At 51.4% G+C, this 69,642-nt stretch overlaps 3 protein-coding genes and 1 long non-coding RNA gene across 6 annotated transcripts; 2 read left to right on the forward strand and 2 right to left on the reverse strand.

Moving 5' to 3' along the window:
* Window positions 1-12,353: 12,353 nt before the first annotated feature.
* LOC113988342 lies at window positions 12,354-13,305 on the forward strand. Of its 2 annotated transcripts, none has more exons than XR_005564900.1 (3): window positions 12,354-12,378; window positions 12,745-12,908; window positions 13,023-13,305. It is a non-coding gene; the product is annotated as an uncharacterized LOC113988342 (long non-coding RNA). The 2 variants fall into 2 exon arrangements; XR_003540870.2 differs by lacking the exon at window positions 12,354-12,378 and adding an exon at window positions 12,453-12,547.
* Window positions 13,306-23,006: 9,701 nt separating this feature from the next.
* Window positions 23,007-33,381, reverse strand: MAPRE1 (microtubule associated protein RP/EB family member 1). Of its 2 annotated transcripts, none has more exons than XM_027721774.2 (7): window positions 33,277-33,381; window positions 32,483-32,606; window positions 29,776-29,921; window positions 27,982-28,186; window positions 27,507-27,616; window positions 26,666-26,818; window positions 23,007-26,282 (listed from the first exon to the last, which is right to left on the reverse strand). In XM_027721774.2, the coding sequence occupies exons 2-7, from the start codon at window positions 32,601-32,603 to the stop codon at window positions 26,226-26,228; spliced, it is 792 nt and encodes a 263-aa protein (XP_027577575.1). In that variant the 5' UTR covers window positions 32,604-32,606; window positions 33,277-33,381; the 3' UTR covers window positions 23,007-26,225. The 2 variants fall into 2 exon arrangements, with proteins under 2 accessions (XP_027577575.1, XP_027577576.1); XM_027721775.2 differs by lacking the exon at window positions 33,277-33,381 and adding an exon at window positions 32,818-32,835.
* A 1,080-nt stretch (window positions 33,382-34,461) lies between these two features.
* DNMT3B (DNA methyltransferase 3 beta) lies at window positions 34,462-53,150 on the reverse strand. Its single transcript, XM_039384928.1, is given in 19 exon segments — window positions 34,462-37,552; window positions 38,722-38,807; window positions 39,444-39,659; window positions 39,661-39,924; window positions 40,083-40,324; window positions 40,737-40,821; window positions 41,074-41,257; window positions 41,642-41,754; window positions 42,023-42,102; window positions 42,486-42,530; window positions 42,979-43,107; window positions 43,499-43,640; window positions 44,372-44,479; window positions 45,268-45,426; window positions 46,577-46,765; window positions 47,250-47,330; window positions 48,473-48,579; window positions 49,275-49,413; window positions 53,040-53,150. Coding segments are annotated over 19 exon segments (2,616 nt in total). The 5' UTR covers window positions 53,145-53,150; the 3' UTR covers window positions 34,462-37,410.
* An 8,039-nt stretch (window positions 53,151-61,189) lies between these two features.
* COMMD7 (COMM domain containing 7) lies at window positions 61,190-66,982 on the forward strand. Its single transcript, XM_027721771.2, has 9 exons — window positions 61,190-61,330; window positions 62,692-62,745; window positions 62,826-62,928; window positions 64,491-64,547; window positions 64,627-64,664; window positions 65,225-65,315; window positions 65,439-65,488; window positions 65,973-66,021; window positions 66,590-66,982. The coding sequence occupies exons 1-9, from the start codon at window positions 61,247-61,249 to the stop codon at window positions 66,664-66,666; spliced, it is 603 nt and encodes a 200-aa protein (XP_027577572.1). The 5' UTR covers window positions 61,190-61,246; the 3' UTR covers window positions 66,667-66,982.
* Window positions 66,983-69,642: the final 2,660 nt, after the last annotated feature.

Consider the following 69,642-nt stretch of genomic DNA (forward strand, 5'->3'; position numbering starts at 1 on the left):
CATCTTGAGACTAAATTTTCTGAGGAGAAAAGCAGAATCCCGATTAGATGCTTGTCCCTGTCAAAGAAAACACATGCCCAGCCCCACACTGCAATGCTCTGCCTTCCCACCCCTTTGCCTATTTTCTTTTTTATTTTTAAAGTAACAGCCTCCAGCATCTTTTCAGAGCAGCAGGCACCGTCCCTGCACATGCCGTGACCCCACTGCTGAACGTTACACTGATTCCATTTGTGCAAAGCAGCAGGTCTGAATTCAAAGGCTTTGGGCAGCCTCTCACCAGCCACCCTGCTTGACCAACAGCAGATATCTCCTGTACACCAGGGCTGGGCGGGCACAGGGCTCCCAGCTGCCACACAGATGAGAAAATCAAGCTAATATTATTAAGTTAATGCCAGCCCTGGGTGCCTCCACCAGCAGTCAAAGCCACCTTTGGATTCACCGGCACGCAGTGACTTGTAAAAGGCTGAGCTGAAACAGTATTTCATGGCTTGAATTGCTTCAAATCCCCCAGGAACAAGTGTCAGGGCTTTCAATAGCTATAGTGCTAATAATAAAACAGGGACCTCTTCCAGTATCACAGCACAAACAGTAGTTATTTCTCTCTCAAAGCTTTGATTCCTAAAACCCTTCTTACATTCAGTTTGACATCAAAACACCCATCTCATTCACTCAGGCTGTCACAAGAGAGTTGTGTGCCGCTATTAGAAATAGCCCTGAGGTGAATTAAGAACAGCCTGTAATGATGTTCCACTACAGCAACTTTATTTCTACCAAACCAAATAAATGAGCAATATTTTATCTGATGTGCTTTGGCTCGGCAGAGAGCGGCAGCTGCTCCCCATATGATTTATTGAATGGATGTTTTCTAAATAGCCAAAGCCGGGCTCTGAAGCCAGCCACAAAATTTCACATTCCCTAATAGCCGAGCAGAGATAGAAGAGGGACATTCAGGTTCTGGATAGTGGCAAGTTTGGGCATGAACCATTTTATTTGCAATTTTCCCCCCTATAAACAGAATGTGCATGCAAGAAGCTGTATAAAAAAAAAACCCAACTGTAAATATGGATGCTCAACAACTGGCAGCAACGATACAGGGCACAGACAAACCTCTCACTCTACAGCTGCAGAAGCAACACAGTCCAGCACAGTCAGGGGAGCTTTGGCTGTTCAGAGGCACCGAGTGCTGCCAGGAGAACGGGGTAGAGGTAAGGAAAGGGTAGAGAGGGCAAGGAAACATGAACCTTGGTGTGTCTTTGGGAGTGATACAAGCAGCACATCCCAGCACTGCAGCCACACTGGGGTGAGGCACCATCACCCCAGAGCAGCAGCCCTGGCACTGCAGTGAGGTGAGCAGAGGGAGAAAGGAAATAAAGAAATCACATAAGCAGCAGCCCTCCAGCAAGCAGGACTGCAGCAAGCACAGCTAAAGCGGGATCTGGGGCTTCTGGAGAACTGGCAAGAGGAAATGGATGTTCACATCAGCAATTAAAACGTGGGGTGTTCTGCCAGAGGACATCTCCGAAGCCAAGAAGTTAATGAGATGCAAAACAGGTTGGGACACTCACACTAAGGACACAGGGAGTAACACATTTCATGGATAACACACTTAATGGAGAACACACTTCAATGGGCTCTGACTCCAGCTCCCAGAGACTCCAACACCAGAAGAGTGAGGGCAGGCAGGTGGGTGCTTTTACATGCCCTGCAAAGTGCTGGTGCCTCTGAAGGGCCCGACAGCAAGAGCTGCCAGCAAGGAGCAACAGTCCCAATGGATGGAGGTGATCTAATCAGGGTATTTTAATTCTTTTAATGCCAGAGTCAAGGGAAAAGCTGACAAGGGCAGAGCAAAATCCTGACTGGGCAGCAAGTGCCCGGCATGGGCAGTGCTGGGATTCCTGTCCTGAGAGAGGAAAAGCACCCCAATATTTATAGCCTGAGGAATGCCAAGCACTCGATTCCACACTCTGGCTGAATGTTTGCTCTGGGAGCAGAACCGGGAGCGAGGGATGAGGGAGTGAAGGGCCTGCCAGGGTGATGGAGCGAGGGGCCCCCCAGACCATGGTGAAGAGACACCAGTCTCAGGAGTTCCCATCTGTGGAACTGCTGGTTAAACACAGCCAAGCTGGGGGAAAGCTCCAGAGCTCTGCTTTGTTGGTGTTAGTCAGCACATCAGCCCTGTCTGATGAAACGTCAGGGAAGCCTTATGGGAAAACAGATTAAAAACTTCACAAAAAGCTCACAAAGGCTTGTCCTGATGCCAGTTCAAGTCCCTGTCAGCAGATTCCCAAACCAAAGCAGCCTTTGATGCCAGCTGGGCACACATTCCCCACAATATTTCACTCCAAGGCTATAAAAACAACAACAAAAAGAATTTCTCTGATACTTTGCCCTTGACTAATGTGCACTTACTGAAATAAATAACCACCTGGTCTTGCCATTGAAGAGCAGCACAAACATTGCCACAAGCAGATTATTGACCAGAAGTACAGAAGCCAAGTTATAAACAGGTTCATAATTCAATAAACAGAACTGTAAAGCATTTCCAAACAGACCATACAAACCTCACTCTACCTGCACTCCAACAAAGGAAGTCAAATACCTATTTATGAGATTCTAACTCCCTATTTTCTATGCCATTCAACACAAAGAAGGAAAAGAATCAAGATAAAGAGAAGGCATATTTTAGCTGTTCAGGATTTATTCGTTCAATTTACATTTGAATCAATTATCCAGGCGAAGCCCGAACCTGCCAGCCGTGATTTAGGTGGCTGAACACACATCATAAATAGTGCAGCATTCAAGTCATATAATCCATGCCTGGCGTTCCTGGATCACTCCATGAGCAGGAAGAATATCCCGACCCACAGCGTGCCGTTATTTCCGAGTAGCAGCGTGTGCTTGGCTCCAGCTCAGAACAGAGCCTCCGAAACCTCTCAAACAAAGCCCTGGCTGACATCCAGCCCGGTGGATTAGGGATAAACCCCTGGAAGGCTGGGCCAAGCCCCCAGCTCGGGCAGCTCTGAGCACCAGCTGGAGGAACAGGAGGGCAGGGTAGGAACCCGCCTGGCTGAGCTGGGCATTTGTCCCCCACTCAAGGAGCATCGAGGTCATTGATGGCTCCCGGGGTGGGAGAGCCCCTTGCTCGTGCTGTGCCCGCAGCAAACAGCACAGGGCACAGCTGCCTCTTTTGGGTTGTGACAACTCACCCTGTGCCTCAGGATTTCCTTTTCCTGGTGGTTGTCACAGCACACAGTGCATCTCTCTCTGAAAAAAAAAAAAAAGAAAAAAAACAGATGAAAAAAACTTCAACTAATTGCACAGTCACAGAGCGAATCCTCTCCCCTGCTCAGCTTTTCTCTAGTAGAACATATCTATGCTGCACTAGAGTTTAGCCTTGAACCAATTCAGGAAGGGAGACAAAGAATTATGGAGCCATGTATCCCATTAGCATCCAAATGCAGCTGTGGAGGCAAGGGGTTTTTCCAGAGATAAGGTGTTTTTGAAACAGTACCAGGAGGAGGAAAAATTTCTTTTATGAAACACATTTTTCACCGACCTGAAATCCGCAGTGCATTATAAAACTGAATTTGTTGATGTTGTTTTTGCTTTACAGCATTAATCACTAAAGGCTTGCTTGGGTGGGCAGGAAAAATCCATTTCCCATTGTATTAACTTCACATCATTTTTAGAAGCCTTTCAAGGCCCACATAAATGCAAGTAAACACCCCCAATTCTGGTTGGTCCTGCACTGGCTGGGAGCACCGGCCAGACAAGGAAGCATTTAAATTCTGACAGCTCCATCACCCAATAGTTGGTTTAAATGAGCATTCCCTGGACACTGTTTTCTCTGGGATAGAGAACAAGGTGAGATTCACCCTTTGTCCCAGAGGATTACCTGTGCAGGGGGGCAGCAAATGCCTGTGTGTGTCAGTCCTGGGATCCTGAGCACTGGGATTTTTCCAGCTTTGAGATTCCACGAATCAACAAAGACCTCACACCCTTGGCCTGCCCTGTCTCCCCATTAAGGTTTCATGAGAACAGTACACAAGGTGAAGGGAAGTGCCAGGAAGGTTCAGTGCAGATATTTAACAAATCTCTTTTGTATTTGCTAAAGCAGATGTGCAGTTACAACACAGGATTGTTCCCCCAGTGACAACATGCTCCTTTCAGTCAATTCTTAGTAAAATTACCTTATTTCAGTGTGAAGGAACAGATGGATTTGGTGCATAATCTGGAGATAAACAGACCCAGGTCAGGTGTAGGCAGAAACACAATTCAGAACTTTGGAATTTTACTGTTCAGTCCCCCAGACAACCACATCTTCATACAATATATATATAAATATTGCTTTGGCACACGAACAGCACAGCCTAGGAGCCAAACTGATGGTTGTGGATATGTGAGGTTTGTTATGCCCAGCTTGCCTTTTAGGAATCAAAACAAATGCAGTGTGCAATTGCTTCAGCAAAAACAGGCACTTGGACTGTTCCAGAAGGGGGAGAAAACACAAAAACCAACCCAACCAAAAAACAACAAGAACAAAAGAAACAAAACAAAACAAATAAACAAAAACAAAACAAACCCACAAAAACCCAAAACCCAACCAAACCAACAAAAATAAAAAACAAAACAAACAAACAAAAAAAAAACAAAAACAAAAACAAAAACAAAAACTCTTGGCTTGTATTATTTGGATTTTGAGTAAGGAGCAATCAGGAAAGAAAACATCCCCGTGGACTTGCAGCTGATTTCCAGAACAAAAGCTCCCAAGGGACCCTGAAGGAGGTTCATCTGAAAAACAGAAGATGACCTTCTAGGACAGTCACGAGAACACATTGCTGCAATCCTGCCCCTTGTCATCTAGTAGGAAAGGGATTTCTGCTAGGAAGGCTTTGCACATCATTGCCACGTTAGCAGGAGCTGGTGTGAAAGCTGTTCTGGCGCTGTCACAGCTCTGCCCCAGCCGATCTCGCTCAGCTGCTGCAGAAACTGTCAAGAAACTATTGTGAAACTTCAGCCTCGCCACAGACACTGAGCTCACATTTACCTCCCGAGGCATTTCAGAGGAGTAATTACGGGTGGCTCGGGCACACGTGCCTTTCCCTTTCTCAAATGCAATTACAGCTGCAGAGAAACAGAAGGAGATTTATGGAGGAAACACCAGCAGAATCAATATATCAGCCCAGGTGGAAGAGCGTGATTTTGAGCTGCTGCTGAACTACACTAAACCACCTAAATTAACTTAATTAGGTGTCAAAACAAGTTTACCTGATATATAAAAGACATTTGTTTAAAAAAAAAAAATCTCAGTACAATTTTAAAAAAGCAGGCTTGGCTCCCAATCAACACAGCTCCTCTCCTGAACTTTTAAAGACTTCACGTGCCATGAGGCACAAGCCACCTCTTACAGCATTTTATAGCTCATCTCGAATTTATATTTACATAACTGGGATCAGCAATTTACAGACAAAAACAAATCAGAAACAACAGCCAACAACTGACTGTAGAGAAAACAGGGAGACAGTTTAGGATGAAAGCTGCTAACCTTTACATGCCTAAGCTTCAGTACTGCCACAATTAGCTGTTCACACATTTGACTGGAGACAGCCACGGCAGAAGACATTTTATATATATATATATATATTTAAAGCTTTGTCCATGCCCTCCTTCCTCCTTTCCCATAAATTTTTCACTTCCCATACATTTAGGGCAGCATTTAAAAACAGAGTAATTTCTCCAAATAATCAGTGAACACGCCCACCATGGTATGCTCTGTCCTGAAGCTTTTCACAGATGTGTGTGCAGCTGGAACAGGCACACTGCAAAGGGGATGCCCACAGGGTTACAGCCCATAACAAACACCCAACAGATCGGGAAAGCACCAGGGAACCTCCCCACCAGCATCATCAGGGGCACAAGGACACTGAGAAGGAGCATCACTTAGAATTTCTATGGTACAGCAACTCCTATGCCCAGTGGAGAAGCAGCCTGAAACATGAGAATGTTATTGCATTCCAGGCTCAGAGATTTAAGCTTAAGTCAGGGAAAAACCCAGGCCTAATTGTTTTTCCTTTAGAGGTGGCAGGTTCTTACCCCTGCTGTCACACATCGTTTCAGAGATGCTGTTGTTCATTAGCAGAGCAGGACCGAGCAGAGATCTCCTCCTCCTGCAGAGCAGGAGGGCACAGAGGGGAACACAAACTGCTCGGGAGGGTTCAAGGTGTGATGCACCTACAGCTCACCCTGCTCCCACAGGGACCTGCCTGCTGCAGCCCCGGGGAGGTGACAAGCTCACGGCCAAGGAGGCAAACCAGGCTCCTGCCCTGTTTCAGCAGCGGGGCTTTCCAAAAGGAAGACGTGCTCCACGTCTACATCATGGAGCTGAGCGAGAAAAATCCCTTTTTCCCGTCCTCGTGGCCCCAGGGAAAGTCATTAGAAATGAGCTGTGCCTTGGTTTGTAACTCGAACGGGATGATGTTGTTGCTTAACGTGCTTCCACACTTGCATCAATACTGCTGCAGACAAAATGAAACTACTGTGGAACAAAACAAACCATTAGCAGACAAGAGCAATTAGAGAAATAAGAGAGCAGATCATCAGGAGACGATTGGAACCCAATTTAATGTTTTTAAGTGCTGCCTCAGGAGAGGGCAGCCTCAGCAAGCAGATGGACCCTACTCTTCCCCCATGAGTAGGGAGCACACAAACCACAACAAACTCCATTTCAAGGCTCTCCTGACCAGCCAAGATCACAGGCAAAGGGTGGTCCAAACCCTTGCCAAGAACCTGCTGCCAAACCCAGGGTCCAGACCCGAGGAAATCCCAGCTGCCAGCCTCACCACCAGCACTGCCAGTGCATGTTCCTCCTAAGGTCTATGCACAAGAGCTGGATCCCAGCTTTTCTCTAGAATAATCCACCCAACATTAGAGATTTCAGGGACTGAAACAGTTGCTGTTTGAAGTACAATTTTAAGCAGCATGAGTCTTTATTTTTTTTACCTAACACGCTCAGGTCTGTACAGGGAACACTCCCTCATGGAGGGTGGAAGCCAGAGGTCCTTCCCCCAGGCACCTACTGCAAAATGCAGCCCTGGCAGGAGCTGCTCACACAGCAACCACCCGACAGACATTCTGGGTGTGCCTCGTAAAACCCACCCACCCTGCTCCTCTGGGCGGTTGTTACATCATGTGCTGTTATGATCCTCGGTTCCCCAAATCATGAAGGAAAGATCATTATGTACAAAACATTCATAATAAACACAGCCGACGCTGTAAAATACTAAGGACCTTGCCCTGCTGCTTTACTCTTACCTCTAATGATGAGAAAAATGTACTCAGGGAAGAGAAGGGGAATGATGAGACCTGTACACAAACACCCCCACAGCAAAAAAGCTGAGGAATGGAAGAGATCAGGAAAACGCCCCAAAATGTTAGGAAAAGTAGAATGCAAGGCCCATGAATTAATGGATTAATGCACCTTCACAGAGGCATCTCTTGGGCCCCTCTTCCTCCAGGCAAACGAGGTCACCTGCAGATCTCCCTGGCTGCACCACCAAGCCAAAGTCCTGCCTTCTCCCAGTAAAATGAGCAAATAAGGATGAATTAATAAAACACCAAGGCACACTGTACTGTACACAGCATTGTTCCACCACTTGTGTTTACCTTCGTGTTCAACACACACAGTAAAGCTTGGGCTTAGATTAGAAAAAGCAACATCAACGTCTTCTTAAAAGCATTTACGGTCATGCCTTTATTTCCTTACTACCACACAGGCGAGCTGGACTCCCAGGGTGACACCTGCCCATCCAAAAGCTGTCCCTCTGTGCCTTGCTGGGGAAGCTGCTCCCCTTTCCCCTGCACTGCCCCTTTTCAAGCTGCAATCCAAGCCTTGCTGGTGATGGAGTGGAAGCTGCCACATGTTTTAGCTTTCCTAATTGTCCCCTACGGTCTACTAAGTGTAATTACCAAATAATGTCTGTGAACACGACTGTGTCCTTGGCAATTAGGGCCACCAGCCCCCGGTGTCTCCTGCTGCAGGTCCCTGGCCACCCACCCTCATCATCTCACAGGCGTGAGCAGAACAGCACCAAACACTCCACCTTCCTCTAACCAGAGCTGGTGACAGGCAGCTGCCCAGGATTTTAGGCAATAAAAGTAACAAACTGTCGGTGTTCTAAGGATCAAGTGCTCAGAGGAAGGATGATGAGCCTGTACAATGGTGTGTTTGCACTTCACACCAGCTGCTGTCCTGTACAAATGTGTCTGGCCAGATCTGCTCCCCACTGCCCTGAGTCCTACCTGTGGCCCCATCCTGCTCCAGAGCCAGTGGCACAGGATGGAGCTGTGGCAGAACCGCTCTCAACACCTGCAATGCCACAGGACCAAAAAGGAGGGGCAGAAAGCCAGAGAAGACTATAAAGGAGACATTTTAGCCATTGATAAAAATAACAAAGCTCATGCATCCTTTTCTTGCTCTCACATCCCTGCTCTTTCCGTCAATCCTGTACCTGCCCCCAACAGATTTCCCTCTCAGACTGGAGGCACTGACATGTCCACACAGTCTGTCAGCTCTCAGCAACCTGCTCAGCCAGTTCTCCATGAGCTCGGTTTTCATCCTTGGTGTTTTTAAATGATCTATTTCAAGAAACTTCCCTGCTTTCACTGGCAGTCCGGGCACACCCACACCAGGCACCTGAAAACCCAGCCAAGACAGGGCAAGGCTGGTGTGGCTCCTGCCCGATGGTTCTGGCATCCTGCAAGGGGAACACCCTCTGGGAATGGTCTGCTGGTGATGGGAGCTCCAGAAACCTGCCCCACCTGCTCCCTGGGCTCGGGAGCCAGGGCAGGGTACATTCACCAACAGTTACAATGATTGTAAACACGAAGATTGGCTTTAAATACTCCTGGTCAAAAATGACAACATGAGGTGACAAGAATTACAGCATTTTCACACTGATTTTAATTGTATTTTGGCCAGGCCGAAGTTAATTTTTACTTGCTATAACTCCATAATTTAAGTGTCTGACCCTAAAATTATGCTGAACACAAGATTTGTTTGCTCAAGAGCACAGATTTCACATCATCTTAGGAGATCAAAAGCTAGAGGCCAAAATAACTAACTCTTTGGGGACATGGCAATTAAAAATAAACAGAGATAAATATTTATGTGTTTCTTTTCTTTTTAAAACCTATTGTAAGGTCTGTCAGAGAAAAGGGCTGCTCCTGCCTCATTTCGGTGCTTCCAGTTCCTTCACAAGCCCTGGATCTGTTGGCACCTCACCTGGGCTCCAGTCCTGCTCCTGAGCTCCCACAACTGACCAAAGACTACAAGTGTTTAAGAATTAAACCCTTTTGGTAGGAGCCAGGCTTCCTCACACACTTTCAAATAATATACGGAGTACAAACAAACCACAGGTTAATTATAAACCTGGTCATAGCAGCTAAGAAAACACTGGAAGGTAAATATCTGCTCAGGTGAGATTATTCTGCCACAGAACCAAGGTCCTACTCCACAAAAGGCCAGCTCACATTAACAGGGGAGTATTCCATGGGGTTGTACCTGCCTATCTCCTCGAGAGCTTCCGCTGCCTGACACTGCAGCTGCTGCTGAAGTAATGATAAGCCTGAGACTTTTTATATACAAAATGTGAGATATGACCCTCCAAGAGTTCAGGAGCTTTGAAGGGACCAGGAATGAAATCCAACCACGGGCAATCTGGATAAAATAAAACGAATTCGCGAAGATTTTCACTAAGGACAAGCTCAACAATTTATGGGGGTTCTTGTCAGTTTACCCTTTGTGACTTTAGGAAATCGAAAGGAATTACGGGGGGGGGGGGGGGGGGGGCGGGGAGAGAAAAGGAAAAAAAAAAAGAAAAAGGGGGACTTTCATTGCTTCAGGGATGTGGACAGCAATAACAAACCGTTGTAGAGTTCAGCAGTTCACAGCAAATATTAGATCAAAATTTATGACTCTCAGGCACAGCGTGGATCAGCTGAGCGTGGTCTTGTTTAGAGATTTATCTGATATAAAGTCAGGAACCTCCTGAACCATATTTCTGATTTCAGTGCAGGTGAGTACTGGAGTTTAGTTTCCTCCTGAAGATACTCTAATTCTCCTTAATGTCCAGACAGGAAGATGCACCCATAGCCGTGGTCTGGGCACCTGCACTCCCCTGAGCCATGCTCTGCTCAGAGCCTGCCCAGGAGCCCTCCTTCCTCATACACTGATGAAGCACAACTGCAGCCTTCCTCAGCACTGAGGATGAGGATGGTAATGTCAGGATTTTGCTCACATTTCTGTTGCAAAATCACCTAGAAGGGAGGGCACAGTGACTCATGTGCTGTCTGCTCTCCTTCCTCTGTGCCCAGCATGTGGGCGGCAAGCACAGGACCAACACTTCCCACCTTTTGTACTGCTGCTTCATCAGTCCTCAGATCTTTCTGCCAGTTTTGCTCGTTTTGTTTTTGCTAAAACTTAAAATTTTAGCAGCAGCTCTCTGGGTCTTGAGAGAATCAGCTCTTATCTTGACATTTTCACCTTCTGCTGGTGAGGTTTTCTGCAAATGTCAGAAGCATCATCACATTCCTAAAGCTCCTACTCTTCAAATCACACCCCATGGACCATTACAGTCCTGCTTTTATCTGAAGTACATTCAACATGTTTGAAGTCTGACAGCACTTCTTGAGGGGCATTACTTCTTTTCAAGATTAAGCACAAGAGAATGTCATGCAAAGGCAGATTCTGTGGCAACTTTACTAAGATATAAAATAATCAGAATTAGAAAGTTACACTGCTGTCCAAGACAAGGCAGAGAGAGAAGCAAGGGCACCAGGAGGTGATGCTTCCTCATTCCTAAAAGAATCTGTTCCTTGGGAGCAGGATTCATGGAGAAGCAGCAACGGTGCTTGGAGAGTGAGCAGAGTTTGGACCGAGCCTGATTTCACTCCAGCTTTTACCCAAAGCCCAGAACAATGCTGGCCTGATGTCCTTTGGCTTGGGCAGTGTCTTCTCCTTTGGGCTGTTCTATGACAAGGAAAGCAAGATGCCAAGTCTGCAGAAGGAAAACAGGAATTGGGATTCCCTCCAGCACCTTGAGGCGCCGCTGAAGCCTGGCTGTGTGAGCCCACCCAGCACATGTTCCTCCCATCAGCTGCGCTCGCAGCTCGCACAAAAACTCTCTGTTTCTTTTGCGTATTTCTCATGGATTCCTCTGGATTCTCAGTAACTGTCTGACCACTGGAAATAAGTCATGTTTCGCCATGAAAGCCTCTATTGTTTTTTTCTTCTATCTTTCAGCATGCTGCATGAAATACCATTCATTGGCTCCAAGAGCACCGAGAGAAACAGCGTCCACCACTAGAAGCACTTGGAAAAGTCAAATCACTTGTTTAGGGACACTCCTGGCAGGATGGCTGCCACGTTTCCATCGGAGTCAACTTCTAATGGTTCCACTGGGAACTGGACAGAGCCATCAGCTCAGCACAGAATAAGCTCCACGTCCGAGCAATATTCATTAGAATACCAAGAAGATTAAATCCCCCACCTACTTCCCTCAAAATCAACTGCTTTGAGAAACTTAGGGCAAAGAGCATGATGCATTTGCAAACAACCACCCCACTCAGGTGCTGGCAGTGCCTCTGGAAGCTGGAAGAGATTCTGAGCATCAACATGTAAACCAGAGCACTGAGTCATGATCAGAGCTTTAATCTAAATTTGTTCCGTTGATGTGGCAGGAGATTTGTTCCACATCAAGCTGTTTATGTTATGATGTGCGAGTAGATTTAGCTCATGTTTCAGTCAGCTAGAAGTCAGAGTATTTCTTAGAAACATGGTCCATTTAATTCTGCTTGTTTTTTTTACTGCTGGAACACTATTAATATGCATACTGCCTTTATTTGGATAGCTTTCCCATAACTCTCCAACTACTTTGTAGTGGGCATTTCTCCAAAACTGTAATACCTCTACAAATATTCACTGTGGTCCCAGCCCAGGGAAGGCCAGAGAGTGCCTGGACTGCAAAACTGTGATAAAGCAAGCATAATGTAGCAAAGCCCATCTCCATGTGTTAATTAGCACTGATGAGAAACAAATTTAACTTTTTTCAAATCTCCTAAGCAAGCGTAAGTGTAATTTGATGAGCTGGACAACGTGTAATTGGAGCATCTGAATCGACCAAAGCCTTCACCAGAACTGGTGACATCCCAGCCCAGTGAGGGAGGGAGCAGGGACCTGTGCACACCCAGGTCTGGAACGAGTGTGTGCCATCAGAACTGGGGTGATGTCATCATAGACCTGATTCCAACAGGAGATCAGCTCACCCCGTGCTAACAAAGGATGCCTTGGCATCCCTGACAGATCATGAGGCTGGGGCTCAGGTGAGCTGTTCCCAGGAGGAGAGGGGCCATCCAGATCCCATCAGCTGCACACCAGCTCTTTATAACATATGACTGTAGAACTATTCATTATACAAATCCACAAATGTGGACAAAGAGCAAGCCCATCACTGGCTCTGGCTGGAGACAGGCTGTGATAACCATCAGACAGGTGCAGTAGCAGGATAACTGGATTAGGAGATCCGTAAATACGGCTTGTTGGGATTGAAGGCTGTTACAATTTTAAAGGAGAAAGGAAACAATGCCTTAAGGGCATCTGCAGTGCCGTGAGAGGAGGGAGAAGCTGCTAAAGCCGAACACATTCCAAAATACTGGTCAGGCAGAGTCTAAATCATTATCTCCTTGCAGGCACGCACTGAGAAGGATTTCTCCTCTCGTCCATGTCCCTCTCCCACCAGGAAGGTGGGGCACGTGAAGTTGCCTACTGTAGTGGAACCATCATCAACAACAGGACAATGATCCACCAACATATTCCTGCCAGGAATTATTTGCAGACAAAAACGATCCATCAGGTACAGCCCAGAAAAATTGCATTAACATGCAACAAACATTGCAAGGCCAAAAAGACGTGGAACCAAGAGGCAGAAAAACTCTAATTGCATGAAGGTTGTTTAATTATTTTTAAGGTTACGAGAGAAGCCCTGACAGAATACAGGCTGAATATAGCAGACTTTGCAGGAATTTCTATCAATCCTATCACGATTCCGCCCTCCTACTGGAGCAGTACAGCCATGAATGCTGACCAGCATCAACCAGCTGATTAAGACACAAATCTCAATATTACTAATAAAACAGCAAGTGTCAGAAATAATAGCCACTATGAGCATGTACAGTTTCAGCTGCAAAATGGAGAAAAAAGAACTTTTATGGTGTCTTGCCAATAAATTCATCTCTGGGGAACTATCAAAACAGAGGATGCCTTTCTCTAAAGCAATCACTGATGGCCTACCAGCACAGAAAATATCCAGCTCTGCATGACAATGACAGTGGTGCGTGAGCCAGGCAGCAGATCCTCAGCCAAGGCTGTGTGGGACAGGTCTGTGTGTCTGACAGGCTGCAAGGAGGAGACAAATTCCAGGGCAACCAAAGAAGGCACAAAAGAGAAAGGTATAGAAAAATCAGAGAATATTAAAGAGGAGAGATTGGATTTAAAAACAGCAGGACAAAGAAGGGAAAAGAGGCGAGACTTTTATAAAAGTATCCAAACTTTGAACCTCTGCAAAGGTCACAGGCAGAAATTCCTGACCTAAACAGATTTAGACATTATCGATTAGATCCATATCCAGGTAAAACAAGATTTCAGAAGAGCAAAGGCCATTGCTGGCCTTCATTCCATGCAAAGTCAGTGCTACATGCAAGTGCTATGCAAACCCTTCACTCTGATCCCAGAAGGAAAACCAGAAAAACCTGGCACAGAGCTGGTCCCTTCACTCCTTTCGGAGGAATAAGGGAGGAAGAGGAAACCTCCTTTTGCAGTGGGAGGCAGTAGGATTTTGGAAGCTGTTAAAGACTGCAAGAAGGAAAGCCAAAGATCCATGATCTCATGATCCATACCGAAAAGGCAGCAGTGAAAAAGATGTGGAAAGGGCAGCTCAGGAGAGGGACACACTGTTGCTCCTCCCGCAAGCAGGAAGAACCGGGAAGCACAAGTCAAGTGCAACTGCTCTTCCTACAATCCCTCAGACAGCAGAGCAGCCAGGACTTGGCTCTGACAAGTCAGTGATTTACAACCTAAAATCAGAGTCCTAATAGAAAAATAACATCCTGTCAGTGTAAGTGATGGTGCTTGCAGAGACCTGCCAGCCTCCTGGAGCAGCTGCTCACCACAACCTGCCAAGAAGTGGGAATGACCAGCAGAAAATGGGCTGTTCTGCCAGGAGGGATGGGGGATTTCACTGGTTTACCATTCCTGGATATCCCCCTGAGCAGGGAGCTCAGACAACCACCAGTGCTCTCCAGGTCAGCAGCACCTGGTACTCTGATGGAAGAAACACAGTTTTCTGCTAAAAACTAGAATATTGGTGAAAAATTAGGTGAATGCTGTGAGCACAAGAGGAGAAGGAGGCACAGGTCCAACTGATTAAACACTGAGATCAAAATTTAGCTTTTAAAAGAGGCCCAGACAAGACCTTAGCCATGTACCAAAATGCCTGGAAATTAGTATCTCCCTGTACTAGAGAAAATTGCTTTGCAAACAGAAAAAGCATTTCTGAAAGAAACCTCTTTTGGCCTGATCTCCTCCATTCCCTTACCATGGGAGCACACAGGAGGGATGGCTGAGGAGCAGCTCTGACCCTGCAGCACCATCCCAGGTTTGCTCAGTTCCTGGGAAAATTAACACAAGCCAACCGTGGTTTGAAAGGATCCAGGCATGTGGATTAACAGCAGCAACAGGCCCCCAAAGAAACAGTTCAAACAACCAAATTCCAAATATTTGTAAGTAGTCAAGAATTTGCAAGCCTCTCATGGGCTGAAATTCCCTCATATGCAAAGCTTCTGTGCAAATAACAAAACAAACCCCCAAAATTCCGCAGAGATGACCCAGGTTAATCCCACCCTATAAATCCTTCCCTGAAAGCCGTACACAAACCCCGGGCTGGTCACAGCACAAAGCAAAGCCCAACATTACCACCTGGTGGAAATCCTCTTCTGCTACAGCCACAAGCAGAAAAACCACTAAATTGATTCAGTTTTAGGCAGTGGCAGAGTGTTACACCAGCCTCGAGCTCAGTCCTGCACACCGAGGGACCACCAGCAGCTGTGGGTTTAAAACCCACAAGTTTGGCAGCACAGTAAAATTAGTTTCTCTGGGAGAAAGGCAATGAGCCCACATGCAGAGCAGTCTCCACATGCCCACACTGTTTCCCTTGATTTCATCTAGAGATGCCAGAGAAGATGCCCAAGAAGGAATTTTTCTTTTTTTTAGTAAGATAAGACAAAATTTACAGACTGATAAATTGTGACAGCCACAGAAGACTCAGTGTTGTCCTAAACACCAACATCAAACGCAGCCATTTAGGAGCCCAGGTGTCAGCAATAGGGATTTTGGACTCTTTGAAGCAATAATTTAATATCCACATCTTTTGTTATTGCCAAATTGTTTGAACCCCCTGTTGCAGAGAGCCCCAGTTCCCAGGCAGACGTTGTTGAGCCTGCATTGCTGAACAGCAGAGCACAGCCCAAAGAGGAAAAACAGGGAGGAAAGAGTGACTGCTGAGGCTGAGAAAAACAGCACAAACAATCCAGCTGTAGCCAAAAAAAAAAAAAAAAAAAAAAGAGGTCATATGTCCCTCAACTTTATAGCAGCCCAGACACAGAACCCTGTTCGGGCAATCTCCAGCCTGCTGAACAGTGACCACGGGGCTCTCTGCTGGACCCCATCAGCATTTGGGAGCTGGTGGATGGCTGCCAGGCTAAAGGCACCAGGAAAGCAGAGAAGGGGGATGGGAGAATGCAGAGCCAGAGAGGCAAAAAGTGAGAAACAGGAATGAGATGCAAATAGAGACAAAATCAAGGAGTGTGAGTTCCGAAAAGAAAGAGGTGGGACAAAAAGGGAAAAGGAAATTTAAATGGTGGGAAAGTAGAGTAATATTTGTAAGAAAAGGCAGAGAAATATAACTGGAAGGTAAATTGGAAAACTGAGGAAAGGGACTGACCAGGAAGACCAATGTGTGCAGGTGAGCAAGGTGACCTCATACATCCCTGCTGAATCAGCCCTTCCCCTGGGCTCCATCCTGCTCCACTCATTTAGGAAGGCAGAGTCCATATGTACCTCTTCAGCACAACCCCCCTTCTCTCTGACTGGAGACCCAGAACCTCACCCCATCTCCCTGCAGACACCCACACCTGCCCACACTCACCCTCACTGACGGGCTTCCTCAGCTCTGCTCAAATCCACTGCGAGCCTGGGGCCAGTGGCAGCTCAGCCTCAGCCTCTCTGCCCCAACCCACCCTCCAAGCCAAGTGAAAAAACCAAACCACAAGCTATAACACCACCACCCCCCCCAAATTTCCCAGCACCTGGAAGGGTGGTACGAGTAAGTCTTACTTGGAAGGAAGATAATATTAAAATCCCAGCAGCACAGCCTGTTACCGTTGTGCAATGGAGAAATCCCAGAGCTGAAGCAGGGACCTGTCCTACCAGAGCCTGCCCTGTGTGATTTTAATGGGAGTGAGGGAAGTGCCCTGGCTTTTATCAGTGGCTGAGCAGGAGGCAACAAGCTCAAGCTCAGGAATGAACTTTATCTGGTGGCACCAGTTCCCAAGGAGTACCTGCAAAAGAGGAAGGATCTCACTTAATGGCATTGTGGTTTGAGGCTCCATGTGTGTTACTGCAAATACCTTGCTTTAGGGAAAGGAGAGGGGAAGAGGGTCCATTCAATCTAGTCCACTGCTTCTGTTTCTTCAGGAGAGTCCAGTGGAACACAGACAGCACAGTGTGAGTCTGAGGGGAAGCAGAAAACAGGAGGGAGTGGAAGGGACTGGACACAGACGGTGGAGAAAGGAAAACAACGATAAAAAGCCAAATGAGGATAGAGGAGATGGAGCATTTCTGTGCATAACTGTGGCTCAGGGCAGACTGAGCACTGAGGGTGCATCACTGGCACTGAGGAAAGGCCACGAGAGTATCTGAACTGCAACAAGCGCAGCAACATCCCCCCAGGATTCTGCACGACAACCCAGGGAGCAAAGGCTGTGTGAGGATGCAGAGCCTCCCAGGGCAGGACTAAGCAGAGCCCAGAGCTAGAGAATGATCACAACCAAGTCCCTGCTCTCCAAAGAGCTGGCCTGGGGGTGCAGCTACCATTCCCCAGGGACTCAGAAGGCATGGGAGCATCAGTAGCAAAGTACAATTCCCATTTTGATATGGGAAGGTACAAGGCAAGGAGAGAAGTGCCACTGATCCACTGTTATCAGTATTTATATTATGCCAGTAGCTTATGAGCAATAAAAATATCCAAGGACAATTTTATAGGCCAGGTTCACTGCCCACTTGAGACACAGCCACAACAATAGTTTGCTGCACTGTCTTGCACAGAAAGGACCTGAGGTCTTCCAAGTCCAGAGTTCTTGGAGAGAATCTCGGAGAGATTGTCTCTTGGCCGGAGACAAATGCATTGCTGGGAGACCTGGAAGAGATGTACAAATGGTTGAAAAATATATCTAAAATGGTAGAAGTGATGTTTAATTGTTTCCACATACCATTTAGCAGTGAGTAGTAAAAAAATTAAATAAAGCATGACGAGGCCTTGCCAAGGATGAATGAAAAACGAATGGAGACCTGAAAAAATCCAGGAGTAAGAAATTAGCAATTTCCTGGAACTTGCCATTGTGACCACGTTGCACACAGCAGCCACACTCAGTGCAAAGCTCAGTCCCATGAACTGGAAGCAAAAGTTCCCCCCACAGCAGGGAGCAGAATTGTCAGAGAGTGCTGGGAGCAGAGTTCCAAGGAGCTGCGAGCATCGCTTTACACCAGGGAATGCAACCAGAGCTCAGGGCACTAGTTTACCCCCCTCAGGGACCCCTCTCACAGAAGGGAGGCTGACCCAAAGTCCTGGTGTGAAGGAGGCATTTACCCCTTTGGAGCAGCGTCCTGCCCGTAACCCAAGGCCGTGGCACAGCTGTCCCTTCAGCGAGGGAAGGGATCCCCACACATTTGCTGTCACCGATATCAAGGAATTTGGTGCCAGGTCTGCACCGAGAGATCCCGTGACACAGGACTGATGACACACTGGTGGCACTGTGGCTTCACACGCCTTTAACCTCAGGCACCCACAGCCATTCAACAGGTACACGTGGTATTAGAGGTGCTGGTAACATCCCCAAATCACAAAACAACTAACAAAGGCAAAGTTCCTGTGACTTCCAAGAAAAAGACACTGTGCACAGCCCCAGAACAGGCAGCAATTTTGTAAATATCACAGAATCACAGAAGGCTTTCAGTTGGAAAGGACCTCAAAGCTCATCTCATTCCAACCCCCCCTGCCATGGGCAGGGACACCTTCCACTAGACCAGGTTGCTCCAAACCCCATCCAACCTGGCCTTGGACACTTCCAGGGATGGGGCGTCCACAGCTTCTCTAGGCAATAATTCCATCCAGCAAGCTGACATTGCTCAGGCCCACGACTGTCAGTGCAGTCCTTGATTAATCTCTCCAAGCTGCAGAGAAGAAACAGGTTGTTTTCAGAATTCAGGCAAAGGCTGCCACCATCTGCCTCTCTAGACTTCACTGTCACCCAAAGTGACAAACGGGCTTCCTCGTGCCTCTGCCCTTGGATGAGCTCTGTCCCAAAAAAGCTGCAAGTCAAACGTTTTTTCAGCCACAATAACCTTTAGAGACAAACAGAAAAACTCCATAAACCATGTTAGCCTACAGTGGAGTTGAGACCTTTATCCTTCTCCTAAATGTCCGTCAAACTTTTGCACTTCCATCAGACATTCATCCTCTACTCCTGCCCTGCCATTAGTGTTAGAAAGGAAAAAAAATTGTCTAATATGGAATTTAATTCCATGAGTTTTCACCACCATGGGTGTGGTCAGACTTCTTTTTGCAATAGCCTCTTACAACTTTAGTCTCCTCCTCCAGCCTCGATTCAGTCTCTCTCCGGGTTGGATTTAAGCTCAGTTCTTTTAATCTTCCTGAATAGGCCATTTTACCTCTGTAAATCCAGAACCCATGGAGGAGAATGGCTGTCATAACTTATATCCTGGTCGCCTTTGTAACAGGCACAATCTACTGCTTTCATGGTTTTACATACAATAGCCAAACCAGACTGATTAAACCCATAAGAGAACACATTTAAAGGACCCATTTATCACCAAACCTATTACTTTATAGTAGACATTCTTAAATGAGGGACTGGTTTATTAAGCCAGTTCCATCAGGGAGGATGCTCATGTTTTCTGTTTGATGGAAAAATGAATGCTTAAGGAGCAGACACTTTTCAGGGCAGCACAGGAGAAACAGTTAATTGGAAGCAGCTCTGAACACAGGATTGGGCCTCAGAAATACCCTACAGTCAGATTACTTTTTGGGGGCATTCTGGAGAGCTTTCCAGCATGGGATCACTGAATTTGGGTCACGCATAGTCCAGATCCTTCCTGCAGGACAGACAGTCATGTGCACAGTATCAAAGGGAGCAAAATTAATTACTGAGGTTCTGTGGAGCTGACAGAGAGGAACTATGGAAGACGGCTGTGAAAATAAACACTGCCTACCACCAGTAACAAATGGTGTTCCCTTTCTTTCTTACTTTTTTTTTTTTTTAATAAATCAGGAAATTACTTTTGCAACTGCTACTCCTTCGCCCTCATCTTTCATCCCAGAGGACAGTGTCATTACCCAGGCTGTGAAGCATCACAGTCAATGTCAGCCTTCAGAATGTGTGTCATTGATATCTCTATTGTTAATATTATCTCTAATTTCTTTCATTGCCTGCAGAACTCACTCAAACCTGTGAAAACAAGCATTGCAAATTCAGGCCTAGACTCAACCAGGTAATTCATAACTGAGAAAAGAGATCATAAATATGGCAGGCTGTAATAGATGTATCAAAGGTGAAGCCCAAAAGAGCCCTGCAGCACACTTCCAGGGTTTCCAAACCAGCAAACACATTTATTGGAAGCCTGAATGGTGCAGTTCATGGCCATTACACACCTGGACAGGTATGGCATACAGTTATTTTTAAATTTGGACATGCTGCTTTCCAATTTGCACATATATCTGCAATGATTTTGCACACAGAACAAACCACTACTTAACTCTGAAGTGTTAAAATTGCTTTGTGATTATCACTCCCCATTCAAAACTTTCCTAAATTGATCAAAAGGGAATCACAGTTTGCAACTGTTATCTTGCCTTACTACTGGAAACCTCCAGCATGAATGTTATTGCCTTTAAATATTGAATGTTTGAAGGAGGAAGCAAAGGAACATTTTTCATAAGAAGCATATCATGAACTAGGAGGTGATGGAATTCATTTCATCAAGTATTTCCAGAGATGTTTCCCAGCCAGTTTGTTGTTTACCTTAAGTGATCAGAAATAGTATCTTCCACTTGTTGGGCACAGGAGGTATCTGTGAAAGGCCATCTTTGACATTTGTCTGACAATTTCCTATGCTGAAAAGCACTCTGATTCCCAAATGGACCACGTGGAGCTTTTGCGGCACAAGAATCATATCGAGGGAGGAACAGCTGCAGTACAGTAAATGCACTGGAAAAAGCCTCAAGTTGTGCCAGGGGGAGTTTAGGGTGGACAATAGGGAAAATTTCTTCCCTGAAAGGGTGGTCAAGCCCTGGCACAGACTACCCAGGACAGTGGTGGAGTCACCGTGCCTGCGGGGATTTAAAAAGACATGTGGCCCTTGGGGACACGGTTTAGTGGTGGCCTTGGCAGTGCTGGGATTGGACTCGATCTTAGAAGATGTTTCTGACCTGAACAATTCTGCGATTTTTACAAGGTCACTATTTCTGACACTCTCTCTGTAAGAAATGGTCTCTGTTTGCAAAGTTTTACCACCCCTGGTAACCCCCTTACCAGCTTGTGCCAGTGCAAGCACAGTTTTACAGAGATCAGCCTTAACCTGGAACAGAAAGAACCCAGTCACCACCAGTTCCTCATGTCCCACCTTTCAGCACTGTGTCAGAGCAAGGTGGTTGTCACTTGCTGTGGTGCAACTCACCCTTAGAGCAGCACATTCCATCTGTTCCCACCTCCCTGTGCATCTGCAGCTCACGGGGTGACAGCCCCACCTTCCACCCCCTGTGTGGGGCTGCTGTGGGGCTTCACCGCCATCCTGACAGCCACTATCACAAACCTCTCTGGTCATTTCCCTCCTCACTCTCCCAGAAAGCCCTTCCTTGAGAGAAAAGCCAAGATTAAACACAGGTTTGTATTCAGGTCTCGAAAACGGACTCACTTCCAACATCCCTCATTTTAACCTCATCTGTTCATCACTCCATAAACATCAACCTGCAAAGCTCTGGGCATGTTGCAGTTTAGATCTGTGCTGTCCCCTCAGATTTAATGCCTCCTGAATGTCCATTCATCCTTATGCATCCCCTGGGGACAAAATCAGAGCCAGAGCTCTATGAGAAGATTGACAGGCAACCATTTTATGAAATATTTTTCAGAGAAAAATGTCCGCAAAACATCCGTTGGACTTTAAAACAAAAATTACACCAGCTCATGTGTCCTACAGTTCTGACAGGTCAGACAAAAGCATTTTTAGACATATATGTATACATTTATATACAAATAATATAAATGTCTATAACTTAGTTATATATATTTAATATTATTGTATGTTGTCACATCGTAGAAATATTTCTACATCGCTTAAATAAATATTTATACATATAAAAATATATATCAATGGTAAATATATTATTTAAAGGTCACAGTTCACAAAGCCAGCCAGCTGTGTTGAAAAAGAGAAAAGGGCAATTTTTACAGAGAGTGGCCTTTGCCCAGAGCTGGGGTTGCCTTCTGGAAACTGCCTTTTTGGTCTTAGAAAGTTTCAGAAGTTTAGTTTAACTTTGTTCCTTATCAAAAAGAAAAGTAATACTTTCTTGGAAGATAAAGACTGTCTTAATGATGGTTTAAATCTGAGCAACTCAAAAAGAGCATTTTCTTCCAGAGAGTTTGATTCTTCAGCTTAACAGGTGTTACTCAACAGAGAAACCCCATTTGTTTTCCCTTTCTTTACCCTGTATCAAACCCAGCTCCTTTCCTGCAGCACAGCTACCTGGTCACACAGTCCTGCCAAATACTTGTGCACCCATCACTCCTCTTTAGCCAGAGCAGTGCACTTTTCCTTCCCTTCCTTAGGGGTGTTCTCCCACATCAGGCACCTTCCCAGTTTTCCCTGTCCAATTCCACGCCTTGATTTTGGTTTTATGCATTTATCCTTTATCACTGTGACCTTCTCTAATTTCTACTCCCACACTCACCTTCCACATTCTCTGGTCACACGTTTGACACTCCTCCTTCTGCTGACTCCACGCCCAGTAACTCTCCAAACAGGATTTCTGTGAGGAACACAACACCTCTTCCCAGGAGATCTCACCAGTTCATTCAGGTCTCCTTCCTGCAGTCACACCTCGGATTTTGCTCCCTGTGTTCCGAGCATCACCAGTGCCAGGGCTGCACCCACCCCCATCCGCTGCCATCTCACATTCCAACTAACCAGAAGTGGTTATTATGAATCTGAAATGGTTCTGTCTCTCCTTGCTCTCTGCATTTAAAGATCAGTAATTCCTCAGCTGTGCTGACACAGCACAGGAGCCCAGACACAAATTCCCTCTCCTCTGCCAGTAACCTGGGATGGTCCCAGCCTTGGGGTAACAGTCCACATTATTATCCTCTTTTCCTTGCACCAGTACAGGAATAGAGGCATGGGCTGTGCACCACCAGACTGGCCTGGAATCTACAGTACAGCCCTCTGAGTTCACACACCAACTTGCAAAAAATACCTTTCCCTTGTGAGCAGCCTTATCCTTGGCAGGATGCTCCCAACTCCCACTTCTGAGCATGTTCCCGTGGAAGAACATTCCACTGGACCACGAGATGACTGAGTGCTCAAGCAGTCACACTAAACAGCGATGTGATACGACAGCAAGGAAGTTTCTGGCCTTTATTTGAAGGCTTTTACCAGTTACAGTAAGAATTGTCATTGCAAACCAGGAATTTTTTTAAAAAACGAATAATAAAAGTTAAAAAAAAAAAAAACAAAACAAAAACAAACATCCACGAGTCCACCTGCAAGTAAGACATGTTGGTACATAAAGGAGATGTGCGCTTTTGCTTCTTCCATCCTGTTTGTTTTTCAAATAACTGATAAACTAAGATACTAGGAAAGGTCGGATGCTATTGGAATCATTCCAGCAGGTGAGCATTTAAAATTAACAGCATATACTGTACCAGGGTAACAGAGTAGCTACGTTAAGTCTATGGGTTTGAGTTGGGCTTATTGTAATTTGCTTCCCAAAAAAGGACATTAAAAAACAGATTATGCCAAGATATCTATAACAGAGCCATAAGTTGACTCAATGAGTTTGTCCCCATTCTATTTATAACTCATCTTGGTAGCAAAGAAGTGATGTAAGCAACTGGAAATCTGAGCAGTGTGTGACTGACCAGATTGCCACTGCAATTCAGCTTTATAATGCACGTCCAATATGTCCACACATCCATCAGCCTCCCAAGGCACACCAGCAGGAATTCTGACTCAGCATTCTCCTAGCAGAAAAGGCTGTTTACTTGCTTTGTCCAAAATCAACCCATTTGATGACCTGGGTGCTTCCCAGTTCCACGCACACAATCCTGTTAGAAAGAGATTTGAAGCAACCAGGTCCCAGTGCACAACTTCTGGCCTCTCAAAAGTCATCTTCACCTTCAGCCACATCCTGTTGCCATCTTTTGCTTTGAGTTGCTGGAATAATGGAGTATTTAGAGTCGAAAAAAATATGCTTCCGACTTCAAAGCAAGGAAGTAATGGTAAAGAAGATTTTATGTGCCTCAAACCCCAGTTCTATGTCTGTGCTTGTGCAGTCCAGCCCCAGCTGTGCCACACCAGCAGGCAGTGCCAGCAGTGCCTGTTCTCCAGAGTAAGGCACCCACAGAGCCCTCAGGGGCAGGGAGGGTGCTCCCCAGCATGGGAGCAGCCCTGCAGGGATCACTTCCCATTCCAAGGTCAGATAAACCCCATGAGCACTTCTCTGCAGATGCTGGTCTGTGCACACAGCTGTGACAGGAGAATTGAAGCTCATCTATGAAACGCACTTCAAATCAAACAAATCAACTCAGTTTACAGTCAGTCTGCTCACAGAGCCTGTTGACAGAAACAATTAACATCTCATTTGTTTATAATTAATAAACCAGTGTTTAGCAGTTTTAAAACACGTTAAACACACGTATGTGGCAGCATTCCTGTTACACAGCCCCATTCCAACACCATGAGGAGGAGGAAGTCAACACCACACTCACATCCCATCCACTTGTGGGAGGGAAAAATAAAGAGAGGGAAAAAAAAAAAAAAAGAACTCAAGCAACCATTTCCCCCAGCACACTCCAAACAAAGTTCCAAGATCACTGTCACTGAGGTTAGCAATGCCTGGGGCTGGAGAATGGAAGCTGAAATTCCAGGTCCTGCAAGCTTCACCACAAAACTACCACGGGCTCCAGCTCTGCCTAATGGTATCTGAAAGCACGAGAGACTCCAGCAGACATGACACTCTTGAAATACAGAACTTTATTTAGAAACTGCTTAAAATAGAAAAACCCTGTCAAGAAAAATCCAAGTCAAATATGGTTTCTCAGTAAAATGGAGTTTTAGGGCAACAAAAGTCTAAAAGGCCACAAGAGAAATAGCACCACTGCAATTTTAAACAATGGTTAGATACTTGCATTTTTGGCATTCACTGAATTTGGGTTTTTCTCTGAACTTCACAAAGATTCATGCACTACACAATTACCATAAAATGCTCTCCTACACACATTTTAGGACAAGCTACCACCAGAAACAAATGAATACAAGCACAACAGGACTGATCAATCTCAGTAGTGAAGGGGGGTCAGAAGTCTTGCAGGATCTTGCCAAACACAACAGTAATGAGGGGCATGATAGCAAAAAAGGACAGTTAAGGAAAGTACTTTAAATATTAATATTTAAGTTAGTCTCAGTACTGTATTTTCTGCAATAACATTAGCTCTGTTAGCCAGCATCTTTTAGTTTTTACCCCAGAAGACTACTGAACTGGCAAGTATTATTAATATGCCCTGGTTTGAAGGGAAAAAGAAAGAAAACAGAAAAATATCATCCTCATATGCTCATTTCACTTTCATTCAAAGCCAGTTGCACAGTGCAAGTCCTGTTACAACTATTGGGTGTGATCAGCATTCCTTGGGATGGGAAAGGGAAAAATGAGAGACCAGAAAGGACTCCAAAAGAAATGAAAATAAACAGAACAAATAGAAACAAGAGCCAGGAAGAAAAATTGTTTCTGAAGGACATTTTAGGCAGTGAGACTGGATGCCCTTTGCTTTTGTTTTTCTTACAGAAAACACAGTACGTTTTGGCAAAGCCACAATGCCACAGAGAAAGGCTTCAGCACTCTTCAAGGTAATTTATGTGTCTCAGCTGTTCATACTCCCTCTAATCTTGTGACAGGCAACGTTAAGGCCCATTTCATCGAGAACTAATCACTTAGTAAGCAGCTTTACATAGGAATGGAGTTTTGTTTTAATAGCCCCTTTTGAGCACTTGCTGACACAGTGAGATTGCCACGCAAGGCCTCTCGGACAGCAGTGAATGGAGTTAAACAAACGTCTACCCCAATATGAAGCACATAAAATCTCCCATCACATTACTTCAATTTGGCATATGGAAGCATATTTTAAATACTCTTAAGGCATTTATTATAATTTCTGTGCTGCAATTTCACATTAACTCAATCTTTCTGTGAGTCAGAGTCTTTAATTTCTCTACTACACGCCACCTTAGATACAAAAAGAGTCTTCCCACAAACCAGTGTTTTACCAGCAAACCATTCTGCAACGAGTTCCAAATATTCAGCCTCTTGCTCCCTAAATATACCAACCTCGATGTGAATACTGCTCTGCTACAGCGTGAGAAAGAGCTCCTAACTCAAACCCACTGTAAAAGTGAAACTTCCGCAAAGTGCACTTTAAGAAGAGGTACTTTTTGCTTATGAAAAGAAACCAGTGAGTCCTCTAAGAATAAAGTGGAGTATTTTACAGTTAAGCACATGATCTGGGGCAAAGAATTCTGATGTTGCTGCTCTGCTGGTACAGTATGTGGTCTGTTAATACTCTTCTTGTTCCTCCTGCGGTGCTCCTTCGTCAGGTATCACAAAGCCTTCCTGAAGGGGAAGAAAACAAGGGCTTTAATGAAAATCTGATGTCAAACCAGTTCCTAGCTACTCTGTGTGCCTTTTTCCCCCCCTTTTACTTCAGATAGGTACCCTTAAGTCACTATTTACAGTGTCAAGATGCATTACCAGAAGTATTTTCCTCATCTTTGATCTATTTGTTACACACTTCTCATGAAAGGCCAACCTTGTTTGCTGCCTGACTATAATTATGCTATCTGCTCCTTTATTACAGGAAAAAGCTAGGCCATAAACCTCATGGGACAAAAAAAAAAAAAAAAATTAGAACTAGAAGGAGCCCTGGAAAGCAAACCAGCTTCCAATTACAAGGGCAGGGAGGAACTGTGCAACCCAATTTATAACAGATTACTTACATCTGTGGCATAAAGAATTTCCACAATCCTCTGCAACACTGGATCATTCTCCCCTTCATTCTCCTGGCAGATCAATTCAATGTTCCTCAATTTGCCAAAGTAGAAGTCTCTCTCCTTCTCCAGATCTTCAACAGTAAGTTTCAATACATTGATCTGCCAAGGGGCATCAATAATAATTTATCCACCAGAGACAGAATTCAGTAGGATCTATGCAAAAGGCGGGTCCCCAAAGTTCTCAGAAGGGTGTTGATATGCAAAGCACTTCAGCAGTAACCAAGATATGGGGGGGAGGGGGACTGTGAGAGGAGGAAAAGGGCTATTTCTCAAAGTGTAATATTATAATATTGCCACAACAAACATCCAGTTCAACACATGCAAAACCACTTGGAAATTCTAAAGGCTGATTCCATGAAATAGGTAAAGCACTGCCTGCCTGCAGTTCTCCTTGCTCACACATTCTTTCACGACAACTCTCCCGCTGACAGCAGTTTCAGTTGTGTTACACTCAGGATTTCAGTGAAGGAGCAGCTGCTCATAGCTCCGTTGGAATGCTGGGAGAGCTGCAACACAGCTGTGGAAATACTTACCAACCCTGCTATGTGTGACACGGCACACACTGGGGTTAAATGTCTGGGCACTCCTGTGCAGGAGGGGTTTCACTCCCATCAGGAGAGCAAGACATTTTAACAAAGGCTTCCAACTACGTGAGTTTAAATGAGCTGACTCGATTCAGACAGTTTTCTTCCATTTGCCCAACCCAGACATTTCACGCTGCTGGAGGAACAAACCTGCACACAACTCTGCCAAGCAGAGGTCACTCCCAGGGCTGTGCTGTACCCACCTGCTCAATCAGCCCGGCCGATTCATCGTCTCCTCCACCCTTTTTGACCATCCCAGACCCAGCTTTGGGAGCTGCTGGGGTCCTCTGTGCAACAATGGGCCTCTGCGGGGCTGCAAGATTAATTCACCAATTAACTCTAATTAATTCTCCCTCCTATAAAGCTACTATCCCCCCTCCAAACATGCTTAGGCATGCAAGAGTTTGAAGACATGTTCCTTCCTTGACTCCATGTGACATGTGCTTTTTTTTTTGGCATGGTTTGGCACCAATCCTTGCCATTTTCTCTTTTAGAGAAGACTGTTCTTTCTGTAGCCTCGACACCTGGGTACTACAGCAGCCTCAGTGTTTGAGCCTAACATCTCTGAAACAAGATGCAAAATACTATAAGCCCATACACTAATTTTAAATAGCAACCCAGTCTTCATTTCCCCAGAGTTTTTGATGATCTAGATAATCTTTTAACTAGTTTCTCTACCTGCACTGCCAGTTCCAAGAGATTTTCTGGGTTTGTTCATGACTGGAGCAACAAGATTTGGTGCTATTGTGTCTTGGCCTTGTCGAGCAGCAACAGGATCATACTCCTTCCCATCATAGTTTGCATCAAAAAATTTTTTGAACCACTGAACAAATTCAAAGTTGTCCTGAAATTTTCCTTTCACTAGTTTGTCCACAGGAATTATCTGAAGCAGGGGAAAAAGGAAAAAAAAAATTAGACTCATATTAAGGGTAAAGAACCTCTGTATTTTTATATAAAGTTTTAAAATTAATGCACTCAGAAGACATACAAATCTAATTCTTGTCCAGTCTAGAGAAAATCCTCCTTGACCACAACTATGTCAAATAGTAGGATTTTTGCTAATAATTGGAATGAAAAACAAATCAGGCTCACTGTGAGCCTCACTCCAAATAATTTTAAATAATTCTGCAGCAAGGTTTCTGCTACATCAAGCTCACACACAAATCTTCCTGTCCACGTGAAGCTGGTTCAGGCAGTGCTGGGTCTGATAAATATGAACTGCTGACCAAATGCACAGCCTGCCAACACACAGAACTGCTACAAGAGCAAAGCATCACCTTTATAGCACATTCCAGCTTCTCTGGAATGGGGTGTGTAACTGAAGATTATTAAAAAGATGCAGCAAATGGTGAAGTCTTGTCTGTAGGTCACGAGCTGAGGTCCACAACCTGGCAGGGACCAGGAGCCACAACTGTTACATGACCACAGATTCATGGAATCACAGAATGGTTTGGTTTGGAAGGGACCTTAAAGCTCCTCTCATTCCAACCCCCTGCCATGGGCAGGGACACCTTCCACTAGCCCAGGTTGCTCAGAGCTCCATCCAACCTGACCTTAAACACTTCCAGGGATGAGGTAGCCACAGTTTCTCTGGGACACCTGTCCCAGTGCCTCAGTATCCTCACAGAGAAGAGTTTTTTCATAATGACCACTTTCCAAATGACCATTCAGCATTTGGAAGCCACACTGGTTGTCCAGGTGTGGACAGACTGCACAAGTCACTGTCCCCAAGCAGAGACTGACTCCGTGTTGGAGCTGCTGCCAGCACACAACAAGCTGTCTTCTTAAAGAAGGAAAAAGCTTTGGTAGGATGTTCTACATCCTACCAAACACACTGTCTGTCACTATCACCTGGATAAATCCCCCTTCCATAAGCAGAACTGTCATTCGATCTGAACAAGCTTTTTCACAGATCTCATTTTCACTCACTAAAAATCACAGGTTTTAATACCTGGAGGTATTTAAAAGCTGTGTAGATGTGGCCCTTGGGGACGTGGTTTAGTGGTGGTCTTGGCAGTGCAGGGGGCACAGTTAGAATCAATGGTCTTAGAGGGCTTTTCCAACCTTAACAATTATATAGTTCTATATACTGGTAAAGAAGAACTTGAAATCCTTAGGACTATCACAGCAGTAGGTTATGGGAGCACACCTCATATAAACATGGTCCAAAAAAGGAAGTTCAGGCAAACCTTATCCAATAGAAATTTCAATATTAGTCAACATAAGTTGCACAGAATTAAAATGGAAACATTCACCTCATCATTAAGAACTAGAAACCTGCCCTTGGCTGCAGTAAAGCAGATCATGCCCTAAATGAATTGAGGACCCCAATGCAAACCAAAACCAAAAGTTTTGAGACTTACAAACCAAAAGCAAATTCTGTACCCAGATTTAGTCAACTCTAAATCTGAAAGTACATCCCATCTACACCAACATTAAGAGCACAGAGAAATCAGTTACAGCCCAGCTTACTTTGTCAACACCCATTCGTTTAAAACCTGCTTGTAGAACCTTGAAGTTTTGAATGTACTCATGTTCCAATTTTGCTTGAAACTTCACTTTCTTGAGTGCTACAGAACCTGGGAAGAGCATGTCCATGAACTGACAGTATGCAGCACCTGCCAAAAGGAAAAGAACACAAATCCTGGGATGAATTAAGTCAGCTCAGCTCACTAACCTTCACAAATTACTTTCCAGTTAGATCAGCAAACTGACCTGACTCCTCAGCTACACAAGCCCTTAAAGGTAACAAAGGCAAGAAAACAGGAACCTTCAGTCTCCTTTTTTGTGCAGCATGGCTGCAGATAAGCTTATGGGAGCTGCAGAACCAAACTTTTGGGCTCAGTACTTGAACTCTTATGAATAAGAGCAATCCTGCCTCCACAGTTCAAAGGTAAAAAGAAAAATCCAATGAGTAATTTGACTTGCCTTTCTTCGTGGATATCAGTACAGATCTGAGATGTTACATGTGTCCAACAGGCATGTAATCTCCTCTTAACAACACTAATAGCACTAAATCAGAAAAAGCATTATTCTAAAAATTGCATTTCACCATTATCCAAATTTACTTCCTAGAAATAGAAGCTATACACAATTCAAGGTGCCCTCCAAGATAAAAGGCCAATTAAGCTGGATTATATTTAAAACAGGCCTTAATCAAAGAACTGAAATAAGATAGTGTTTCTATTAATTTTAAATCCTTCATGTCCTCTAATTCAGCTCTTGTTGTAATAAGAGCAAGAGAGGGATTCAGTTCAGCCACAAAGAGCAGATAATCACCTCCAAAAATCAGGTTTTGTAGAATATACACACACAGTAAAAAAAAAAAAAATTTAAACTAGATCATCACTCTGAAGTGATGATACACAAGCATGTGCCACTGAAAACACCAGCACAACATTTGGAGCGTTATTCCCCCACCAGCATGAATTAATTAAGGAGTAATGGGAACCCTAACCTAAACCATCAAACAGCTACACAACAAGCTTTTGGGAGCTATCTGAAAACCAAGAAGTAATATATAACAGCATTGCCCCAAACTACTCTATTCATCTCAACCACATTCTATAATAGTTCACTTTCCATCAAGATATTTTGTAGGGGCTCCCACTTTCACCTGCTACCAGAAGACTGACATCATCCACTGATGCAAATTAAAAAAGAAAAAAAAAACACCACACCAAAAAAAACAGCTCTTGCTGTTTGCTCTCCACTGTCTCTCAGTTCACTTGCTGCAGAACTCCAATCCCAACTCAAACACAGAGGACTTGCCAGAAACCAGGGGTTTGCTCACTACTGGCAGTCTGAGAGATAAGCATGATCAAAAGAGGGATCACAGCGTAAGTCAAAGGTCATCTTTTGTGCATTTATGCAACCTCAAACTGTTGCTGTTACTACTGCCCTTGCCAAAGGCAGCAAAGCAAGCTTGGGAACTCCTGCTTCCACAGGACTATGACAGCAAAAGTCACTTCATACCTGCCGAGGCACAAAGCATTTCTGCAGACACAGGAAAGGGACGTTACTCAGCGTGTACCTCAACAGCTCTCAGTCTTTCCCTCAAACCAGGTGAGCTGAAATTCTGCAGAGCCAGCACTAATCACCCTCTCTTCAACACAGGGCTCTCACAGCATTGAACACTCACACCAGTGCATAACTTCTCTGCTGTGCAAATCAACCCTGCACACGACAGGCTTTTAACCTGCCCATCCGAAAGCAGACAGTGCTTATCACTTCCCTTCCTTCTGTGGGTGTAGATCTTTAGTTCCTTCACCCTCACAGTTTTTTCTCCATCATCACATTAGACAAAAGGCACCACAAATACCTGTTCAGATGTCTATCTTGAGTCCCCTGCTACTCTGTAATCTTTGGGATTGTTTTTTCCAGGCTGTATCGACAGTCCCAAACTTATTTTAAATTTGTTCCCCCTTTTATTCCACATCTCTCATCCCACGAGCAACACCTTATGTCAAAGACACTGTATGAGCTACACTTCCACTTTTCACTGAGTGCCTGTTGCAGTCACCCAAATTATCTTGTACTCAGGCTGCATTTCTAGCCTTGGGTTTTTTTCAGCTCTACAAACGATTATCTTTTATCCATTCCTACAAGCCTCCTCCTTCCACACTTCCCTCCCTACTATGACATTTGACTCCATTTCTGTACCACAACAACTTCCCCTTTTCTGCCTATAACTGTACATGAGATTCAGCTGGGCTGACACAGACTGACGTGCCCTGGGACCAGAAGGAGTTGTAAAAGTCCTGCAGGTGACCCCACGAGTCACCAGTTTGCCTTCCTCACACTCCAGTGCTCTTCTATAATTCAGCTAGCTACACGTGTTAAGACTTACTCTACCCATTGAGACTCAATGCTTAATTCCTCATGGGAAAGCACCCTCTTCCTCAGTCTTTTTTTCACATTATTGCCCATTCCTTATGGCACCTATGCTGTAGTGAGTCAGGAGAACGTGCCTTTTCATTACACTGCCATTAACAACCACTTCAATAACACTCCAACCATAACTGGCTCATAACGCTGACCACGAATCTGTTCACACCAGGAACTAAGCCAGGAGCAGGACAGCAGGGCAGCACAGAAGGCTCACACTGCACAGCTGCACCTCTGCAGAACCAGGGTGCACATCCCATTCGGGACTCTATTTGGGACACCGACTCCTCACCTGAGCACAGCTGTTCGATCTTGGTCAGCGTCAGCTGCAGAGACTCATTGATCCACGCCAGCATGTCATGTCGGCTCAAGTTATCGCTGGTCACTGAAGTAGAATACACATTCACTGCCATTTTCTGAAAGACACAACCAGAGGTGTGAGTGCCGCAGACGCCGGTCCCCCACGCTCAGGGGCTGTGTGGAGGTGGAGCCGCTTCCTTTCGAGCCTTCCCGACACGCCAGCGAGCGCATCGCGACGGAGCTGCCCGCTGCCAACAGCTGGGCGGACCCTCCCTCCCCACGGCCGCCCGGGGCTCGGCTCCGCGATTTCCCAGGAAAAATTCGCACCGAGGCGCTCACGTGGGAACCGCTGAAAAGGAATCACGGCCGCGGCAAGTCACTCATCCCCTCTCTTCCCCAGCGCCACCGGGAACGGCCGGAACACTTCCTGCCCGGCTCACGGTATCTCCCGCGGGATCAGCCCCGAGCGGCCGCTCCCCGCCCAGCCCCGCCGGCACAAAGCGGAGCCGCCGCCGCAGCTGCCGCCGGGCAGGGCCGCCCGCGCCGCGGGGCGGGGCACGGCCCGCTCATACCCCCCATACACAGCCCCCAACCCATCCTCGCCGCCCCCCCGCCGGGCGCTCCGCTCCGCCACCAAACCCCCGCCCGCGGAGGGGCGCGGCCCGGCCCTGCAGGCCTCGCGCCGGTCCCCTCACAGCGGCGGCGCCCCGCCGGGCCGCCCCCCGTGCCCCCCGGAGCGCGGGGTCCCCCCCTCCCGCGCGGCGGCCCCGGGCCCGGCCCCGGTACCTGCGCCGCGCTCGCCCCGTCGGCCCCGCGTTCAAACCGGCCCCGCCCGCCCTGACCGGGACCGCGTCACGCGCTCGCTGCGCGCCTGCGTCACGCGCGCGTCACGGCCCCGCGCGGGGAGCGCCGCGCGCCGGGACGGGCCGGCGAGAAGGGGAGGGAGGGCGGGGCCGGTTGCTAAGGGGCGGGGCAACAGCCGCGTTGCTACGGATGTAGGCCACGCCCATCCGCACTGCCCCGCCCCGCGGGCTCGCCCGCCATTGGCGGAGCCGGTGGCCCCGCCCACACCGAGGGGTCCCGCGTGCCCGAGGGGTCGCGCGGGGATCGGGAACGAGGGAGCGGCGGGGGAATGCCGGGACCGACCCCCGGGTACAGCCGGGACCGACCACCCTGCACCAACCAGCCCGCACCGAGCACTAGGTACCAACCTCCCGATACAGCCAGCACCGACGCCCCGGTACCGATCACCGGGTACCGCCCCCCCCCGTACTGACTACCTGGCACCGACCACCGGGTACGAACCACCCGGTACAGCCAGGCCCAGACCCCAGCGCAGCCCAGCCCAGACTGATGGGCTCTCGTATTTCAATCTGAAATTAAGGGCGTTTTTTCCGAACTGGTAGAATTGTGCAGTCCTGCTGCCACCGGTGCAATCCGTCTAGTGGATGGATGGCTTGAACTTGTAAGATACACATTTATTTTCAGTTATGTTGTAAAAGCTGAGATGTCAAGGAGAGGTAAATTATTATGCCTTGCTGATTTCATGATTGAGTCCTTACTGGTTCCCCAGATCTTTGGATAATGAGACAAGATTTCAATTTTTTTTTTTTTTGAAAAATAACCTTAGTCTTAAAAGCAATTGACTGACCATAACTATGTGTTGGTCAGAGCTGATGGGGCTTTGAACAACCTGGTGTAGTGGGAGGTGTCCCTGCCCATTAGGTTATATCCCTATTTGGGATAGACTACATCTTCACTGAATAGCTGCAGTTGATTCCTAGCCCAGCCAGGGATCAGACTCCCCTCTACAACCTGACCTCTACCACCCAGCACAGCCAGGACCGGCCACCTTGGTGTCACTGGGTGTCACCTCAGCAGCAGTGGGGAAGGGGCATCCTGGCTCCCCAACTGTGCCCCTCCTCCTGCTGCAAACCCCCTTTTATTCACCCAATAAAGACAGTCCAACCATACAGAAATACTCCTTTTTAATCAGACATGATAAATGGTAAACTGTCGACATGGATCCCCTTTCTTTCCCACGTGGAAACCAGTGGAATCATGTGGACGAGGAAGAGTTGGGAGTTTCCACACTCCGGATACAAAAAAACATGTAAAATGTGTTCAAAACGATACATTTCTTTTATTTTTAGAAGATTGTACAAAAACCCGCAACATGTTCAACATTAAAAATCCTTAACCTAAAAAAATAGCACCAGGGAGTTAGAAACCTTTAAAAAGTATTAAAAAGGCATTTCTGAAATCCCCCTCCCTTAACAACATTTTATAAACACATAATAAAAGGCGGCTCTTAACAGGGAAAAACATTTCAAGGAAGACTTGTCTGCTACAATTCTCATCAAGTGAGCTTAATGCCAAGACAATTCTCATTCCTCTTTTATCTTTGTTTACTTTCCCCAAGTCCTTTTTTTTTCCCCCTCATCTATTTGTTTTCCTTTTGATCAGATAGGAAAGGATGTGAGATTTGGAGTATAAGATCAGGGATGCTGTGGAGTGGAGGACACGTGTTTGCCCAGTTTGGAAAAATCAAACCCATCAGAGGGGTGCAGAGCAGAGGACGCCTGTCACCCACAGGCCCCGTGCTGGGCTCTGAACGGGAACTTCAAGGAGCTGGGATGAGGAATTAGTGTTGTGGCTGGGCTCCAGCTGGACACAAGGATCAGAGAGGTTGGCGAGGGGTTCAAAACCAGCCAGTGCAGCAGTGGCAATGCCAAGGCTTCCCAAACACCTTCAGCACACACAGAACCCACCCTGCCATCTTCCCAGCCCAGGGCCTGGTGACAAGACAGTGCTACATGTCCCCAAGAAGTGACATGAAGCAGCTCACTTGGCTTTCTGCAGCGTTTTCTTGACTAAGGTGTGGGGCTTGAATATATGTCATGGGGAATGAACCCCTCAAGGAAGACTTTTTAAGAGTAATTTCCAGGTTAAAACAGGAAAAAAAGCCTTTAAACTACCTGGGCTTCCTTTTCTGCCCATTCCCAAGTACAGCCTTGGGGTGGAGACCAAGAGAAAATGATCCTCAGAGCTGGGGTGGAAAGCTGCACACAAGGGTGGAAAATGAGAGGCTGCCATCCTCCACCAGCTGAGACAGGGGTGCCAGGGGGTCCCAGTGTGTCAGAGAGGTAGAAGGAGCTGGGAGAGAGGCTCTCACCTCCCACTGATGCTGTACAACACCTTGCAAGACAGCCTAGCACCAATCAGGGGGGTGGGTTAGCCCATGGTTTGGACCCAATTAATTGTGAGAAGGCACTGAAGGGCTCTGCCAGAGCCAGGTGACAGGTGACCAGCAGAGGTAGGGGAGGACAGAGGACAGGGGAATGTCACAAGCTGTTTCAGTGCATTGAAATGTGCATTGGAATTCAGAGTCTTTAGAGATGCCTGCTGAGGCAGCAGCCCAGTGGCTAAGGAAAACCTGGCGGGAATGGAGGCAGGCACCAACACCTCCCTGGATGCTGGCTATGGGCACAGCACGCCCAGGTCTTCATGGACAGCGGGAGAATCAGTCTGGCAAAGTTGGGGAGCAGAGGAAGGCAATCAAAAGTGAGCACACTGGTGGCTGCAGGAGGTTCCAGTTTGTGCCTACATCCACGGGAGCCCCCAGGGCACTGCCAGGCTGGGGCTGGGCACACAAGCACCAGCAGCATCCCACCTCTGCCCAGGGATGCACAGGGAGACAGATGTGCAGAGGAGGAGAGGTGCAGCCCCTGCCTGCATCCCCCCAAGACCCCCCAGCAGTGGCAGTGCCCGCAGTGGGGGGACACACACAGCCCCCCCACAGCTTTCTCACTTCACTGCCCCTCAGGGTCCACTCCCCCTGCCCACAGCACGAGATGGGCAAGGGCAAGAGAGGTGCTGCACTCCTGGACCTTGCACCCCCATAGGGGTCGGGTGGGATCTTCCCTGTAAGGAACCCCCTGCCCCACAGCCAACACCCTGCCACTGCTGCTCGGGTTCATGATATGCTACGTGACATTTGGGGGGGCTGCGGTTTGAGGATGCCATTGACCACTACGCTGTCCTTCCTGCTGACATACCACATTCATTTGGGAAATGGATGCTCCAAGAACATCTTCCTTTACAGACACTGGAGACCAAATCCTCCCTGCTCCAATTACTGTGTAAGCTTTCAAGCCATTCAGCAGGATTTTAAAATGTAAGGAAAGGTTTTAGATGCTTTAAAAAGGAAGTAGTGAATATCTGTAAACTACAGCCAAACACATAAAACAGTATTTCTTCAGTTCTAGCTAGAAAAGTAATTCTATCACCTCACAGTTCAGTTTCAGCTACATTCAGGTCTAGGAATCTCCACATTCTTATGTAATGCCTTAAAAGCAGCAATAGACATTAAAACAACAAAAGTAAAGTTTATAAAAAAAATAAAAATAAAAAAGATTTGGTTTCTGTATAATCCTGTGTTCAGTGTGTAACCTGAGCAGGGTCCCCTACACCTGCTGCTACGGTTTGGGGGTTTTTGGCAGTTGCTTCAAGAGGTTTTGTTTGTTTAGGAAAAGCATTAATTCACTGTAGTTCAGGTTTGCCTGCAGCTCCCTGGCAGCTGCCCCCACACTGACTGCTCAGCAAGTGGTGACTTCCCAGCTCCAGGCTAAACCGGAATAGTTAATGCTGTGGAGGAGACTCCCCGTCTCATCAGTGATGCATAGAGCTCCTGCGCTGGGTAATTAAAGCTCCTTGTCCATCATTTCCTACAAATCACTGCCGTTAGTCCCTTTAAAGAAGTGACCCTGCCAGGTTCTTTGGTTACAGACGGCTCTCCCTGCGCAGCTCGTGGCCGGGGAGGGACGGGGCCCTGGCAGTCTGGCAGCCGTGCCCGTCCCTCTCCCGCCACAGCAGCGGCGCTGAGCACCTTTACCAGAGAGACGAGGGACGCTCGGCCTGCTATTCACAGGCAAAGTAATCCTTGAGCGGGGAGAAGAGGTGCCGGATGACCGGGACGCTCCACGATTTCTCCAGCAGCTTCTGGTGAGCCCCGCGGCCGATGTTGGAGACGTCCGTGTAGTGGAGGGGGAAGCCGAAGATCCTGAGGAGCAGAGGCAGGGGATGGTGGGTGAGACAGAGCAGAAGCAGGAGCCCCTTTCGCTGGCCAGCCCTGCTCCTGAGCTACCAGAGACACAGAGCATCTGGAATCTCCTATGGGAAGGGCACTCTGCTCCCCAGCGTGGTCAGAGCCCCACATGGCCTGAGCAGTGTCACCATTCTGAATGGGGACAGGCAGTGGCAGCCCACCTTTCCCTGTGCCCTCTGTAGCTTTTTCCTGGCAAGGCTTTTAGAGAAGCCCTGTGCCAGTGGCATCCTGGCTGCCTCTGCTCAGCAGCACCTTTGCAAGCACCACCTCAGGCTACTCCATGGAGATAGGAATGAGTAGCTCTGGGTAGCTCTGAGTCATGGGCTGGGCACTTCCCTTACAATCAGATGAAAGTCCAAGAGCCATTTCACATGACAAAGGCTTGGGAATTATTTTACTTTCAAATGCCTTTAGCTCAGTGTTAACTCCAACAAATACTGGCAATTTAAATAAACAAACAAAAATATTTAACCCCAGTCTGTGTTTACTGGCCAAAGCATCCGCTATGCAAAAACTTCAGGTTCTGTCACTAGGAGTATTTGGTGTGCAGGATTACTCCAATTGGATTTTATCTACTCAAAGTCCTTCTGTTGTTTTTTTGCCACGAATTCAGGGTGTGAAGAGGGTTTGGAGGAGCGCAGTGCTGCCATGCTTTGCCTCAGCAGCTGCCTGCTGCAGTATGAGGTTCCCCACGCCACTACACCCAGCTGAGCCCCAGTGGCTGCTTGGTTCACCTCCAGCAAACCCCCCCCCATGGCACAGGGCTGCCATACAGCACCCCCACATCAGCCTGGGCCTTACAACAAGGCTGGGGCACATGCACACCCCCCGCCAGACCCACCACACAGCATCCTGTGCAAGCCCCATCATTCCTCCTTCCACATGCCTCAGGTCCAGGGCACAGGACGCTACTACACTTTTCCCACAGTCATTGCTCATTAGTAAGTGCATTAATTATCATGTGCGCATCACTGCAGGGAAGCTGCCCCGTGCAGGAGCTGCAGCTCCTCACTCCCAGGAGCTGGGCTTTGAGCCAGCGAGGCAAAAAAACCCACATGAGCAGCACAACCCAACAAAAACTACAGCGAGAGATTCAAGAGGACAGCAAAGGACTGATTGATTACCTGTCCATCCCCGGGAGGTTGCCCCAGAAGTAACGAGCTCGGTGGGCAGCCGATATCTTGATCGCATTAATCATAACTGGGTTACACTGGGGGCCAGAGAGGGGGGAAATAAAAGTTAAAGGAGATGTGGGTTTAGTCCTCTCCTGCAGGAAAAGCCCTTCCCACTGCACTGCAGGAACTCCAGCAAATCCTCCCGAGGATGTAGCCCCCACAAACCCTGTTCCACACCACAGCACGTCTTGGTTGGCCACGTGGGCTCCCAGGTCATGGCCATGGCCAGCAGCTAATAACCCTCACAGGGTGCTCAGTGCTGGTTCCCCTGGGCCAGGATCAGAACTGTCAGCCTCTGATGGGGCTTTTACACCAGGGTCCCTGCTGACTCACAGCCCGTCCTGGCTACCACAGAGTTAAAAACCCTTCCCAGTCTCTGACCTCCCTCTCCCTGGAAATAACAGGCATTGCTCTGAACAGATGCTTTCTTCAAGGCTGGCAAAACCCCTCCCCCGAAGGACTAGTGCTTGGGTTTGACCTGCTGAAAGCCAGAGGGGAGGATGCAGAGCCAAGACTAAACTTGATTCCTCGGCATGTGCACCAGGCAGGGGGTTTTCCAGCATTGAGGCCACAGGAAACCATAGCCAGACCCTCACAGCTGGCACACCCTGCACAGCCCAGCAAGTGTCACCTGCTGTGACGCCTTTCTTGCAGCCAGCAGCAATCCCTACCTCCAGAAACCGGGAAATGTCCCTCTTGTCATTGACCCTCATGGCCACCACATTCTCAAACATCCAGAAGAAGGGCCGCTCCTCGCCTTCCTTGGGACGGGCGTAGTTGAGCAGGTGGTAGAACTCGAAGAACAGCCTCCCGCTTCCTTCTGCAGGGAAAAAGCAGAGCAGCAGGTTGGGACCAGCTGAGGCATCGGGAATGGGGTGCCGGGGGGGGCCTGGCTGCCCTCTCCACCACAGCAGGCATGGAAACAGCCCGTGCTCTGCAGGTGCCACAGGGAGCCACCACCAACACAGCCTGGGGCTGAAACACTTCCCTGGACTGTAAGGTGGCTCCATGACCCAGGAACACCCCAGGTACCCAGCTCAGCAGAGGTGAAGCAGCCTTACCAAACAGCGCCTTCCTGGTTGGGTTGACAAGGGAGAGGTCATCACAGGGGGTTCCACCGATCACCAGGTCAAAAGGACCCCACTCCTCAATCTACAGGGAACAGACACACCAGCCCATTAGGAAATGCCACGGAAGTGCATCTCTCCTCCCCGGTGGGGTAAGGGACAAGCCCATCCCAGGGCTGGTGGGGTGAGACCCACACACCCACGGGGCCACATCCCCCGGCTCCCCACAGAAGCGGAGCTCACGTTTCTCTTGGTTATGTTCCTGACATCGTGCACGTAGGTGATATTGCCCTCGGGCCGCCGCACGGTGCCCGCTGCGATGGGGTCGTCGCCGATCTCTGAGGCAATGTACTTCTCCACTTGGATGCCCAAGTCCTTCAGCACCATGTACCCTGCCAACGGACAGAGGTCTGAGGTTGCACTGCTCTCTTTGGCCTCCCGGTCTCCTTCGTCAGCAGAGCTCGATGTGGCTGCTCCTGGATGTCCTGGTGGGGGCAGTCACACAAGACTTCAGGATGAGCAAACTTTTTTTTGACCCATTCCTCCAGGCACCGTTTGCTCCCAGAAAGCAGAATGCCACCAGAGCTGAGTAAACTGACCCAAACCAGTTGCCCTCAGGCATTTCACCAGAGGCCAGGTTGCTGTTCTTCCCACAGCTCTGGCTTCTCAGGGGAACCAGCCACCTGAACCTCTGTGAGCAAAACTCCCATGCCTCCCTCCCTCTTTCCATCCATCCCTCCCTTTCTCCTGCCCTCGACCCCTGCTGATGGGGATCCCTCCGGTCTTCACCCCCTTCTCCCCAACAAGCTTTCAGAGACAGGTCTGACTCCATGGAACGATTCATCTCTGCTGCCCAGTGCTGAAAAGCCACCAGGCAGTGCTTCCCTACAGCCTCACCTGTTGCTATCCCATCGAACAACGAGAGCACTCGGATTGGTCTCCTCTTTGCTGGCGGGACTGTTGGGTAGATTTTGGGTGCAGCCTGCAATGGAAACAGCCATGAAGCCCCAGCCCTGGCAGTGCTCCATCACCTTATGAGGCCAAACTTCAGCTCTGCAGGCATCAGCTCTGCCTTCAGGAGAGCATCTGCAGGGCCGAGAGCCCAGCACCCTTGGAGAGGGTGAAGGAACAAGACCAAGGCAGAGGGAAGAGGAATTCCAAGCCACTTGCCCTGGCCTTCATGACCCTCTTCCCCACACCCCAGCGTGCCAGTCTCCCTGCCCACAGCCCTTACATATTCCTGTCCCTTGTCACTGGTGAAGAAGTCCAGCAGACGGGCGTTCCAGTCCTGCCGGCGCTGCAGCAGCCCGTAGTTCTGCTGGGGTGAGCACATGTAGCAGTTCCAGGGCTCCTGCATTTTTGCTCTGGCCGATGTCCCTCGCCCCACCAGCACGTCCAGACACTCCACACAGAAGCACCTGCCCAAACCACAACACCTCGTGCTTGTCACCTCAGGGACCCCTCTGGGTCACCTCAGCCTCTCCTGGAATCTCCCCCACCATGCACCAGAGCCCCTGCCCTGTTCTACAGGATATTTTTCCAGGCAGTACCTTGGTTTTTAGGGCTGCTAACACAGGCCAGTGACCCAAGGCATGGGTAAATCTCCTGCCAACCTCCCCAGGGCTTATTCAGGTGCTGCCTGGCTCAGTAGGGAGAAGCAGGCTGTGCTGGGACATGCTGCATGGCAGCCAGCTGGGGAGCAGCCCAGCCCCTGTGTCCAGGCTCATGCAGGACCCTGCTCCCCACAGCTCCCTGGAATGATGTCAGGGCCACAGCCCCAGGAGCAGAGACATGGGGCCCACCTGCAGCAGCTGGAATTGCTGCAGAGCAGCAGCTCCTTGCCCGCACAGCAGACAGCACAGTAGGACTGGTAACCATCTTCATCATACATGTAGAAGAACTCCAGGAATCTATCCTGGTGAAAGGACAGCCAGGAGGAGAGAAGGACAGAGAATCAGGAGCTGTGCTCAGAGGGTAAAGAGAGAATGCAGCTTTGGTCCATCCCTGGTACCCGCCCAGAGCTCGGAGATGCACATCCTTGGTGTTTCAGGTGGCAAGAACATGCCAAGGGACAGCCCCGTGGAGGACACAGCATGGCCAGGACCTGGCACAGCCACCCCCTGTCCCAGCAACACTGGATGGATCCCGGCCCCATCCTCCAGCCCCAGCACTGCAGCACTTACCCTGCACGTTTGGCAGAGGCCTCCTTTGAACAGTGGGTGGAAGGTGGCCGGGTTCCTCCTCCCACAGGACAAACAGCTGTCTGTGGGACAGAGAGAACTGTGTTCACCCGAGGCAGGGAGACGTCAGGGCAGGGTGTCCCCAAACCCCCACCCCACTTCAGGCTGCAGAGGCTGGAGCCTCCCGTTGGAACAGTGTCTAGAACAGCCTGCCCTTGGAACAGCATCCAAATGGGGTCTGCCCTTGGAACCACTTCCAGATGTGGCTGTGGCTCCCCATGGAGGATCTGCACAGCACCCTGCTCCCCTCAGCACAGGGGGAGCTCAGCACCCTGCAGTCACAGCGCTTTCCCCCCTCCCAGATGGTGCTGTTGAAAAGGAACCCATGACCCTTGCTGAGTCACTTCCAGCCAGGATCCCCTATCACCCCACACCTCTTCCCAAGGGAGACAAGACCAGTGATTACCTTCCAGCTTCCCGCTGTTGTTCGTAACTTCAGAAACCATTTGTTCTTTATAAAATTAAAAAAAAAAAAATTTTATCATTCCTTACATTAGAAACTCTAATTTAATTCTGCTTACAGCTGCTTTTTTTCTTGCATTTAGAACTGCTCCAGCTTTGCTGAGCATCAAACGGAGAAGGTTGGCCATGGGTATGTTAGAAATTTTGGGGCAAACCCCACATCCTTTCACTGAAGGAGATATTAGAGCTCAGCACAGCAGCTCATGGATCATGTCCAAGCTGAGCCATTATTGGAGCCCAGCCCCTATCTTGCAGCTGGGTTTGCTGGTGTCTAATAAGGCACAACTGAGCACCATGGGATCACAAAAGCTTCTGCCCTCAGGAATCAAGCTTAGGGCCACCAGGGAAGAGCCAACCCCTTTCCCAGAATGGTTTTCCAGTGCTCTCAGGGTGCACAGCCCAGGCCAAGACACTCCCCAGCTCTCTCTGTTGGTTACCTCGGGTCTGGTCCTCTTCCACACGCTGCTCCTTGCCATTGTTGCAGGGGTAGCTCTTCAGCCTCTTGGTGGGGGGATACTGTTCAAGGGACAGCACCTCCTCCGTCCCATTCCTCAGCATCCCATTTTCTGCAAGAGAAAGGCAGCTCCCTGGGCATGAGCCTCCAGCCCCAGGACCACCTCAGGGCAACGGGAGACATCTCCTGCCAAGCCCTGCCAGGTCCCACCCCAGTCACAAGCAGAACCCTTCCTGGCCACCTGGGCTCCCCACTCATGGCACAAGGCTCAGCCAAGTCAGGTTTCCAGGAGCAAGGGCATAGAGAGTGCTTTGCTCTGGCTTTTTGCAAAGTCACTGTCAGAGACCCAGTGAGGAGCTCCAGGACCACTTTGGGACCGGAATGGCACGGCCACGGCACAGGGTGAGCAGGCTCAGCTGGGGCCAGATAGTGGTGGCTGCTGACCACACCAGCCCCCTGCCAGTGCCATGCCAGCCCCCACCCAGCTGATGCCACTGCCTCACCTGAGGTTTTGGGTGGCTGCAGTCCCTTGAGCCCCAGGGGTTTGAAGCCAGTGATTGCCCAGTCAATCATCGGCTTCAGCTGCTCCTCCAGCGAGTCCCTGGGGCCAGTTGTAAACGTCTTCCCCGACCGGCTCCGGGCAACCTGCCGAGAATGGACAGCATGGGATAGGGTGACGGGGTGGTCTCTGTCTGGGAAGCAGCCACACCCCTGCCAGGGCCACAGCCCCAGGCCCCCTCCCCATCCAACACACAGGGGTGTGGGGCTTGGCGGCCCTGGGACGGCAGCAGCTGATGGATTCCCGCTCTGGGTGTGCCCTCGGCTGTGCTCTGGTGCCCCCATCCCTGCAATGAGCCCATCCATCCTTCACCAGCCTCAATGGAGCCAGGAGCAGGGACAGCCCAGCTCCAGCTCTTGCCCAGACTCTTGCTCCCTGGCAAGTGACAGGAAGGCAGAAGAGGTGCCTGTGGATCTGCAGCCCTTTATCCCGGTGTGTGCCACACGCCCTGGATGTGGATTGGACACACAGGGTGCTCAGCACCAGCCCTGCCTCCAAAGGGCACCTGGCACTAGCCCAGGACACCTCTGGCCAGCCAGGCACTGCCCTGCTGCTGTGATGCTGCTGTGTCCGAGACAGCGCAGGGAGCCTGGCCTGGGGATCTGGAGCAGCAAGGGCCTTGGGATCTGGAGCAGTGAGACCCTGGAGCAGCAGCAGTTAATCCTGAACCCCAATGATAAGCAGAGTTCAGCCCCACAGCTGCACTTGCAAATCATCCTAGCAGAGAAAGGACTATTTTCCTGAGTGCCATCCCGCTGCCTCCAAGTCCAGCTGGTTTAGCTGGCACCTCACCCACCCCCCCACCCCTGGTGGTTACCTCCAGGGCATGGTATATGGCGCGGCGGTAGGACACCAGCTTATTGAACGTGGAAGAATTGAAATGCTGCCTAAAGGCCATCAGTCCCACCAGCTTGTCCGCAGAAACCTGTGAGAGAGTGACAAGAGCTCACCAGCGGGACAGGACAGGGATGTCCTGCCCGGCCATTTCCCCTCAGGCACTGCGTTCCCAGCCCTGACCCTGCGGACTGCAGCCAGGGGAGGAAGCCCAACGGCAGCATGACAAGGACAAGGATGGGTGGGTTGCACCCTCTGCCGGTGCTGTGACACCAGCACGGCACTTCCCTCCCTCCCGCCTGCAGCATGGGAGGGGTTGGATATCCTGGTTGCATATTAGAAAAAGGTTTTTCACTCAGAGGGTGGTCAGGCACTGGAACCGGGTCCCCAGGGAAGTGGTCACGGCATCACCCTGCCAGAGCTCGAGAAGCAGTGTTGGACAACACTCTTGGGCACACAATGGGATTTCGGGGTTGTCCTGAGCAGGGTCAGGAGTTGCACTCAATGATCCCCATGGTCCCTTCCAACTTAGGATATTCTGAATCTGTGGGGGGGTGATGGGTCTCTGATGGGACATTCCTAACCAGGCAGGGCTCCTGGGCACCCCTGGAGCCCAAGGCCTGGAAAAACCCTGCGTAGGGGCCAGGTATATGTTCCCACTGCTGGATAATGTCACCAACCTACAGTGTCCAATTATTAGTTACAGACACCAGAGCCATGAGAGCCTGCCAAGGCCTGGCTAGTGAACACCAGGGTGCCTGCCCAGGGAGGCTGCAGGGTGCACACACCCCCCACAGGCAGCCCCAGAGTGGGGCAGAAATGTGCAGGGGAGGGGGTTTGGGGCTGGGCGCAGCAGGCAGAGGCAGACAGCAGGCTTACCTCGGAGAACTTTCCATCTCCAAACCACTGCACCCACCGCATGCCTGACACAGCCTGGCGCTTGGCCGTGGCTTTGTGGGAGACAACAATCGCAGGCCACCAGGAGAAACCTTTGATCTTTCCCCAGACGAGCTCCCCAATTCCAAATTCCTTCCCATCCTGAAAGCAAGAGATGACAACACAGATCTGCCAAAAAGCACAAACGCCCTATTTTATCTGGGCAGCTCTGCAGGAGAGCCCTGGAGCACAGGGGATGGACCCAGAGTGCCTTGAAGAGCTGCTCTGCCACGTGTGTCACACACTTGGATGTCTGTGCAGACAGGCTGCACCTCCTCCTTCAAGCACATGGTCCAGCACCTCCTGGCAGCACTGGCTCCCAGCCCTGCACCATGCCAGAGCTCAGTGGGGAGGTCTGTGTGTGCCAGCCCCACGCTGAGCCCATGCCTGGCACACGGCATGGTGCGTGCTCTGTCCTGCACAGCCCTCCTGGCACCAGGCCCCGTGCGTGTCCACTCCTGCCTGCCCTCCCAGGGTCTCTGCAAACACTGGGAAGCCTTGCCCTGAGATTGCTCCCTGGGTGCCCCGAGGTTCCTCCTTGGCACAGGGCAGCCCGTTCACAGGGCTCACAGCTCAGCCCATCTGGCTGCAGCCCAGGGAGAGGGTTCCCACCCACCCATCCCTCTTGTTCCCACTGGGGAGAGCAGGAAACAGGGCAGTGAAAACAAGGAAATGAAAAAGAACCAAGAATTTTGATGTGACCCATTGAGGGCCATGCTGGGTGCTTTACATGGGGAGGGCACCTCGCACAGAGCGGAGTCACCTCTGCCTGCAGAGCCCTCCTTTCCAGCTTTGTTCTGCAATTAGGTTCCTAATTATGCAGCAAGATGCAATTGCCCAATTCCTGCAAGTCTGGGGCCTTGCCCCATGGCCCGCAGGCGCTGAATCCCGCTCTGCAGCCCCAGCAGCTTCAGTTCTCTCCAGCATCCCCGACAGAAATGTTTTCTGCACATGCAACTGCCTGTCTCAGCGGGGCACAGCACGGCAGGGCACATGCCACGCATGCGTGTCTCGGGAGGCCCGTGTGTGGCACTGGAGGCAGCTTGCCAGGACTGATCCCTAAAGTGTCCCTCGGCAGTAAGCTGCCCCCACAGCCTGAGACCATCACACCCCAGGCACACAGGGAAGGGTAGGCAGGGAAGGGGAGACAGGAGAAGCAGCAGTGAGGTTTCCAGAGGTTCCCCATGCCTGCAGGCTTAGGACAAGCCCCACACCACCGTGGATGCAAGAGCAGAGTTCGGCCCCTCCGTACCTGGTATTCCAGTGCCATCCCCACGTCTCTGCTCTCTGACTCCTCAGGCCCCAGCTCGGCAGAGCCATTCTGCCCCTCCTGGGAGCTGCTGCCAGAGAGTGTGCTGCTGCTCTGGGATGAGTCCCGGGAGTCATCCTCTGTCAGGTCGATGGTCAGCGGTGTGGACACGGCTGAGCGACGCCTGGAGCCCTGCATGGCAAAGGGAGAGAAGGTCAGTGCCGCAAGGAGAGGGGCAGTGGGAAACAGAGACCTGTTCCACATCATCCCCCAACCTCACAGTCGGGATTGGAGAAGGGGAGCCAGTGATTGAGGGCACTGCTGCTGCCATGAGCAGAGAGGAGAGCCCTTAACAGGAGATTCTGCAGGAGAACTGCTCAGCTTTTACTAAAGTCAGACCCAAAGCAAATGGCACACCACTGCTCTCTCCCCTTTTCCTGTCCCAAATCCACTCCAGGGTGTTCAACACATCCAAATCATAGAAAGGGCAAGAAACAGCAAACTCACTCCAATCTACACAGGGAAAACTGTGGCCCTGAGAGTCTGCACCATGTCCAAAGCTGCTTGCCCAGGGTGCAACAAGAGTGCAAGTCTCTGGAGCCCCAGGGAAGTCCCAGGGAAGCCCCAGGGAAGCCCCAGGGAAGCCATGACCCCCCGTAGACCTGCAGACCCTCACCCGCACAGGAGTTCGCAGGTCCCTGAGAGCCTCCACACTGCTTCGATCCTTGATCCTCGTCACGTGCCGGGCCTGCCCTGCCTGGAAGATGAGGTGGACTGTGGGCTTCTGCCTGAGGCTGCTCTCCCACCCAGCGCTGCCCCGGGGCTGCACCTGCCACCAGAACAGAGAGGTGCCATGGCAGGGGTGCCCTCCCCATGCAGGACACGGACAGCCTGTGCTTCACGGGGCCGAGCACCAGCGGCACCGGAGCCCTGGGGAGGGCAAGAGGAGGGCAGACGGCTGCTGGAGGCACCTTGTGCTGAGCCCCTCTGGGCAACCATGCCCTCCACAGAGTCTCTGCAGGGTTCAGGAGCACCCATTGCTGCAGCCCTGCATCCGGCATGACTGACAGCAGCAGGAGCCATAGCCAGGAGCACTGGATGCCAGGAGAGCCACAGGCCCCAGCAGAGCACCCCTCGGAGGCACAGACCCACTCACATACCCATGGATGCTTTCACACACCCGTGAGTGCTTCCTCTCACAGCTGGCCCTGCAGCAGAACCCTGCAGCACCCTGCAGCAGCCCTTCCCCAGCAGTCACAGACACAGTCCAGCCCAGGCATGTTTCCTGCATCCGGCATAACGAGGCTCAAAATTAAACGAGATTTTGCAGCGAAGAGCCCCTGAACCAAACATAGTGGGGAAGCTGAATTTTCACCCACTGGATTTATGGCTCTTTCTTTTGGAAGCTGCCTCATCTCAGGCAGATCTCCAACCTTGGGGTTTGTTTCTAACTCAAAACAATAAAGCAAGAAGGCAAAAATGCTTCCAGATCCTGGAGGTTTGTCAACCTAGTCAACAAAAGAGGGTGGGTGAAACTGGGGTGCAGCCCCAAGGCAGCTAAAAGCAGCCCAGCCCAAGAGAGGGAGACACGAGATGGTTCAGTCCATCAATACAGACAAGACTTTTCAAAGAACATATCAGCATAATAATTATGATAATTATTAGGCTGCTGCAACACATAGTGGGCATCACTGCATCTCACACCACCCCCTCCTGCTGCTGTGGTCTCATGTAAATCAGGAATTTAAAAATTACAATATTACACTGGTAAATGAGTGTTGCATCCACCACTGGACTGTTCCCCCAGCACAAGAACAGCCCAGAGGGAAAGAGATGAGGACTCTGGCACTGGATGCCCCCACAGACAGCCCCTGAAGAGCAGCCTAGGTGATATCTTACCTTCTGCACCCCTGCCAGGCCAAGTGGCCAGGCCAGGTCCTCCTTGGAGAGGTCTCCATTGCTGTCCTTCTTGTTCTGCAGAGGCAACAGCGTCAGGTCCATGGGATCTGTGCAGGGACAAGGCAGAGCAGCTTTAGGCTCTGCAAGCCCTCCTGGCTGTGTCCCCACATGCCTCTGCATGTCCCACTGCTCTCAAGAGCATTTCATGATTTGGAGAGACAGAAATCTCATCTTGGAGAATTGTGGCCAGGAGCAGAGACAAGTGGTGTTCCCAGGGCTCCCCATCGTGGCACCACACCCCCGGATCACCCACCTGTCCCCAAAACTGGGAGGGACCAGCAGCAAGTGTGGTGACATTCTTATCTACTTCTTAGTTCCTGAAAGCTCAGGGGCACAAGCCAGCTATTCAGGGCTTGTCACCAGGTCATTTAAAACAGGACCTTGTTTACCCAAGAGGTGGGATTTGGAAAGCCCAGACTGGAGCATCTCAGGAGCAGTGGCACCCCTCAGGCTGGTGGGGCTCCCCCTCTTCCCTTGCTCCAGGGTATTCAACTATCAAGGGGCAGAGCCAGCCTCCCACTGTGGCACCCATTTCCACAACCAGGTCATGGCCTGGAAGTGCTACAAGATTGCAGAAACCCAGTGGAGTCACATCACGGAGGGACCCTGGCCATGGCTGCAGCACTGCAGCCCCCCCCCCCCCGCCACAGTGCCTCATACAGTGGCTGGGAGATCCCAAACCCCGTTTATCCTTGCACATCCCAGGCAGGGTGCATTCTGGGCACACCGTGGTGACCCTCACCTGGAGTACTGGGCTTCCCGTTCGCCTCCAGTACAACGCTGGGCGTAGCAGGATTGGTGCAGTCCCCGTTGAGGAGGATCAGCTTTGCCCTGCAGTCTGCCTCATCCTGCCCGTGGCTCTTGTCTTGTTTCATGGTCGCCTGTGGAAGCCAGAGTGGAAAGGAAATTCAGCCATGAAGGAAGACTCAAGGAGGGCAAAGCAGACAGTGTGAGCTCCTTGAGCCAGCCACAACTTCACGCCCTTAGCAGTGGGGTCTGACTAGAGACACATCTGGAGGGGTCCTGGGAGCTAAACAGCACTTGGACAAAACCTCCCCACAAATGTGGTGGCCCTAAAGATCCACCAGCTCCAGCTAACAGAGGCTCCAGACACAACCCACTCATCTTAGGGAACACGAGGCTTTTCCCCACCATCCGTATGCTGTGGAACACTCCTGGGCTCGGTGCTGCCCAGCCCCACCTCGCTCTGCTGGACCCAGTCTGGAGGGGAGCTGCACTTCCCTGCCACCCTGCAGAAACCAGGGAACAGCCCACCCCAGGGGACAGCCCACCCCGGGGCACCATTACAGCTGCCCAGGCGTGGGTGGGCTGTGCCTGCAGCAGCAGGACAGGCAGGCAGCCCGCCCGCCATGAGGGGCAAAGTCCTGGAGCCTGCAGCCAGTTAAACTCCCCCAAAGGGAGAAAACTCCTCCTGCCCCCCACTCCTGGCCTCAGCTTCCCTGCCCCAGGGCGAGGGGGCAGGGCAGGGGGCTGTGCAGCAGCACCCCCTGCCCTGGTGTCCCCCTGCAGAGCTGGGGCTCCCCTTGCCTGAGCTCAGACGCCTCCGCCTTCCCTTGGGTGCCCTCCCCGGATCCTGTTTTTGGAAGTGGAAGCTCTGGCTCTCCTGGAGGCACCCGGACGCCGTGAACAACGCTGCCTCATTGCTGGGCTATGGGTCTGTGCTGCAACTTGCCCCTTCGGCAGCACAGTCATTTCAGGAGCGTGCAACGCAAGAGCTGAGGAGTGCACAGGGCCTTGCCCACCTACAGCCCTGTAAGAAAGCCAAAGCAACACCCCCCCAGCCTCAGAGAGACCCCAGCTCCAGCCCACCGCCCCTTTTGCGTCCCTCTCACTCCACATTGCCTCCAACCGCTGCCCTAACAATTGAGATTACTGCTTTGAAATCATCTGTCAGCACCTCTGGCTAACAAAGACCAGTTGGGGTTTGATGTTTTGGATGCCGAGGGCAGAGTTAGAAAACCTGCTAACACCCAAACATGAAGGAAAACATGTGTCCAGCGCCCACCTCCCCAGGCAGAGATCCCCATGCACATCCTGCCTCCCCCCTCAACCAAGGGAGGAGAGAAATTGCACCAGACGGAGTCTGAAGCTGCATAACCCCCTAACAGCTGCGTGGGGGATTTCTGTGTGCAGAAATCCCACTGCTGCAGCACATCTGCTCCCAGATCCAGCAAACAATTCCTGGGAGCTGCCCAGACTCGCCTGCCCCCAGTCCAGGTGGACAGTCCCACATGGCCCCGGATGCAGCAATCCACCCCAGCACAGCACAGCCGGGTCAGCTCCTCCTGGTCTGCTCCCCTTCCCCAGCCCACAGATGCTGCAGAGCAGCAGCAGCCACAGCCAGTGATGATGCTGCCACCAAAACCAGCAAATCTCATCAAACAGTAGTGAATCACCCTTGGGAATCCCTATAGGGAGGTGTGAGAGGATATGCTGCTCTCCCAGCATGAGGGTGACCCCGAGGGGACAGGTAGATGAGGCAGCATGAGGCAGGTAAGATTCAGGGAGGACAGAAGCAGGCAAGGCCACCACCCAGCCCTGCCAAACATCTGCAGCTACAAAACCCCAGAGGACCCCTGCATTCAGTCCTGTCTCAGGAGCCCAGGAAGTTCAAACCTGCATCTCAAAATGTCTTTTCCTCTCTCAGCTCCGGGGCTGCCTGATGCCCAGCATGGCCAGGGCTCGCCAGGCCACCAGGCGAGGGTGTCCTGCCAGCCCCGTGCCAGGAAGGCAGCAGGGAAGGGTGACGCAGTGGCCAGGTTTCCCCTGGAATGTGACACAACCAGGACTGAGCACCCAGACACAGCGACACATCAAGCTCGGCTTTGCCACGTGCTCAGGGAGCTCCCACACTGTCTTTGTTCCAGTTATAAAGTGGGGGAAAAGGAGTTATCCCTTTGGAAGGAACTGCCCCCTGGCAGAGCAGAGACCCACAGGCCACAGCTCTGCAGGTCCGTGGCACTGGGCTGGAGGCCCTGCCGTGAGCAGAGGCAGGTCAGCTCACTGTTTGCTGCGTGTTCTCTCCAGCTGCACTGCCCAAGATCACTCGAGGACATCCCCATCACCATCCTCTGACGGGAAAGGGAACAGCACACCACAGCCCAAGCTGCTCGTTAAAAGTCTCGCTTTCCCAAAATCCCACACTTATGCAGCAGGACTGTAACTCCCATTCTTTCTCCTCCTACCGCTGCCGTTTGTACCAAGCACTGAAGCCTCACGCCCAAGCCCATCCTGCCACTCACAGCCCACACCAGGTCCCCCCACGGGAGCCACGTCCTTCTGAGCTCACCCACTCCTGCTTGGAAGGAAGGCTCGGCTCTTTGTCCTCACCTCCCCTTGCAGAAACACACCAATATGTGCACGCAGGGCATTACGAAAATAATAAGAAACAGAGCACTGCCCTCACATGTGCTGTCTCACGGGAGGAGGAGACCAGCCCTGCAGTGTTTGCTTTGCCTGGCGCCCTGCAAACACACCGGGTGCTCCACAGCCATGCGCTCCAGATGGGAACCCACGAGGAGGAAAACAACGCAGAATTCCAGAGTTGCCGAAAGCTCCCCAAGAGCCTGGCGCCAGCGGCAGCCCCGGCACTGCCTGGTGACCAGGACGTGCCCTGCAGCCAAATCCCACCGAGGAGACAATGAACCCGCTGACTTTGGAGCCCGCCCTCATTTTGCAATACCAGTTTCTTTAAGATTTGCCAAACTGGTTAAAGACCATGCCACAGTATTAACTGCTTAGAGAGAATTCTGGTCCCTGTCTGGCCATGCTTGCCAGCCACCCTGGAGCAGACAGAGCAGTCAGAGTGGGCATGACAGCTGGACTCACCTGGCAGAGAGGGCAGGGTGGGCAGGGAAGGCAGAGCTCACCTGGCCGGACTGCGCTCTGGACTGGACCCCTGCCCCTGCTCCCGGGGCTGCTCCCCCAGCCTGGCCCGGGCTGGTTTCAGTTTTCCTTGCTGGGAAAACAGGCTGCCCTGTTATCAGGTGCGTGTCCCCAGGAGGTGGGGAGGTTGCGGACTTTGCCTCCAGACAGGGGCATGCATATCAAAAGGCTGGAGGGAAGCTTTGCCGATGGCTGGGATGGAGCCATCGCCCAAGCCCTGTTTGAATAACAAAAAGAAATAAAGGACCCTAATGGCCGGGCTGCCTCTGGGCTGTGGCGCACACTAATGGCCTTTAAGTCTCCCCAAACCGAACATTTCCCTCTAATCCTGGAAAGAAAGGAGTTGCTGGGTTGGCAGTTCCGTAAGAAAGGCGCCCATTTCGCAGATGTGCTTGCTGGGAAGGGCAAGGGGCGAAGGGCAGGCTCCCCCTGCCCGCTTCCTGTGCCTGGCCCCTTCGCTCTCCCGCTCCGGCACTTCCCTCCATTTCCCCCGGTTTCCTCCTGCCCCGTTCCGCTCCCCCCGCAGCCCTCGGCGCCCACCCCGGCTCTCCCCGCTGCCTTTCACCAAGGACGGGCTAAAGAAAAGAAACAAAACACAAACCAGCCCCTCCTCTCCCAGTGCAGACCAGGCTGGAGACGTCTCCGGGGCAGCCACCATCCCCGCCAGCCGCTGCTCCAGCCGCTCCCGGCTCTTTACCATGCTCATTCCGGTGGGATCCCGCCGGGCCAGGCCCCTCCCGAGCCCCCCGGCGTGGGGCAGGGGTTGCCTTCGGGCAGGGCTGGGGGTTGCAGGCAGGGAGCTGAGGGCAGGGCTGGCAGCTTTTGGGGGCTGTGGGGGCTCCGGCGCTCAGGTGGGTCCCTCTCAGTAGTGGCAGGTCCTCTGTCCGGAGCGGTCACTGCTTCATCTTCCCCCTGCACAAGAGGACGTAAAGCCATGACAATGACACCTCGCTGTCCCCATCGCCCCTCCGCCCGGCCCCGCACAGCCCCAGAGATACCCGGGCTGGAATACTCGGGCTCACTCCCCCACAGTTCATTAAAAATTCTCTGGAAACTAGAAACTTAGGCAGGAAAGGCGAGTCCTGCTCAGGGCAGCACGTTCCAGCCGCCCCGCTGTTTTCCCTGTCCCGTTCCGAAGGAGGTCGGTGTAGGACCACTGCTCGCCCCACTTGCCATGGGGTCCCCCCGCCGCTCCCCTCTCCCGGCTTCTCGGTACTTGTGCCCCGCGTTTGGGCCACTCCGAAGTTCATTCCTCCTTCTCCGATGCTCTACTGCCCCCCGGATTCCCCCCCGGGCTCTACAGCAGGCGGATGCCAGCAGAGCCCTCCGATCGGTACCTGCCCCGGCCGTCCCGTCCCTCCGGCCCGGCCCCGGGGAGGCTTCGCGCCTGAGGCTCCGCCGGGAGCTGCTTTTCCTGCCAACAGAGAAGAAAGATGCGCTGTCAGATTCCCGACCGAGAATCGAAAACAAAGGTGTTCGGCCCGACCAGCAGCGCCACCGCGTCCCGGTACCCCCGGCAGCTCCCCCAGAGCCCCCGGCCTGGAGGCGGCGCTGCCCGGGGTCGCTGAGCCGAGAAGGGGGACCCCGGCCCCCCCGAACCACCCCCCACCCATCACTCGCCGTGTCAGCGAGGGGACCCTCCCGCCCCAGCCTCTGGCTCAGCCCCGGCCCGGCCCCGCGGGTCGTGGGGGGTCCCGCACGGGCCCCGCTGTGACAGTCCCGGGACGCGCCCCCGGGGCTCGCGGCGCCGCTGCGGGAAACTCCGAAAGTTGCGACGAGACCGGAGGGGTGGGCGGGACCAGGGGGACCATGCCCGGGGCTGTAGGAGCACCGATCCCCTCAACTCGCCCCGGAGCCGAGCGCCGGCAACAAGTGGTGGCAGGACCCCCCGCCCGGTGCCCGAGCTCCCGGGGCGGAGCCGCGAGCCCTCGGCTACCGGGCACCGGGGCCGCCGGACCGGCCGGGGCGCTCCCGCCGCCGCGCTCCGGTGCGCCCGGTGCCGAGTCCCCGCCCGCCCCATTGTCCCCCGCCGCCGCCGCGCACAACAAAGCCGCCCACGAGGATGTTCCGCGGCTCCAGCTCCGACCCCCCGGTCCCCCCGGTCCAGCGCTCACCTGCGCCGCGGCGGGACGCGCCGTCCAGCGGGGCCGCGCCACCGCTCGCCGCCTCCCGCGCCCCGGCCGGCCCCCGACAGCCCCGCGCTCCGGTTACATGGCGCTTTAACCCTGCCCGTGCTGGGCAGCCCCTCCTCCTCCTCCTCCTCCTTCGCCGCCCCACGGCGGGGGAGGGGAGCGCGGGGCCCGCACCGCCACCGCACCCGCCCGGCCCCCCGCGCCCCCCGGGCCCGCAGCCCTCGGGGTCCCGCATTCCTTCAGGGCCCGCATCCCCCGGGGCGCCACATCCTCCTCCCGCCACTCCGCACCCTCAGCGTCCCGGTGTGTCCCCTCCACTGCCCCGCATCACCCGGGACTCCTCATCGCCCAGTGCCCCACATCCCCCCATGCTCCCAGTTCCCCTCATACCCTCCCTGGTGCCCTGCATCTCCTCCCCGGGGCTCAGCATCCCTCTCCGGGGGCTCCACACCCTTAGGATGTCTCACGCCATACCCTGGTACCCGCCGGCATCCCGGTGTGGCCCCCACTGCCCGGCATCCCCCTAACCCTCAGCATTCCTCCGGGGCTTGGTCCTCGGAGCCCCCCGCAGATCAGCCCCCGAGGCAGAGGAGACAACCCCCCCCCCCGGGGAGAGAAGGGGAACGCCGGGGTCGGGCAGAGCCCTCACCCGCCCAGCCACCCCTCTGCCCACCAGTTTCCAGCAGCGCCATGCCCCGCACAGCCCCGTGCAGCACAACCCCGCGCAGCGCAGCGTGGGCAGACAAAGCCTCACAAGTTTTACGCTCAGTTTTTGTTTGTTCTTTCCCTTTCCCGTCCAGAGGCGAGACACTTGCAGGGCTGCGCCGGGGCCAGGGACACAGCCCGCGCCTCTCCTGCCCCAGACAAAGCATCCGGAGTCCACGTGGGGTATAATCTTCTCTGCTCGTTTGTTATTACTTCTAGATCCAGCAGAAGAGTATATACCAGTAAGGAAAGGAATATGATTATCCTGGTGTGACAGAAATGAGCTTTCAAGGTCAGGAGGAAAACTTAGTTAGCCAAAGTGTGTGAAATCTGCAGGAAGCATGTGGACCAGCCCCGGGCCTGTGCAGCAGGTTCCCCCAACCCACCCCTCCATCCCTGCAGAACACAAGCATGAAAAATTTGGCAGCAAATGCAAAAAAAATTCTGCAAATGAACAGGAGGAGCTGAGAAACCCGCTCTGGATGAGCCCTTGGGAACACTGGACATCACCGTTCAAACAAACATGTATTGCATAAACCTAAAGGCAATTGGCAGCTCAGGGGAGGAGATTAAAACAAACAGACAGATTTTACTCCTGTTTCTTTTTCCAGATTTGGGAAAGGGAAACGCTTTTTCGAGCTGTGCTGTGTTCATTAGAGTTTCCAGGGCACTGTGAGGCTGGAATCAGCCCTTCCAGCATCCATGGGCTCCTCTCCCTTTCTGCGGAAACCTTCCTGCTGCTGTTGGCCTCGCTGACCTGCCATCAATCTCCTGCCGGCTGAAACGCCCTCTTTCCCTCTTTGCCCCTCAGTTATCATTTAATTCAGGAGAGGATGGCTGTGCAAACTGCTTGTGGGAAAGGCCTGGTACCAGACAAAGCAGCTCTGGCAGAGGATGAGACAAGAACCCTGATTCTTTCCCTGTCTCTGCTAAACACACCACAGAGAGATGATGTGAGTTTATTTCTTAACAATCAAGAGAATTTGTATGGCATTTCCTGGGAAACAAGGTACCTCTACAGAGGATTTTATATCCAGGCTCCTGCCAGACATTCCCAATATCCCACACCAGGCTCTCAGCAGCTCCTGCTGAGCCAGGGCTGGCAGCAGCAGTCTCTGCCAGGTGAATACCAAAGCAGTTCCCTTGCTGCTCCCGACCAGCCCTACAGCTCTCCAGCAAGGACTAGCAATGGGACATGGCTGTGGGGGCACAGCCCCTCTGCTCCATTGCTGGAGCAGCTGCAAGGAGCTGGGCAGCATGGCCAGGGTTCATGTGAACATGGAGGGAGAGGTGAGGAGTCCCTCCCTACCCCTGGGCTTAAGTGGCATGTCCTCTGCACATCACGTCCCTCCCCATGACAGAGGAACTCCCACCAGCAGCAAGGCTGGGCTGCCCAGCTTCTGCAGGAAATCATTCCAGCAGGAACCATTCCCCCATCTGGGTGGCATCTCAAATCCATGGAGCTGGATCGACCAGCTGAAGAAGCCATTCCCTGTCACTATCACACAGTTGGGATTGGCAACACCCATTCACATCAGAAATGACTCCTCATCTTTCACACGCTTCCCAGTGACCATGCCAGCCCTTCCATGCATCACTCCTCACTCCCAACCCTCAATCCTCCTCACCAAAGGCTGCTCAGCCAATGCCTTTTCTGAAGTGCACCTGGGTTATGGCACCAGGCCCAGCTCCTCTCTGTCCACCCAGTTCCCCCACTTCAAATTTCTTCCTAAAATTCTCTTGGTCAGGCAAACCAACACCACTCCCTGACTGCAGCTCTGCTCTGGCTCCCACCACCTCCCGTCTCTTGCTTTGCACCCAAGGCTTTGAGTCAGGACCTGCTCCATGTGTCACAGCAGCGTGCCTGGAGACCCTCCACAAATAAAGTGATTGAGCAAATATGTGTCATTACCTACAGCTGTTGGCAGTGCAACCTTGTCACCTCCAGATCTGTGGGTCCCAGGTTCCCAGGTCTCAGTAACGGCCGAGTTCTTGTTTAGTCTTCTCACAGGTAGGGACGAGCACCAGCATCATTAAATCACCTCAGACAGTCGTGAAACGGGGATGGGAGCAGGAGGAACTTCTCCTTTTGAAGTCAGCAGTGATGCTCCTGCTGGGTTCAGGCTTTGGGGTCCCCATGTCGGCGCAGCTCTTTCCCAGCCTGCAGTAACATCATTTTCTCTGCCTGGCATTCTTCGCTGCAATACCCCATAGGATCATGTCCCACAGGATGTGTCCTCCTCTTCCATGAGCTTCTCCATGGCCTGAGTCCTCGCCCCAGCCCTGCACTGGCCACCCACCTCTCCACCAGCTCCACCAGTGCTGCTCCATCACAGCTCCCAGAGACCATCCGCTCCTCACCACGGCTCCCCAGAGCAGCTCTCCCATCCCCAGCACCTCTCCTAAGCCTGGGGAGAGCTGTGCCACCCAACAGGGCTCTGGCTGTTAGAAGCAAGGTCTCTCCTTGCTGTGAGAGAGCCTCATCCTGCTGCCATATGTGGGAATACAGCCCCAGCTTCCCTTACAGCTGGGCTGGCTTTTCCCATCTGGGGGAGAATTGCTGTTTACACAGAGATAGGAAGTGTTATCCCTCCTACAAGAAGTTTCTAGCCCTTCCTGTGGGCTGGCCAGGCCCACATGATACAAACCTCTAATAAAAATAAGGTTAAAAATAAGTGTCATCCATGTAACCAGAACATCTAGAAAGTCTGCAGCTACCCATCTGTAAACTTCAAACGTGAAGGCACACAAAGAAAAACCTTCAATGCCTCTCTAACAAAGCTGGCCACAAAATCCTCTTTTTCCTAGAAAACAGGATACGCCTGCTACAGCCTAATCTGAAGTGACGAGGCCTCCCCAAACCACTCTCCTAAGCACATATACTTTTATCGAGAGGAACATTGCTCCCGGGGGGCGGCTGCCAGCAGAGCCCCCTCCCTCCTGTGCCACCTCCGGAGCTGCTCCTGCCTGCCCGGGTCAGGGATTATGGTCCCTGCTCAGGGGCAGGGGAGCCAGCGGAGGGAGGCAGGGTTTTTGCCAGTGGTTGCAAGGCCAGGAGTGCGCCAGAGCCCAGCAGAGGAGCTCCCAGCTCCACTCCACCTCCGCACGAGAGGCTGGCAGACAGTTGGTCCTTCAGCGGTGCCTGCCTGGGAGCAAAGGGTGAGAAGTGTGATGTGGGAGAGGAAGGGGCATTAAACTGGAGGAGAAACTGAAATCCTGGTCTCAGAGGTCTCATATATCCCATGGGAACAGAACTAGCTCCTCCAAAGTTTCAGCTGGGAGGAGTCACAGCATCCCTCAGACTATGTCCAGAGACCTTCTCTGAGTGCTTCCAGCCCAAAGCAGACACTGCGGGTGGGCTCAGACCAGCCTGGTGAAAGGCCTCTGAGTTTTACCCCTGGCTCCTTCACACACTCTTACTTTTTCCAGGCCTTTCTCAGGCTGGCAAGTGCCCACAATGCTCCCCACATCAACTGCAAGGCTGACCTGGGAGCAACCGCAAAGGGCTGGGAGAGCTTGGCATAGAGAAGGGCATCAGAGAACAGGATGGGGACACCCGAGGATTTGATCTCTTGGGAACACATAATAAGGACCCTTACCCAGTTAACACTCTCCAAGTACTGAGGAAGCTTTTCATGTCTGACATGTGAAATGAAGCTAAAAAGGTACATGGATCCTCTCCTCAGATAGGACAGCACCATTTTCAGACCCTATTTCCCTGCATGTGTGTCTGTGTATGTCTGTGTGTGTTCCCATTGCTGCTTTTATGCTGGTATTTATGGTGAACAAGGGCACATACCTGCAACTCCAAACTGTCCTTGGCCCATCCTCAGCTCTGATGAGTCCATCAGTGACACGTTCTGCATGAGAGTGGCCTGGCAGGAGCACCCATGGGCTGATGGCTGTCTGCACCCCCAGAGCAGCCCTGGGGCTCTGCCTTGGACGCTGGTCACCATCCCCCATCAAGCGCACCCATAACTGTGGCCATCACTCTGCAACCTTCTCTTTTAACTGAGTAAATCTTTCTTGATTTGAGAATTAAGTAAATTCTGGCATCACAGAGCTGCCCTGCCGTACTGAGGCTCGTGACACTCACATGCCACAGTGCAGTCAGCTCATATTCCAGGAGGAGGGACCACCGAATTTCCTGATGATTGTTTGAGCAGGATGTTATGATCGTGCAATTCAACTGAGACTCCTCTTTTTCTTGGATCCTGTCACTCAACTTCCCTCAAGAATTTGGTTCGCTGCCTGAAAAATTGTTCAACAGCGTTGGCGTCACCGTCCTGCCGAACCTCCGGCGTGCTCGCACACGCACACACGCGAGCACCCAGACCGTCCTTAATTAGCTCCTAAAGCATCACCCTGGGAAGACAGGGAAGTAAAGATCCATCACAGGCTGCTCCTGCACGGCTGACTCTAGGTGCAAACCGGGCACAAAACTGTCTCTTGCCTGGTTTCAGATTTTCGGCTGCACGATACCGGGGAAAAAAAAATTCTGGTGGCTATGAAAATGTGCGGTAATTAACTGCAATTACTAATTTGCACTTAGGAAAATTTTAAAGCCAGAGAGGAATTTCGTGCTCACACACACTGGCATCTTGTGGTACCTCCTCCATCCATCTCCCTGAAGGAGTTTTAGCTCAAATTAACTCGGTTTTAGAGACAAGAATGGTTTAAGCTGACTTGGACTGTTCCTATTCACCACAGAAATGGATAAATTGTTCCAACACGAAAAAGCTGCACCACGTTTTAAGGTGTCCTAAACATTTAGGGTCAAATCCTCCAAGCACATCCATAGCCAATTTTTTCACCTCAAAAATCGAGGTGAACCTGGGTCTATGAAACAGAAACTCCCCCAGCTGGGCTACGAGGTAGAAGGGGAAGAAAAGGAAGCTGGATGCTATTTTCAGCCAGACCACCAGTAAATATCTCTTAACTCCTCATCATTAGCGGTACTTAGCTGCTTATCTCCTTGTCTATAAACTGCTTCTGGGATAGTCTTACAATGAAAGGGCTATAAAATTTCCTATACTCTCATTTGCAGTTGCAAGTGCCAGTAATAAACCAGAAACCTCGTGTGCTGCCGCAGTTTTACCTCCACAAAGGCTTTTACACTCTGTCCTCTGCCCCGACAGCCAGGGAACACCTTCCCTGATAAAATGGATCAGACGCTTTCACACTGAGAGTGGAATCCTGGGAAGATCATGCTCCTGCCCAAGGAAAGCTGTAAAATAGCAGCTTAAGGTAAGGGAGTCTCTCAGGATGGCATCAGCTCCATTGTTCGAGAAGGTGATTTTCCAACTACCCTGCCTTCCAACACGTCTCTGAGTCAAGGAGACCTCCTGCATATGGGTTATGGTGAGAATCAGGTTAAAATCTCCTGATGGAACCCTGACCCCATGGACGTCTGGGCACTTTCTGCCCGTGGGCTGGCTCATCCCAGAGCTGCTGCTTCCTTACCCAACCCCTGCCCATTCCACGGAGCCCACAGATCCGTGCCATGAGACGTGGGCTGTCTGACCACGGGCCACCCATCACCCCCCAGCCCGGGACAGGCAGAGCAGCGGGCAGCGCTTGGGAGCAGGAGCTGGAGAGGGAAGAGCACACCCAACTTTCCATTCCCAAGTGGAATTTTCAGGGGATAAAAAGAAAACCACTCACCCTGTAAACTATGGGTTTTAAACGATTTTTTTTATGAGGGTTTTTGTACAGTAAAAAAATCTTAACGCTCCTCAGCTGCCAGCCAGACCCCCGGCCCCGCTGGCCACCGACCCCCGGCCCTGCCGCAGGCTCTCGGGCTGCGGCTGCAGCGGCCAAAGGGGCCATCCCGAGGTGCCCCGTGGCCACCGGGTGCCCCGAGCGCGGGTCCGGGTCCGCGGCGGTGCGGAAAGTGCGGCCGCCAATGCTCAGGCTGAGGCGGCGGCGGCTCCGCCCGCCCAGCCCGGCCCGGCCCGGCCCCGCCGCCGCCATGGGGCTGCTCAACTTCACCCGCGACCCGGTGCCGGAGGCGGTGAGCGGCGACATGCACAACCTCAACCAGCTCAGCGCCCAGGTGCGCCGGGCCGGGCCGGCCCGTTCGGGGATGGGCGGGCGGCGGGGGCGGCCCCGGAACGCGCGGGGCGGCGGCTCCGGGGCGGCCTCAGCCGGGCAGGGCTGGCAGGCACCGGGGAGCTGGACCGGGCCGGCACCGGGGAGCTGGACCGGGCCGGCACCGGGGAGCTGGACCGGGCCGGCACTGCATCCCCGGAGCGCCGCCGGTACCGGGCCTGGAGGTCCCCGCGGGCCCCTCCCAGAGGTGGCCCCGTCGGGCGTGTCCCGGTGCTCGAGGCAGGGCGGGGAGCGTGGCCCCGCTCCCGGCGGGACAGCCCCGACCCAGCCGGGCCAGCCCCGCGCACGCCAGAGCTGTTTGCGGGGTGTGCATGGAACCATGGGATCCCAGAATGGTTGGGACATTCTGGAAGGTCCCTTCTAATCCCCGGAAGGGACCTTAAAGACAATCTAGTTCCTGCCGTGGGCAGGGACACTGGCGGAGCTCCTGGTGGGGGGCTCAGATCGTGCCCGGTGGGCGGGGGGGCCCTGTCGAGCACTGGGGTTTCTGGTGGGGGCCACGCAGCGTTTGGGTTGTGATCCCCACCCCACACCTCCTGCCCCAAGCCAATGCTCCCAGTCATTGGTACCGTCTGCTCCCAGATCACCGACACACCGGGTGTGCTTTTGGGGCTGAGCAACTGGTTCAGCGCGGGCTGAAGTTGTGGAAGCGCGGAAGCTATTCCAGCTCAGCTTGCCCAGAACCGAGGATACCAGCCCAGTATCATCTCCATTACATGTCTGAGGATGAGGGCAGGGCAGGAGGAGCCACTGCAGCAGCAGCTAGCCATACCCAAAAGGTCACGGTTGGTGCTGGTGCCAGCAGAGGAGGGTGCTGGTGGTGCTCTGCCACACAGGCAGCCTCTCCAGCCCTGCCAGCTGCACCCTCAGAAAGCTGAAGGCAGCAGCTAGACCCTTAACCAGTTCTCTTCCTTTCCCGAGTTAGTCTGGTTACCCCATGGGGTTTGTGAAACATGAGAGTAGATGTTCACAGCTTTTCCCACTCACAGTTTTTGGATTGCACAAGAACAGCAGCTTCTGATTAGCCACAAGTCACAAAAGCCCTGTGCAGTGCCAGCTACCAGCTGCACAGACCCTTTGAGAGGCTCTGAAAAGCATCCATGAGCAAATCCCATCCACAGGCATCGCAGAATGCCAGGGACTGGGTCACCCCGTCAGCACGGGAGGTCCAGCTCTGAGACCAACGTGCTGGAGGCAGGTGGAGCTGGATCAGGGTGGTACATCACCACCTAATCGTGGTGGTGATGGGGTGGGGAGGTAGTGGGTGGCTGATGCCCAGCTCTAACACTGCCCTGTTTCTTCCAGCAATTCTCAGAGCTGACTGAAGTGCTTTTCCGCTTTCTGACGGAGCCCAAGGAGGTAAGGCAAGAGCTCCGGAGGTGTGTGAGTGCAGATCTGGCCAGAAAAACGATTGTGTCACTGCTCTTTTTCTTGAACAGGTAGAAAGGTTTCTGGCTCAGCTCTCAGACTTTGCCACCATGAATAAAATCAGCTTGGGCCCCCTGAAAAACATTGTCAAAAGTATTCTTCTGGTACCCAACGGTAAGTGATGCATTTGCATATGCTGCCCTGAGGCCAAACTGTCCCATCCATTCCTGCATGCTGCTAAAGTGTGTCTCAGAACTGTGGGGGCTTGGTTTGCAAAATAACTACCTAATACAGCACTTAACACTTAAGAATCAAAACTTCCCCTGTTTGTTGACTCTTTGTATTCTTTATACCCTGCCTGCACACACATTTCACAGGCTTAACTAAACTCCCTTAAATACCTGTACGTTAAATGCAGCACAACACTGTGACACAGCTTGGTTTAACCTGTACCTGTAAATCCCTTTGTCAGACCAGGGCAGCCTCATGTTAGCACTGAGTCTCTGCAGGAACTTCCACCCAAGTGACCCAGTACTGTAATTCCTCCAAGGACAAGTGCTGTTGGAGACAGATAAGACAGTGTACACTCATTTGGAGTGGGCTGGGGACTGGTGTAGTTCTAGGCCATGTGAAGGAGACATCTGACCTTGTAGTCTGGACTGAATGTGTCCAGCACTTTCTCCATTCATAAACAGTGGGGAAGAGGTTTGGGGGGATTCCCCTGGAATACCCCAGACTCCAGCACTTTATGAGATTATTGTGATGTTGTGGCTGCCGTTTGACATGGTAATGCATCAAACACTCCAAGGCATTTTCATCCCATTGATCCTTCCTGTTATTAATAGTTCCTTGCTATTACTCTTCAGCCCTGGGTTCCCTGTAGCTTCCTTCACAGCCCCGATGCTGAGCACAACTGTTTTCTGAATTTGTTCTAAACTTGTTCTGCTACTTCAAGCCATTTTTCCCGTTCAGGCGTAGCAATAAATAATTCCCTTTCCTACAACCGTCCCGGGGGGATTTAATGTGGAATCAGTATTTTCTCCCATCCCAATTCTGGCCTTGGTGCCCTCATCTTGTCATTCCTGTTCATGTGCCCTGGCTTCAATCCCGTTTGTGACTTTTCTTTACCTCTGGGATGCCAGGGACAGTATCAGAACGGATCACAGCAGATAACTTTGCCTCTGTGCTACACAGGCGGAAAGCCACGTGGGGCTGGCAGTCTCCTTGAATTTATGAGATTCCTGCTCTTGGCTGCAGAGAGCAGAATCCTTGTAAAGGTCCCTGAGCTGCCTGTGCCCCAGAACAAAGGGGAAAGGCGCAGCGGGGGAAAGTGTTATATGCACACGTTCACACCCATCATCCCAAACACAGCAGGTAGGTCAAATTAGTAGCCCGCCAGCCTTAACAGTTCTCCTTTAACAAGCAAAGCGGCTACAGGAGAGAAAGCAGCAGCTTCAAAACACAACCGCTGCCGCTGTTCCCATGGATACCTGCAATGGGATCTCGCCCTCTCCCAGGCACTCCCAGAGCCCGGACTTTTAAAGCATTGGGCATCTGCAAAGATACCGGCAGGCACGACTGGGTTTCCGATCTCTGAGGAGCTGTGGTTTGCTTCAAAACACAGCCTAGGAACAGAAGCTTTCCATCGCCAGGCCCCGTCCCTGCCTCTCTTTGACTCGGTAAAGATTGGTTTGACTCAATAAAAGTGATTTTTCTTCTTTGTGTTGTTTATTCAGGTGCCCTGAAGAGGAATTTGTCTTCTGAACAAGTCAAAGCAGATTTTATTGCTCTAGGTAGGTCACCTGACTTTCACAAAATAAAAGATAATTAATATTTATCACATATAGTAATCTCGTATGGTCTCTCCCACAGGCCTCAGTGAAGAGAAAGCCAGTTATTTTGCAGAACAGGTATTCATATATTTTTGCTTGTTTCTAAGCTAACAAAATGTCGGTCTCTGAGTGGGAACTCATAAAACCCTACTGTGCTCCTGAGACGTGTTGGCACTTTGGGTATTTTCTTCAAAACCAGCTCAGGATTTTGAACTGAAGATCCTCAAAAAACTAATAAGGAGCAGTTTGTCTGATGATTCCTCTCATTTGCCGTGGCCTCTCCCTCATCAGTGTCACAGTTCCTGCACTGCTGTGTGGCTTTCATGTGATGTTTTTGTGCTTCCCATGCTTCGAGCCCCGAGGTCATGCAGTTACATGAACACATGGCTTTTTGCACAGATATTGTTACACTGAACCAGCGTTAAAACAGAACCAGTGAGTTTCCTTTACAGCAGTGCCAAGGCAGATGGAAATCCTAGCAGGACTCTAACACCTCTGAAAGCCCTCCCAACCACATTAGTTGTCCCTTCACTCTGGGCTTCTGCCGTCCTCTGCCTCGGTTCTGACTCTCGTTGAAATTTCAGGTACAGACAGAGGCCTCTCTGAATTGACTGCTGGTGTGTCTTTTGCTCCTGCAGTGGAAGGTGAATTCCCCCACCCTGACACGCCTGGCTGTGGGTCAGACGCTGATGATTAACCAGCTGATAGATATGGAGTGGAAGTTTGGAGGTAATAGATCTACAGCATAAACTGAATGGGTTGGGAAACCCACCAGCAGCTCTCAGCTAAATAACTTTTTATTTCACCGTTTAACTAACAGATTATCTGCTTTCTCTTCTTTCTGACTCACAGTGACTGCTGGGAGCAGTGAGCTGGAAAAAGTGGGAAGTATCTTCTTACAGGTAAATCTCCTACATCAGAGAGTTCAGGTTGTAGTGCAGTTAAGGAACAAGCTCCAACCAGGCATGTGGGAAGCGCTGGCTGTGAAGGGAAGGAGAGGGAAGCTGGGTCTCATAGGAACAGGCTCTGTCACTGTATCTGCTTCAGTCTCCAAGTGTCTCTGCCGGCAGAGAGCAGGCACGCTGCTGTTTGTTTCTCTTCTGAAGACATGAGGTATCACAGAAGTGTGGCCCACTCTGAAAAGCTGTTCAAAAACCTCAGTCTAGCAGAGGTCAGGCTATCTTGGGGAGGGAGGGAAAATGGGATCAAGGACTTCCAGAGATCCTCCCAGTGCCCAGGGAATCTGTTCCTACACTGACACTTCTTGAAAAGCCCGTCAAAGATGTGTGAGCTGTGCGACAGTCTGAAACTCACAGCAGACTCCTGCTCCTGGTGCTCAGATAAAGGTCTCTGAACTAAAATACCTCTGTTTTTCCTTCCCCCAAGCTGAAGCTGGTGATTAAAAAAGGGAGCCAGTTGGAAAACGTGTATGTTGGTGAGTTGACATTCTGGACAAGAAGGAAGCACAGGAAAGCTGCACGGCAGTTCAGGGCTCTGGGTGCTGCTGGAGGTGGGGGAGTCTGGGGGCAGAACCTGGGGGGGAATCACTGCAAGAGCATCACTGTGGCCACTCCTGCCTTGACCTCACCATCACTCCTGCTCCAGTTTCTCCATTGCCATGGCCACTATTGCCCTGGCCTTTCCCTGCCCCAGCCCCTCCATCATTCCTGCCCTGGCCTCTCCCTGCTGCAGGCACTCTGGAAGTGTTTAGGAACATCTGGGCATCTTCACATCTGTGCCTCAGTAGACACAGATCTGCCATGGAGCTGTGCAGAGCAGTCAGAGCAGAACAGCGGAGGAGGAAAGTAAATGATTCCCAAGTGTGGAGTGCTGTTAGGAGATCCCAGCCCAGCTAGTGTAAGGAACCAGCTGCTGGGAGTCGAGGTGGCTAATTCTGCCCAGCTTAGGTGAACATGAGTTGCTCCATAGTAGCACTGGAATGGCTTTGCCAACGTTGGAAGTGCAATCTGAAATCTAAGATGTCTCTTTTTTTTTTTCTACAGAGTTAACTTTGCCCCAGTTCTACAGTTTTCTGCATGAAATGGAACGGGTCAAAACCAGCCTGGAAAGCTTCAGCTGAAACTGCACAGACCTGAGCCGACATCTGTCCAGGATGTTTAATTCCTCCTCGTGGGCCTGCAGATCTGCTCTTTCCCAGCTGACGCTCACACCCTGATAAGAGAAGACAAGCTGTGCAGTGAGCAGCAATGTCATGGCCCAGCAGGACCCATCAATCCTTCAGAACTTGAAACTGTGGCAAAGTTTCAGCTTTTTCAAAGCACCTACAAGTCCATACATCTCCTTTTTTATATATACTATTATAAGAACTTGTGGTCAGAAATATGTGCATACTTGTACTAAAGCAGCAAAGAAATAAACCCACTCCCATCCTGCTCCGTTTGTATCAGAATTTGATTTTTGTAAGAAAAAGAGAAACAGAAGTTAGAATCATTTTCAAACTTAGAGGAATTAAGCAGGGAGGACAGGGGAAGCAAGGAGAGCATCTAACGTGGAGAGTCACTTAGTGCTCCCTTCAAGCCTCTCCCTTCTCTCATATTAAGAAATGCCTTGATTAGTTCCTTCCCAATCGTGCCTCATTATGGAAAAGTATCTCAGTGGTAGATGATTTTAAATCTTAAACAACCAAACATCTGCCTCTGTGCACAGGGGGAAGACATCCCAGGGGGTGACTAGATAAATCTCATTTGGATGTGGTGCTCTTTAATCTGCAGCTTGTGTGACATTGCACAGTCAGATCCAGCCCGTTTCCCAGTGGACATATGTCCAAACCCCATGAAGTACCATTAGCTCAAGTCTTTCAGTTGTCTGAGGGCGAGGATGAGCTCTTCATCAGGAAGCAGAGGGGTGCCCAGACCCGACCTGGGGCAGTGGGTGATGTTACAATCACCAAGATTCCTCCCACATCCAGACTGCTGAGTTGTCCAGCAGCCTGAGCTGGCTGAAGCCTCCTCCCATGGCACAAGGCTGAACGAAACTCCTCTTATAGCTCCTTCCACCTCCAGGATGTCCCGAGGCACCTCTGTGTCCCTGGCACACTCAGCAATTGCAGTGGAGGGAATAAACCACATCACCAGGGAAGATCCCAGTAAGAGACTCACTGTTTCCAACCTCCACCTGAAGGGATTCACTGTCCTGTGGTGTCTTGCTGTGGACTCTGCTGTGAGCCTGCAGCTGCTTCCAGTTGAACTCATCCCAAGCAGACCATTCCTGTGAGAAAAGCTTCACAAAGCTCCCTGCAACTCGCAGCTTCACCCACGGGTTTTCAGCTGCAGCAAACCCAGCACGGCCCTGCATCACATTTCCTGCGGTGCTGTGGGAGTGACGGGGACCGACAGCGGGCACAGGCTGAGCCGTGTGTTTGGGAAATGGGGAATCCTGCTGGCAAACCCGGGTATGGGATTTATTCTTTTTCCTGCATATCAGGCCGGTCACAAGCATTTTGAGCTTTGTCACGTGATTACTGTAAAAATTTAAAAAAAAAAAGAAAAACCCTCTGAAATAACGTTCTGCAAAATACTCCATCTCCTTTTGGGAGGCAGGAAAAGCTATTTCAGGAAGAAGCAGTCCAAAGGGCTGCTGCTTTCTCAAGACAAAAGGAATTTTTTTCTTTTCTTTGCGTTTCTCTGCTTGCCTGTTCCCATTATTTCTCCTCGCCCTCCCAGTGCCAGGGCGGCACTGCTCAACCCTATCGGGTTACGGCGGGAGGTGGGCCCGCGGCGCTGCGCGGAGGAGATGCCAGGCTCAGTTGTGGGTCAGGAATCCGCCGTCCATCCCCCCGCGCTCCTCCCCCCTGCCCGGTTGGGATTAAGCCGCTCGGGGCTGACGCACGGCGCTGCCCGCTGACCCCGAGTGCAGGGGTCACCCCCAAGCTGCCCCGCTGTCCCCACGGGCACCTCTGATCGGCGGCATGTGCGGCGCAGCGTGACCTTCCCGCTGCCACCAGCGCTCCCGGGGACCCGGCAGCGCCCTTTCATCCCACGCACTTGGCTGTGCATGAGCCGAGCTGGCAGCCCCGTGGGGAAAGGGTGTAGGGGGGAGCTGGCTCCCACGGCACAGGGTGATGCCAACCACGGGGGAGCTGCGTCGCCCTCCCAATCAGGCCATCCAAGAGCAAGCAGGGCTTGGGGAACGGCGTGGCAGCCATGCCTCTGCTGCACAGCACATTCCCGGCTCCGCCGCCAGCACAGCGGTGTGATGGCGAATGCCCCCTGTGCCAGGACCTGGCAGACAGCGGGCACAGCCACGGGGAGGGCTGAGCAGGGACCGAGGCACAGCGGGAGGGAGGGAAGGAGCCTCCACAGTGCCCGCTTTGCCCGGGTTTCCGGGCGGCCCCGCGGTGCTGGCGCACGCGGCCCCTTCCGCCTGCCCGTCAAGCCCAGCCAGCCGAGAGCTAATCTCGGCGGGACAGCGGGCGCAGGGGAAACAGGGGCCCCTCACCAGCCTGGGGTGCAGCTAACCGTACTCCTGCAGCCGTTTGCCTCCCCAAGGGCTCTCCCGGCCCATTTCCTCAGCACCCCCATCCCTGGCCCAGCTCCTGCTGTGTGAGGACACGTGGGCCCTCCCGGCTGCAGCGCGGCCCCAAACGTGGGGCTGCAGCGGGGCAGGGGCAGCTCGGCCATGCTGAAGCCCACACAGTCACCCCTCCGTGCGCTCAGATGCTTCTGCAGCCCCACTCGCTGCAGTGGAGACTCTCTGCCACCTCAGAGGTCACCTCAAGCTGCCAGGCAGTCTCTCCTGAGCCCGTGGGAGAGGACAGAGTGGCCCCAGCAGCCAGGCTGCAATGGGGGTCCTGTGCTCCCAGGTATTCCCCCGCTCATCCCTGCCCGCCCCCCACCAGCCACAGCAGAGCAGCGGAGACAGGGTCTGTCACTTCCCAGCACAGGGAATTCCAGGATTCAAGGCTGTTGTGATTCTCAGCCATGTCAGATGCTAATGACCAGGGAAACTGGGATATTTTCAGATGCAACATTTTCTCCCCACTGGAAACACCGATGCCACTGCTCCCTTCACGTGAGAAGGAGTCCTCCAAACCCCA

Source organism: Pipra filicauda, unplaced genomic scaffold (assembly GCF_003945595.2).
Source record: "Pipra filicauda isolate LSUMZ 115617 unplaced genomic scaffold, ASM394559v2 scaffold385_size793830_pilon, whole genome shotgun sequence".
NCBI classification, from domain to species: Eukaryota; Metazoa; Chordata; class Aves; order Passeriformes; family Pipridae; genus Pipra; species Pipra filicauda.

Coding starts and splice junctions, on each gene's coding strand:
- MAPRE1 (XM_027721774.2), bottom strand. CDS start 32,603: ATGGCAGTGAATGTGTATTCTACTTCAGTGACCAGCGATAACTTGAGC. Junction 27,617..27,981: donor TCTTGGAACTGGCAGTGCAG/GTAGAGAAACTA, acceptor TTAATCTTGCAG/CCCCGCAGAGGCCCATTGTT. Junction 26,819..27,506: donor CGGCCGGGCTGATTGAGCAG/GTGGGTACAGCA, acceptor GCCCCTTGGCAG/ATCAATGTATTGAAACTTAC.
- COMMD7 (XM_027721771.2), top strand. CDS start 61,247: ATGGGGCTGCTCAACTTCACCCGCGACCCGGTGCCGGAGGCGGTGAGC. Junction 61,331..62,691: donor TCAACCAGCTCAGCGCCCAG/GTGCGCCGGGCC, acceptor TGTTTCTTCCAG/CAATTCTCAGAGCTGACTGA. Junction 64,548..64,626: donor AGCAGATTTTATTGCTCTAG/GTAGGTCACCTG, acceptor TCTCTCCCACAG/GCCTCAGTGAAGAGAAAGCC.